The sequence below is a fragment of the Achroia grisella genome, unplaced genomic scaffold (genome assembly GCF_030625045.1).
Source record: "Achroia grisella isolate CSIRO2021 unplaced genomic scaffold, CSIRO_AGI_Agris_v1 utg642, whole genome shotgun sequence".
NCBI classification, from domain to species: Eukaryota; Metazoa; Arthropoda; class Insecta; order Lepidoptera; family Pyralidae; genus Achroia; species Achroia grisella.
The window spans coordinates 3,939,013-4,011,101 of NW_026712979.1; the positions used below are offsets into that span (position 1 = coordinate 3,939,013).

Genomic DNA, 72,089 nt, shown 5'->3' on the forward strand with positions numbered 1-72,089 from the left:
CAATATATTTAAATAGTAGCTTTTGCTCGCGGCTTCGCTTGCTTTAATTTATCCCCTTATTTAAACCCTTTCTTAGGGGATGTCTACTTCATAGTAGCTTTATGCATGCAAAGTCTCAGCCCGATCGGTTTAAAATTGACAAAGTTTCATACAAACTTTCATCCCCTATTTTAGCCCCTTGGGGGTACATTAATCAAAATCCTTTCTTAGGCATTCGCCTACGTCATAACATCTATATGCATGCCAAATTTCAGCCCGATCCGTCCAGTGGTTTGGGCTGTGCCTTGATAGATCACTATGTCAGTCACCTTTGAGTTATATATATTTATATATTTTTTAATGTTTTTAATTTTAGATGATTAGTGTTACTATTAAGTTATGTAAATAAACATTGTTTTGTCTAGTTCTAGATTAGTATTAATATACCTATAATAATAAAACTAGTTTGATATTATTCATAGCGCTAGTTTAAATTAGTTATTGTATTTTGAATTACTGTGAATATTTTATTCGCATTTTTAATTGGTATTTATACCACATGTAAGGTAATATTAGATAAATAAATATGTTTGATTAATCGAAACCATAATTTCTATTCTTCTATTCTATTCTATTCTATTTATAACAGATCCTCAAAATTTTATATACCTATAATAATTCCAGTCTGAGTAAATCGTTTGATTAAATAATCATTCCAATAAAAAAAATATAACATTTAGATTTTTTAAACAAATAACGTAAATTTCAAACTTGCACGTCGTTGTTTAGAAATACATATTAGAGAAATCTAATTAACCAAGACAACAATCTTTTAATCTCATTTACTTCGTTGGCCTTTATCCATTTATCTGTTCTGGCCAAGTGTTGTGTAAATAACTAATTAGATTTCTAAGTACTACGAGGTCTTAGTTTCAGCCGCATCATGATATAAGTTTGTCGATTCTTTTACTTTGTGCTAGTCTTATTCAAGTTGTGTTAGTCTCTTAGGAATTAATTAAATGTTTACTTTAATGCGGTACTTTAAAATACAGCACCACTACTTCAAATATATTTGAACATTAATAATATCAAAATCTACTATACCCACTCGCAATTTTTTTTAGTGTATAGAGAACTTACAATGTTATGCTTTTTGCATTGCTTTTGCTTATTAAGTTAAATTCAGAATTAAGCATACTTACACAATATTGAGTTTCTTATTGCTAAAATAAAAGTACACAACCAAGTTTTATAAATTTTAATAGGTGCAGTATGCAATAAAACTTTTTACTATGGGTTTAGCTTGTTTATACTATTTATAAAAAATTTTACAATACTTACAATACAAGTAATTATATCAGGTGTGCAAATTAATTCCATTTCGTATACTAAAGATTATGTACCTATTCGTTATGTTTTTCATACTCTATCAAAGCTTCCTATATAATTTTTCTCTATTTCTTTCCACTTCTTAATTATATTCAGCTTCCTATTTAAAAATTACGAGACGGTAAATGTTGATAAATGTTTTAATTAATATGGGAAGGAAGAAGGAAAATATTAAAAGCGCCAATTTAATTATAACATTTTATTTTAACTTGTTTTAACGATGTAACTAAGAAAGAATGAAAAACCAGCAACGAGTGTGTTGGATACAAGTAAATGGGGTCACGGGGATTACATGGTACGGTTAGCTCCTTTACCTATTGAAATCTGTATATAACCTAAATTCATACCATATTAATTTGAAATATCCAATGAAATTAAATGTGGAAATCTTCCAATTTATCAGTATAGGCACTTGTACAATACGAAGATTGTACGTCCTGAAAACATTTGCAAGTAGCAATTTTTTCGTTGATCTCGGTTTTAATAAATAATAATCATGCAATGTAAATTATTTATTTTTTTACTTGATTTGATATGCTTTATCTTTTAGTTTAGTGGCCTGATATTACTGCGTATTGTACTGTAGAGGAGGTAAGAAGTAAAATCATAAGAAGAATAAAAAATAAGCACAATCAGTATTCTAGCCATAACGCAACTCAAAAGAGTTTATTTATGATCTACGCGTACTTAAGTAACGAGGTACCAATTTATTTATTTTGTATATTTTGATTCATCTTAGCCATCAAAGCTATAACTGACGATTTTAACTTGGTAAGTTTTAACGAGATTTTTGAGGTAGGTGCGGTGTTGGGGTAAGACGTGAAATTTTGCTCGTAAATTGACTTAGCCGAAGTTACTTCAACCTGTCTTGTTCCAGGTTAATCCGCTTGAAAGCTACAATTTACTCAGGGGATGATATTTTGTGAGAAGTGGCAAACGACTGGAAACATTCCGCTCAGATTTCTTTATTGCCTTGTTTTATTTTTGGACGTCAGCGACTCAATACTGAAATGCCTATTTGTTTTTATCTTTCTAATTTTTGTGCACAGTTAATGAAAGAATTGTTTTTTTTTCTGTTATCTTTCTAAAGTTTGAGTGCTAGAGAATGCTATAATATAATGTTCTTATTTTAATTAATAATAAAGCAATATAATTTTCACATTAATTTGCCAACATGATTACGAAATAAATCCATATATTTATATCATAACTAATAATACAGAATAAAATAAATATCGTGACTACATAATGATATGAAATGAAATATATGAAAACATAGCCAATTTTGAACATATTTTTATAGTCATATACTGTTTTTCAACACTCAATCTATAGTATTTAACATTCAAAACACTGCATAAATTTACATAATTCTATTGTATATCTTCAACCTATCGGAATTAAGTCCATTGGGGCTTAAATTCCGTGAATTAATTTCTGCTAACCAAGAAAAAACTTGTTACAGATCTGGTGCCAACGTGACCGGAGGCTCAAATGAACTGCCTCTTTGAGATGGGAAAAAATAATTATTTTATTCTCTTTCGTTTCTCTACTATTACAAATAATCTTATGTAAAGTACCTACATAATATTTTATTCAGGAAGTTAATTTTAGCCCAATTTGTAGTCTCGGATTTCATTTGCCTCTTTTCGTTAGCTTTGTCTTCGGTTGGTAAAATTAATAGATAAATTGTTTTCACGCCATTTCTGCGAAGAAAGATTGCTGATTCTTTACTAAGCTGTTTTGTGTACTTATTTCTCTTTTGATCGTATTTGTTGAGAGTCTCAAGATTGTTGTACTTTTCTTCGTTAATTACCGAAACTTTTTCACTTGGCGTTGTCAATCGATTGCTATTATTCAGTTTTTGAAAAGAATTTAGAAGAAGTTTAAGAAAATATTTTCCGCTACGTAGGCGTCTTTTATGTTTGGACCTTCCTGTTCGCTTTCCATCAAGTGGAATATGGTCATATTGACAGGCCTCAATAAAAAAATAACGCTTCCTATTAGATCGATAGTCAATGTTTTAACTTTTACCTACATAAATTAGCTTAATTTAATACATACTTAATTTTACTTACTTACTTTATACGTATTTTTTATATGTATTTGGTTTTTTATACCATAGCCGTCCACCATGAATTTCATGATATTCTCGATATAACAGTTTCTTGCGAATAAAGCTAGAGACATTAACTAATTTAGAGTATATGTATTTTAAATCTTAATTCGTTGTTTAATATTATCCGCAATTTTAAATGTTACGTAGATATACATATTTATAATATGTATAAAATAATAAAATATTTTGAATATTTGATAATATTAAATACTAGTATTACATGTAATTAATCTACATATTTAGCTCACTGCACTAAAATACACTCTACAAAATTAATACACGAAGGTGTAGGAATGCTGTGATATAATAGCGGTAACCGCAAAAACTTCTCTTATTACTCTGTCTGAGATTAATAACGGCTTTAACGAAGAAGAACGCAAATTATCTATATATATATATATAAACAACGATAAACACGTGTTGAAACTACTGTCACAGAAACTTTTTTACTGATATTATTACAGATATTACGAAAAATTTAAGCTTAATTGTTGTCAATGTTACTTAAATAAAAGTGCATATTTGAGCGCTATAATATGTATGTAATTTTTTTATAACACCAAAAAAAAGTAAAACTATAAAAAGTGTAAGTTATAACTCTATAATACATCTACTGTTTTGTTATCAATTTATTAGTTAAAATTCTAAGGATAGTGCAAAAAATATAATATTCATTACATCATATTATCTACTGGTCAATTTGCAGAATATAGAAAAGTATTATATTATTTTCTATAAAATGGACTTTGAATGGACTTAGCTACAATTGAGAAATTTGCTTGAAATTAATGAAAAATAGAAATAGCTATTATGAGTGTCATAGTGTATCCCAACCGGTTGGTGAGGTTGATTAGGCATGCTGCCTCAGTAGTCTAGAAACAAAGAGTACATTAAAATCTTTTCCTAGATAAAAATGGTGCCAAACATGCAAAATTTCTCAATTTTAGGAATATAATTAATTTGTAAAGCTTCTATTCAAATAAATGGCTGCAGTGGGGGCAGATATAGCTGATGGTATTAATTTTATCAAGGCTTTGCACAATTAATGTGAGGTTCGGCTAGACCCTCAAAAGGGTTTATTGCTGGTTTCAATGAATTGCCTATTGGCAATACCATTACTTTTCATTACGTTTGTTTCCTTTAATTCATTTGGAGCTGTGTGATTTGTTTTAATTAACAGATCATTCTCAATTGTACCTGATTGGCAACAATGTTTATTAGTTCCAAGTTTAAAAGGTATTAATTTTTGTAATTATTATACTTACCAAGCTAAATTTTGTGAGAAGCCGTCTGCGTTCCTCATTCTCAACAATTGTAGCTGCCAAGCATCTTACTTAGTAAGCTGCATTTCGGTCGTAAAACACGCCCTATGAAATATCTTAGGTCTCTGTAACTATGCATATGCAGTAATCAGACAGATTACTGTTAGGTCTCTCAATAGCAATGCATGAGCGTATATATGATAACGGGATGTCTGTAGTATTGTTCATGTATATGTATTGGGTATATTGTAGGGGTAGAATGCACAGCGGCAGTAAATATAGTGAAATAAGAAAGTAAAATATATATATTTGGTAAAAGTAACAAGGCTCACATACGATATGTCAATAAATAATCTTACGAACAATAGAAGACATTTTCTTTATACAAAATTCAAATTATCTTCTACCAATAACGGCCAGATATAAATTTAAGTTCCAACACGCCCCTTTAAATTTAAGTCGGTTAAACAGTACAAACATACAACACTTGTCCATCTACGGATACATCAGCTACCATCATTTCAATGGGTACATGTCTCACTTCTATCTTATCGTTGTCCCTTAATACGGCTCTGATCAAGTGATTTTAATATCAACATGTTTACTGCAAGCATGATACACACTAGGTCTTACGCGAAGTAAAGCGCTCCTTAGTTATCGGCATGTAAAGTAAAACGTACGTACCTAGATTGTCCGATTTCACCTAATAAAATATTAAGCTTAACAGCTTCTTTCAATCGCCTCAGACAAACTCACACATACTCAGCCTCACACGTCGATTACGCGACAATTCTTTGCTTTTATGACCTTCACCTTATATTTGCACCATCTAAAATAAAATGTAACTGAAAATGAACGGTTATCCAAATCTACGTCCGAAAAACCCATACACCGACTTACCGGGATTCCTAAAAACTAGGACTTAATTTCTTTTCATTTATACGGCCACTTCGTTTTAAACTCTACCTCCTATTGTTTATATTTTACCAATTCATTACTTTGTTTTTCAGCATTTATTTCCATCTATCTCTATACTGAATTTCTCCAAAATACATAATACCTATATATTTTTGTTATGACAAAACAATGACATTGTCATTTCGTTGCATGTCAATCCCTAGCTCATATTTAGCTACACTAATTCGAACTCCTTTTGACAGTTCACTTTTAATCGTCCCATGCAACAATAATTTCTTCAATATATATTAAAACGAAATAAATAAACAAACATTTTGCCACCTTTCTAAAAATAAAACATGGTTCATTTAAACTTTGTTTTTATTCCATACTTCTTAACTATCGCTATCTTTCTCTCATCTTTCTCTTTATTTCGAAAAACAACTCGAGATAACTGAACCTCCCCTACACAATTTTTGCCAGATTCATCAACATTCATCATCGTTGACTGCTGCTGCTGTTCCAGTGCTACCATTCCATTAATCTTTCGCGGTCGCCCTGTTTTACCAGTTCGCAGTAGCTTCGGTTGACTAGGGGCTCGTTTTAGTACAGAAACACTACTGACGGTTCCTTCCATCTCAGGTCTCGATTCATCAATAAATTGCGATGAACCTCGTTTTCGTACTTTATTTTCAATACCATTCTGTAAGTCATTCACGTTTACATTCGCACATTTCTTATACACATCCTTTCCATTCGGATGACCTGAACGTCTATGCCGCAATTGTACATTAACATTTCGTTCATTCAATATACATGCACTCTCGGATTCTCGAAAATAATATAGGTTTCCCTTGCGATGACAAGTAAATATTATTTCCCCATTTCTGTTCACGACATATGCAACATTCCGTTTAAACGTAATGTTATGCCCATTTTCAGTAATTTTCGAAACAGAAATTAAATTACTTCTCAAATCTGGTACGTACAAAGTATCATGAAACTTTAATTTGTTGACAATGTTACCATTACATGCCGATAAACAAACAGTGCCCTTACCTTTGATATTAGTACTCAGGTTTGTAGCTAAGTTTAGTTTATCCGAATTGTTGTTCAGAGATTCGAACTTACGCGGGTCGTTACATAAATGAGACGTGCACCCACTATCCAATATCCAGTCGTTTTTACACATTATATTGGAAGCATTGCATTGTTCTGGATCTGAAACATTATATAACATTAGACTATAGTTATCAACGAAGTCTTGCACTAAGTTCCCTCCTTGAGTCTCTCTCTTCTTTTTACAGTCCTTGGCTTTATGACCCAATTCGTGGCATTTATAACATTTAAACTTAAAATCTGTCTTTTCCTTTCTATTCTTAATGAACGATCTTCCATACTTTTTACTATGACAATACAGCACCCCTTCTGGTGGATTCGCCATTTGTCTCTTCGACTCGTACTCTTCCAAGATCTTAACTTTCAAAAAATCTGGATGGGGTACCTCATCTCTGGATTCTATGGCACACCTGAAGTTCTCAAAGTTCGCCGGTAAACTGTATAATAACATTATGGAGAGCAGATCCTCGTGTATGTTTACACCCATATCACCCAACTTATCTACTGCATCAAAAAATCCATTTAGATGCTCTCGTAAGTCATCGGTTTCTACCATTTTATGTAGAGTCAGTCGTTTTAACAACGTTGCCTTTTTCGCTGGACCTTTCGAAGCATACAAAGATTCCAACTTAAGCCATACCTCGCGTGAAGTAGTGCACCCTCGTACGTGCCGCAACTCACCGCCACTCATACATAAAATAATATCTGCTCGCGCCTTTTCATCTTCCGTTTCCCATTTCTCCAGCTCTGTTACATCCACTGGTCTTGGCTTACGCCCACTTACATATCGCCAGGCATCATTCTTTATAAGTAATGCCTGTACTTGAATCCTCCAACAGTCGTAATTTTCTCGATTCAGAGATTCAATCCTCATAGTTGGGTTCGCCATATCTGCTTTACAACGGAATTTCAAATTCACCAAAAATCACCTATTTCACTGATATTCCACATCTATTTATGCTATTCTGGCCTGTTCTGGGCCCATAACCATTGTAGGGGTAGAATGCACAGCGGCAGTAAATATAGTGAAATAAGAAAGTAAAACATATATATTTGGTAAAAGTAACAAGGCTCACATACGATATGTCAATAGAAAATCTTACGAACAATAGAAGACATTTTCTTTATACAAAATTCAAATTATCTTCTACCAATAACGGCCAGATATAAATTTAAGTTCCAACATATATAACCTATATTACTTACTATTATTATATTATCTGTGCTATCAGGTTGGCGTCAGCCGGATAGTCATTAAAATTATAGTTATGTTTCCAGCTTCATTCTTAGCGATTTGTGTTTACATATTGTAGTAGTATTCCCAAGCACCAGCCTCGCACGGTAGTTTATAGTTTTTTTTTTTTTTTTATAAAAATAAAAATTAGTTGTTGTATTGACTATTCCCTTACTACCTCCCACTACTTACCCGATAAGGTGGGATATTCTTGTTACTGCGCTCATTCTGTGTTTCCGTGCCGAAGCCTCCGCACGTCTACAATATACGAAGCTACTATCAACATGGGGAGAAGACGAAGGAACGAAGACAGCGAAGAAAACATTCAAACAAGAAAATTACAAGAGACTCTGAAAAAAGAAAAATCTTCGTGTAATTTATTCATCGGAGAGTGAATCTGAAGGTAGAAAATTATAAATTTGATGCGAGCTTACCATACTGGGTATTCTCTGTCAACCAAAAAGGTGATGCGAGCTTACCATACTGGGTATTCTCTGTCAACCAAAAATGTGATGCGAGCTTACCATACTGGGTATTCTCTGTCAACCAAAAATGTGATGCGAGCTCACCATACTGGGTATTCTCTGTCAACCAAAAATGTGATGCGAGTTTACCACACTGGGTATTCTCTGTCAACCAAAAATATCATGCGAGCTTACCACACTGGCTATTCTCCGTCAAGTAAAAATGTGATGCGAGCTTACCACACTGGCTATTCTCCGTCAAGTAAAAATGTGATGCGAGCTTACCACACTGGGTATTCTCCGTCAATTAAAAATGTGTTGCGAGTTTACCATACTGGTTTTTCTCCGTCAAGTAAAAATGTGATGCGAGCTTACCATACTGGGTATTCTCCGTCAAGTAAAAATGTGATGAGAGCTTACTATACTGGGTATTCTCCGTCTAGTAAAAATGTGATGCGAGGTTACCATACTGGGTATCCTGTGTCAAGTAAAAGTGTGATGTAAGCTTACCACATTGGTTATTCTCTGTCATTATCTAAATTCAATGTTTTATATTCTCTAGGTCTTCAGGATGTGCAAAACGACGAGATCGACTTTAATCCACAAAGCGTTAGTTCAGAACGGCTATATAAACCAGAGCATCGGTCATTCGAGCCTGTTATTACCGTTGCACTCCAATCCTGTCATGACAACGATGTCTTCATCACCACAGTCAGGACCATCTGCACCACCACAAGAAAATATAGGTACAGAAGATGAGGTTATCCATGCCGCAGACATACTCGCCATTCTCGAGAACGCGCCAAATCAAAGACTAATTTTGGTTAAAACATCGGATAAAGAATGTTGCATCGAGATGAAAGGAAATATTAAAATGGCCTCCAAAGGAAAGGGCCTCCCAAAGGAAGCTCGTGACGATATTCTAAAAAATACTTGATACCTGCTAATTGCAGTCTAACATCTAAAGAAACCTCTCTCAAAAAAAAAAAAAAAATATATATATATATTAAAACCTATAAACAATGAGAATCGTTTGTTGTGCGACAGCTACAATTTAGAAACAAAAATCCGTTGTAATTGCATCTGTTAATAGTGGGCTACATATTAATAAAGATACATTGATGATACTTCTGCTAATAGTTACGTGTCTGGAGAGAACATCGCAAAAAAAAAAAAAAAATTTTTTTTTGAAGGTACCTCAAAAAATCAAGCGGCCATGAGAGAAAAAATCTAAATAAACGTTTTAGTATGAAAAACTTCATTAATAAAGATCATAGATCCAAAAACAAGTTAAACTTCAGAGCCCTGCATCTGAAGACATCCAACAGGGCTTATGCAATGCAACCGAAGCCACCACCGCGATCCGTAGCCAGCAGGCGCAGGCGCAGGCGCAGGATCCTTACGAGGTACACTATGCATCCCGTTTGAAATATTTCGTGCCACGGTGGAGTGAGAACAGTTAAAACGAGACATTGCTTGTCTGGTGTGCCGGCTATACAATAACGTTATACTCCGTACCGACACAAAACCTCACCCAAAAACACTAGAGGAATCGATAGATTTTAGTGATGCTATATACAGGACCTTTTATAAAATAATGTAATCTCAGAGTGCTGGCATGAACCAAACCAATTTATATCCAGCGTAGTTATATCATAAAAACAGATTTATTCTAAATTTAAAAACATTAAAGATACTTATAACAACCACACACTTTTAGTTGGAAGACTATAGAATTTCCTTAAAATTAGTGATGGCATCCGTATGATATCATAGCATCCGTTGATATAAGTATCTGCTTTCAATTAATATTGTACAATCACGAAGAAAGTATTTACGCTTCAAATATGCCGATAAATTATATGCCACCGTGTAGAACTAACTTGCATAAAATTAACTCACTCACTCAGTTCAGCTCCGTACAAATATATAATAAAATACCACAGGTAGTTCGAGAGATGCCGTTAAATAGATTTAAAAAAGAATTACACCAATGGCTCGTTAAAAATGCTGTTACTCTTTGCGGGAATTGACCTGACATCTGATATTATTATTTATAATGTAATTTAATTGTAAAAGTAATTGTTATGAATTGTAATTTGCATGCCCCCTGAATATGAGGCGAACATTTATACTGTTGTTGTAAATGTTGAAGCAAATAAATTATCTATCTATCTATCAATTCAATTGATTACTATTTGGCCTGTGTACAGCCCCATACATATTTACCGAGATTTTGTTATGTAATATAATACGAGTTATGTAATATTTAAGTTCCAGAACGTTGGTGTCTGTAATTTACTTGGACAATATTCTCTGTTTTGGCCGTTCATATGCTGAATGTTATTCTAATGTCAATGATACCACTTGTATTTTGCAATCACTACTTATTTAATAATAATAATAATAATAGATTAAATAATGATAATAATAATAAAATAAACAAATAATAATAATAAAATTAAGAAATAATAATAATAATACAATGAGCTTGCACCCATCTCTGGCGCTCTTCAAAAACGCAAACGATGGACACTTGAAATGAATTTGTTCATATTGCGAACTTACCTTCAACTCACTGCATTAGACACTGACACAAAAAACTACTTGGAACCTTTACATCTAAAGTTTATTGAAAAATACCCTAATATGCATGTCAGTCGAACACATGCCGCATGGTTAGAAAGTTTCTACAGACAGATTAGGCCTACATTTGTATTATGGTATATCCACCTGAAATAGAACATTGTTATGTACTTGGCTTAGGCCCGTACATACCAAGATTACCGGCGAAAGTCGAGAAAAAATAATAAAAAAAAAAAAAAAAATCTTATACCTACCCATCACTCCGTGTGAATTCCTTGGATATATTTTTGACTTAAGACGAAAAATACAATTAATGAAAACAAGATATCAATATCTCATAAATGCAAACAGAGTTAAAATTGGTGGATGAATGTTTCATCCACCATAAACTTCCACTTCGATTCAATAATTTTCTGATCTCTAATTGCAAAATAATTTAGTGTAGACATACTTTCTGACACGTCAGGTACCGGTTGGGGAGTGTTCTGTGGCAATAAAAAATCGAATGGGTATTCGAAAGATAACAAACGTTTACTACACATTATAAAATAAGATATTTATTATTTGGTTTAAAATTATATGCATCGGATTTATCCAATTGTGAGGTATTACTTAGAATAGATAATGTAAAATGTGCAACACCTGAGGGTGTTTGGTGTGTCTTAAATTACAAATACATAACAAATCTTCCAAATGCATGAGAAGCGTAAAATAATTAATATTAACATTATTATATATATTAACACTACAATTTTTGAACTGAGTAGAAGTTAGCCGATTCTTGCTTTTAGAAATACAGGATAAATTAGTGATTTTATTGATTTGCAAGTTGTCACAAAGTGAAGCATGGATGTAAAGTCATATGAAAAAAAAAAAAAAAAAAGAAAATCCAGAAGCATTTGCAGTTGATGCATTTTCAATTTCTTAGTAAAAATACTCATTTTTGTACTATTTTTATTTTCCACCATTTGTATTAATTCGGAAACTGATTCTAGAAATAATAAATGCCAGAGTAGAAGATTTAGTAGTCGTACTATAATACTAGATAATAATATACTGGAGCAATGGTTTCCATTTTTTCAGAAATGATATATTTATTATTTTTTAAAATCTCCTTTCCAACGATCCCATAATCTACGCTGCAGTCTGTGAATGGTAGCCGCGAGAATGTCAGGAAGGTTTAATTAAAGGTCTTATCATCAAGATATGTAAAGATAACGCTTGCAAGTAAACACATAAAGACCTCAAAACCTAACAGTTTCAACCTATGTTAAAATCGTGTTTCTACAATGAAAAGGTCGAAATTTATCCTGCAAGATGTGTTTGAGTGCATATCTAAACTAAACACAGTTAATGAAAATCTAATTGTAATAATTTATTCATTAGTCATAAAAAACCTCATAACAATGTTTCTTGTTAACGGATGAGTCAATTGGTTAAGGATTGTCTGCTACATAGTAGCATGGTTACCGCTGTATTCATCGCGCATAGTACACCATGACGTGTACGTTCCACGTCGGCGGCCAATAGACTTAGATAGATACTTAGATAGCCAATAGTCAACGTAGATGTAATTAGAAAAACTGCAGGCGAGATACATTCTACCTTAATTACTACTGTAATTAACAGAACAATGTGTTATGCATGCATATTATAACATAATAAAATTATTGTGTTATAATATGCATGTTACCTTACCTATTTACATTTCACTACATTTTCCGCACACTTTATTGACAATTCTCTGAACATCCTACAATATGTAAACACAAATCGCTAAGAATGAAGCTGGAAACATAATTAAAGATCAAACGAACTTACCAAGTGAAGTTCGATCATAATTATGTGACAGCTTCATTCTTAGCGATTTATTCACACCCACCCACTTGATGCATTCATATATGTATATAATTATGTGCTTATTGTAAAAATGGAATAATTTAGCTGAGGTTCTTTCTAATATCCCAAACCCGGACAATAAAGTGAGAAGTGTGAAGCGAAAAATAAAATAAAAACTACATAAAATTTGAAATGAAAACTTTACTTTAAACAAAATGAGCGCAGTAACAAGAATATCCCACCTTATCGGGTAAGTAGTGGGAGGTAGTAAGGGAATAGTCAATACAACAACTAATTTTTATTTTTAAAAAAAAAAAAAAAAAAAAAAACTATAAACTACCGTGCGAGGCTGGTGCTTGGGAATACTACTACAATATGTAAACACAAATCGCTAAGAATGAAGCTGTCACATAATTATGATCGAACTTCACTTGGTAAGTTCGTTTGATCTTTAATTATATTGGGAAAAAAATCGGTGTTGATTTCAATTTATATGTTTAAGAAAACTTGTGTCTAGTTAGCTCCGCTATTTTATTTGTTCTATTAATCAAACAACAAACAATAAAAAAGTATATGTAATGTAATAATAACAATAGATCTTAACTACTCTCAGATAACAAATACGAAATGGCTTCTCGAAAGACAAATGTACACAACGTATATTTAAACTGACATAAGGTACTGTAACGTAAGGACTCATTTCAGATTGTAGCTGACAGTTTGGTGCTTCAACTATTTTTAAATATAATTATTACAATTTTTAAATATTATTATAATATAAAACTATTTCATTTTTTATTATATTATATATTGTGATAATTTATTAACCATGTTTTTTTCGTATATTATTAAACATATATGTAAGTAGTAAATTGCAGATATTTAAATTATAATTGAAAAGTTTATGTATGTATATATATATATATATATATTAAGTTATCGACACTATGCGAAAAGTATTTAAACTACTAAGTATTAGGGATGCAAAAGAACCTTAGCAGTATGTATATTTTGTTATTTTATCCTCAAAAAGTGGGACTCATTTATCTTCCTTTTTTCATTTCCTTTATTTTTGTTTCTCACAAAATCCACGAAAAAGGTTTTACGCTTATAAATCATACCATCTAATTTAATTTATTTTCCCTAGATATGATAATTGAAGATGTGGGTTAGAACTTTCGTACTCATACAAGATGTAAATATCTATATTCGGGAAAAAATGTTTCACGACAATGTTTGATAATCCTGAATTCGTAAATACAAGACACTTTGCGTACTATGTAACTTCGTTGATTGAAAGGTAGAGTTAATACCTTTCAATCAACGAAGTTACATAGTATACAAATTAAGGTAAGTATATATATTACACAACCTTTTTAGTTTAAGATCACATAGAGGTAAGGTGCTGTATTCATAGATACAAAGAAAATGAAAGGAAATCTTTACCAAACGTCAGTTGATGTCAAGCTGATACATATAAATAGGCTAAATAGCTTATCTACATGCAGCTATAGCTATATTATATAGAATATTTGACGTCCTCGGCGATATAGCGGTTTAGCACACCGCTTTACTTCCGATGGTCGCGGGTTCGATTCCACGCACGGTGCAATATTAGTATTCATGACATTTCAAAAAAATATCAAAGTATTTATATCAGTTATCTAGTAACCATAACAGAAGCTCTGTTTACCGTACGACTAGATGACTGGATGGATGGATGTGTTAATTGGGTTATTTATTTATCATAATCAGCTCTCTGCATTTGAAAAGCAAAGTTGTTTCATGCAATTATAATCTAACTCCGAGTCAATTATTAACATTCGTAACCTCAGAGATTTTAGTTTCTGCGTATTAGCTACAATTATCCAAGTAAGCAACAATCAAGCATTAAACATGCTCAATAATTTATTAGTTGCTATTAACGCCTTTAGTTAGACGTTTTATAGCAGAAGATATACCATAAAGGAAGGCAGAAGAATAGCCGTCATTCCTGTCTAAACAACGGGGCAATACACACAAATTGCGCTGTAAAATAAATTAAAGCAGTCTCATTAACGGGCCCGTTCGGTGCTTACATTATGTAATTAATTACATTTGAAAATGTAAGTAAAGCTCGTCCCATATTTTAGTTGAGGATTTTCAGATTACTTTTTGTCAGGGCGGAACAAATGACCGTTTTCGGACAATGCCTTATTTTATCCAAATTAGCTAAAATAATTCTAATGTTTCTCTGTTCTTTGTTATATGCAAAATAATAAAATACAACGTAAGAGCCAAACCTAAAAATGAAAGTAATTATTTACATTTAATATCCGTACTCCACGAATGTATTAAATTGGAGAAAGAAGATAATCACAACTATTTTAATATATTAAACATTTTATCTATATTCAATAATGTAAAAGTGTATAAATAAATAAATAAAGGTGAGTTAACTTACTTAAAATTAAAATTATTTTATTTCTAGCAACTGGACTCCTCTAACTAATTCAATAAAAATAATAATAAATACAAATGTTTTTTATTTTTTTTTTAATTTTCTTATACTACTACTGCATCTGTCGGTTGGTATTTTTGACAATCCTGTAATGTTAATATCTACAATAGTTTCGATAATTCTATTTTACTTTAATGTAATTAAAAATATATTTTACTTACTTTATATGTCAAGTGGTCATTCCTTTTTGTATAAATTTAATAACGATTGTTAAAGTGTGTCTAGTCGAGTAACTTAAATTATTTGAAAACTTTTCGAAGTACTCACTTGTCTGAGTTCTCCAAAATTTTGACATTAAATGGAAACTTGAAATTTGAAGTTTGCGTAATAAAATATTAAGGAAGACATAATGTCCTATGTAAAATGAGAACAATGAAAAACAGTAAAGTTTATTCAAGATATTGCAGTCATTTAAAATTCCATGTTTCTAGTCCAGTGGTTTGATGTGGTTTGATGTACTTTGATAGATCAGTTAGTCAGAACTCATTTTATTTCATTGTTTACAGTTTATATGGTTTTTCTATACTTCTAAAAAAACTAGGCGTTCCTATATAGTATATTTCGGCGCTATTGCTCAGACATTATAATACTATTTACACGTATAGGATTAAGTTATAATTTTAGAAAATATTGAAAATAATATCAATGCTTGATAATATATTTATAAATACAAGTACCTACATCAATGTGGCTAAGATGCTGGCAGTGATTTTCCCTCTCCTTAAAAAAACATTAATTTGAGTCCAAGAATATGTATGTATTATTCTAGTTTTTAATCGTGGGTAATAAGGAAATGGAAAAATAAATACTTTCTAATTAATTATAACAAATTTTAATTTCGTTGACGGCCTTACTATTTACATAAATTTTCTTAAGAAATATAATTTTAATTAGTAATTTGGCTATCCTCATTATTAAAACCTTATTTGTCTTCATCCAGTGAGATAACATTATATAGAATTCGGTAAAATATTACACATTTTATGTAAACTTATTACATGGTTTGATAAAGATAACATAAATAATAATAGGTCTGTTAAATAAATTAAACTTAGTCTAATTTGTTACTTTCATTATAAATTCCACTTACTATTTTATTAGACCATCTCTATGAGTATAATTTAATTTAGTGACAATTAAAATCATGTTCAAGTTTTCATTGTATACTTTATGTTTCAATTACAGATATAAACAAATTTAATTTATGATATGGTAATTTTTATAGATTATTTGTACAAAAAATATCTGGTTAACACTTCCATAAAAAATACTTGACTGGTTTGTAAGAAATTCCTCCAATAGAATACGTCCGCCATTGTGCTTTAATTACCTTTAATTAGCTTTTGTATCCTTTAATATACGTCTTAAATACTGTTCAATATAGAATTCAAACAAACGAAATAACTAACAAAGAAAAATAATAATTATTTTTCGTAACATATACTGATGTTACAAATTTATAATTATTTCTAGGACTTTTAATACTTAAGAAATTTTGGATTATACTATTACGTTTAAAAAAAGAAATTATCTACGTAAATAATATCAATAGTACTTGTATGAGTGTACGATTTGGTAATAAAATCTCATTACAAATGATTTGTAGCATATTTGAACATAAATAAACACGAATTTTCAATATAGCATTTAAAATTGAAAAAGTAAATATAGGGCCGTCAGATATGAAAGTAAAAACAAGAGATGAAATTATTCATTCATTCAACAGCCGTATAATTTTCATTAATGAAACCCTGAATATTTATGTCACCCCGTTTCTAGCGCGATCCTCGTATTCTATATCACTCTGTGTTATACATGCTATCTACATAGTAATACACAACATGACATCATCTATTATTTATTATTTCAATTGTAAATAAAATTTGTATGGTACCAACATGATTAATATATTATTATAGTGTGACGTGACGTATTTGTTTACTAATCAGATGATATATATACATATAACTTAATTATACAACAACGAACCTAAAATTAAAATATAATATATTAACTAAAATATATTATTAAAAGGAGGCCTATTAGGCAAGGTTCCGAAGATACTGGCAGCGTTCCCCCTTTGAATTACTAGACTAATTCTTTGTCCGAGGTAACTTCGGTCTTCTGTGATGTCGACTAACCTTTTTTTATTATTTATATTTACTCGTTATGCTCGTGAACGGGTGCTGCTTGTTTTGTTACTCGAGTAACTATTACATTAATTTATTTTTGTCAATCTAACTATTTGGCAGTTCATGTTTACATAAATTCTTAAATATGTAATGCTGAATAATATTTATTTAAAAGAGGAACACACAAGTTACTTGCTCATTCTACTTGAGATGATTCAAAAGTTATTAAGTTTATTATAATAAATAATGTATAGTATATACTTCTGTTATGTTTTATAATAAATAAATGTATAAATAATCTGAATATTTACAGTAATGCTACTAAGAATATTGTTACTATTATTACAGGTATAAAATTGTGTGATATGTATGAAATTAGATTGGGTGCGGTATCAGATTTTATTTCGGCTCTTTCTTGCAGGTTTTCAATTTCTAAATTAAAAAAGATACTACTTCTAACCAAAGTGGAAAATAAATATTACATACTTTATTGTAGTGACGTTTTTAATATTACCATTTACAATTATCATTTAATATAGAATTAAGTTAAATGTATATTTTCATAGAAATGTCGATTATGTACCAAAGTTAAATTACAATAATGGCGGCAGTTGACAATGCTTCTGACTAACTCATCTGGGGTTGTAGTAGTGTGGATATTTAATTTTATAGTTTTAATTGGGATTATTCAGTATTTCCTTATTAATTTTGGTATTTTCTATCAACACTATTTCTGACACTATAAAACTATCTATGGAACACAATTCTTAAAATTGTAAAATCATTTATGTTATATCATTAAGATATACAGTCTCTTATATATTAAATATATTTACGATATAATCTGTTAATTCAGATATTATTTCCCGTTGGTTTATCTGTAACAAACTATATATATATATATAATATAATTAATGAGTAAAATAGTAGCAATTACAATACAGAGCATAAAGGAAAAAAAAAGGGAGAATTATTTCGTAATCGCCAAAACGTAATAGTAATTTATTAAAAAAGTTCCAAAGGCAGAATAAATAAGATACATTTTAATTTTATCTGACATAATACTGATAGTTACAACAAAAACAACTAAAATAAAATCGATGTAGCTAATTATATTAAAATGTTATATTTTAGTTTACTTAAACAAATGAAATTTGTTCTTAATTATTTATATTATATCTAATATTTACAGGACTGTTAATAATATAATTAATGAATTCGTAATCCTTTAAATTATTACATTTTTATCTAAAGAATATTTACATTTTATATTGACATCGTTGCTAATTATTTTATTTTCAATAAAACTATAATGTCTGTGTGTTCAGGTACCGAATTCTAAGTCATTGTATGTAGATTTACTGAAAATGTAAACAAACACAATTGAAAAAAATATTGAGGCTTTGTCTAATGAGGATGTTGCACATCCTTGCTGCATAGCTGCTGGATGTTCACCTAAAAACAAGAAAAACTTATTAAACTGTATCGTAAGTAATAAGTATATAAAACGCGAATTTCCGTTTCTTCATTCATTGCACTTATCATAATATTTTAATCAATCGTCATGACTTTTCCTTGTAAAGGATAGTCACATATGAGCACCAGAATAAAGTCATATATCATTTTGAGCTTTCGCTTCTGGTTCTTTTGCATTAAAAATAAAAAAAACAAATATTTCATTTCCATTACTATTCGTGCGAGTAACGACAAGTATTTTAAATTTCGAACTGACCGCATTTTCTGAATTGCACAGTGTCGGACGAACAACCGACTATCCGGTTGTTCGTCCGACACTGTGCAATTCACGGACGGTTGGATGGACGGATGAATGTATCATAAGGGTTCTGTAATACCTTTTTGGTTTGAACCGTAACACAGTTATAGCCTTACCCGATAAAACATGCACTCTAGTGGATGCGGACGGCGCGTTATTAGGGCCACAAGTGTACACTCCCGCATCTAAACCCGTTGCCCGCTGCACAAGTAGTCTGCTTGTACTTCTGAGACCTTTTTCTGTCACAAGCGATATCCCGCCGCGTGCCGAATCGAAGTTTATTACCTGGTGGTGCGAAACAAGAATTTTACTTGTGTAGGTTTGTTATTAAGAGTTTTATGTAAATCATTGTTTTTGTACTGGCAATACAATGAAGAAGAAAACACTGGGACAGAGATTAATAGATTTAGCCTACACTGACGTAAAATATTGAAAACAAAGGGTAAAGCGATTATTATAGACGTTAGACAAAAGTAAAATAAATGAAAGGAAATGTAAACATTATAATATAATAATAGTGCAAAACATACAAAAGCATAAATATAAGGACCAAGACAAATTATCGGAGATATTTTTCACTTCGAAATCAATATTATATTTGTTACGTTATATTGGTAACAGGATATTTATCACGGTTATATTATTTTGTTCCCAATACTTCGACATCGTTACAAATATTAGGCACTATTTATATAGATTTCTTAGTCTTTTTTATAATAACATATACTGTATTACGATAAAACAAAATTACTGTAATAACTTGTTGTTTGTAATAAATATTTATATATATATATATATTCTAAGATGATTGTAATAGAGCCAAAACATAGTGTTTAAACAAGTCGTAAACGGTAAATATTCCATAGCACGATACATAAACCACTACTAGAATTTACATGGATTCATATTTATCTGCTAAGAAAGTTAGGTTCTAAAGCAATATCTACATAAAATAACAGTTACATAATTTAAAATTCATATTTGCAGGAAACTTATATAATTTCGTTACTTTGACAACTCGGTTAGCTGAACGCTTATTATACTGTAAAACGCAGTCAGCTGTTCGCATATGCATTTTACAGAACATAGTCGACTACAGAATTCAGAGAAATACTATGAAACCTATGTGAATATCTCTCTCCGTTTCTCTCTGTAGATGCTCGTCTCTTTCACACCCTTATAAGAATTCTAGGTTTTTAAAATCTGTTATTTTTTTTATAAAAGCACGGTATTTCAGATTTTAATGGATAACCTTTGCTCGCATATATACGTAAATATCACGGATATAATATCGCGTCATATGATACGTGGTACATGGCAACTCCAGACAACCATGGCGATATATGTACTTTCAAATCCTGTATTACACTTGACCATATCAATGCTCACAAAACGGACTGCTCGGCGGCTGTAACAAATACCTATGAGTACGTAGTTACGCAGATGATATCTATACAAACCTATAATCATATATGAGACAATGCAATAACATCTAATTTCGTAGAGAACAAATTCAAAGATACAGTATACGATACAAAAAAGATTTGTCACTTTTAAAAATATCGTACAAAGTATCTAAACATCTGGATAACCTCAAAACTCAAACTTATTTATTCATATAGACTTTTCGATCTCTTATACACGTCTTATTTTCTATCACTATTCCTACCATCCAGTACAGACGTAATATATAATACGTAACGGATCAGATAAGAAAAACCCCGTGCTTACAATCGGGCGTTGCAAATCTAACTGGTCTTGGATAATTAAAATGAAATTGTCTGTCCAAGTCATTTGTTACGTAAATCACACTCAGACCGCTTAATCGATTGAATCCAACGAATTGCCGCTCTCGTACACCTTTAAGGATTTAATCCACCTTAATCCGGGTATTTCCGGATTTGTAACCATTCACGATTAGGTGATTTCTGTAAGTTATGTTTGGCTTTCAGAAATTATAATTTTCATAATTCATATGAGTATTAATAAATAATAATATTTCGTTCATTTACTTTTGTGTAATTGCATAATTTATTTAACATATGTCTACATATGTAGTCTATAATTGTTATATTAACGTAGTAATGATGTTGTATTTTTTTATATCCCATGCTTTTATATAAATGAACCCAATAGAATAATATCAGAATCAAAAGCATTTTTGTTGTGAATGTAAGTACTAGTAGTATTGAATTGAGAAATATGGAAAATTGAGAAAAATGCTGCCACTCTTTAAAATAGAGTTACATGTATACATAATAAATATGTGAAAATAAATTAAATTACCAAACAGCACAAAATGATAAATATTATACATACAATTACGGCTATAAAAGTCGTACACCTGCAGTTTTTACTTAAGTATATTATATTATTAATTAAATCACATACGGAATAAAATGTATTTTAATATTTGTATGATTGTGTACGTATTATTAAGTTATTACGTTATTATATTTTACCTATGTAAATACGTACATAACAACATAATTTAAATGATTTTTTTTAATGTTATTATAATAACATAAGATTATTCTTATAGGGTCATCTAGTCGCAAACTAAGCAGAGCTTGTACTTGGGGTACTAAACAATTGTAAGAAATATTTATTATACATATATATATAGAAAATACCCAGACCAATACAAACTACAATTGTTTGTGTCGTATGACTAGTAGTACAGATAACATAATATTACATACTAGTAGTAAGGAACCAAGGGCTAAACCGCTATACTACTGAGGGCGTATAAGGTAAAGGAAGTCTTTATCACTAATACCTGATCTCCATGAGTCCAAGTAATAGATGTAGGTGGTTCTGGCGTATGTCGAACTGTGCACGTCAGATTTATAGTTGATCCAGCTTGTATGAATAGTTCCGAACCACTGGATATCACCGTCTCTGGCTCTAAAAATAGAAATATAATTAATATAACCGTAGTAATAAATTGTTTAGTAGATATTTCTGTCAATTAAGGAATGCACATATAAATTAAGTATTTTACTTTAATTTTTTTATTAATTATTTTTTCATAATTATCTTGAAGATAATGTTAGATTTACATTTAGAGAAGACATTAACATTATTTAAGGACGTTGAAGGTATAGTAGATTTACATATCGTTTTACTTAGGTTTTTATTCCACTTCTACACTAAATCATCATTACATTTGTTTGTACATTCTTGAGTGATTTTCTTTAATTATATTTAAAAATAATTTAAGTATATCTTTTAATGGTAGGTATAGCACAATGTCTGGATTATTTATAATTTACACAAATAGTAGATTTAATCTCAAAATTCTTGCAACAGTAATTTCGATGACTCTATTACACTTGACTGCTTTTCTTAGTCATATTAGTACTGTTTTATTCGCTCATGTGGTTTTCCAATATTATATCATTTGTAATATATAATTCAATCTGATATAAATGCTAGAACATTGGTAATTGTTTGTAAAAATAAATATTCTTATTATTACATCATACGCTTAAAGCAATACTGTAATAATTGAAATATAAAATAAAAATTGAAACTACACTTGAAAATTAAAGTATTTAATGTATCTTCTAGTATTTGTAAAATTTGAGTTAATAAAGTAATGTATTAAGGTTGCGATATATCCAGAACTATCTTGATATCGACGGCATAGTGTACTTAGTGGACAGTCCTATTGAATGGACTGCCATTTATCTCCATCCTGACAAATTTCCTTCGTTCCTGTACAGTCATCAATCTTTTCTACACATATGAAAAGCAAACAAATAGTGAGATGAAAAAATCAATGACGTTGTTTTAGGAAGATAAAACGGACGCCATAGCTTTTCCCGAACTGTAAATCAATTATATTTCATCCACATAAGCCATATTTATCTATCAGCTTCCTTATGGTATTTACCGTTAAAGATAAAAATGGAATTAGTTATGTACCTACGTGTACTCTATATTAGAAAAAAATATATACGTAATTAATTTATATATATACCGTTATATCTATGATCCGAGATTGGTTAGTCAGAGGATTATTTTTTTAATAATAATAACTAGGCTATTTAAATTCCAGGCTGTTACATACACTACTTATTTACTATAGAATATAGGAGTACTTTGAAACTAGAAATTACACTAGGTTTTATATAGGATTACTAGCTGTCCCGGCAAACGTTGTTGTGCCTTAAAATAAAAATAAATAATTTAGGGGTGGACTACCCCTAATATTTAGAGGGATGAAAAATAAATGTTGACCGATTCTCATTCCTACTCAATACGCTCACAAAATTTCATGAGAATCGATCAAGCCGTTTCGGAGAAGTATGGCAACGAAAACTGAGTAAGTAAATAAGATATGAGATTTTTATTTTTATGTTTTTAATACATTTTTTACTTATTATAATATTTCTTGTTACTAATGATTATTCTATTCCTATTTGCTATTTGCTTAGTTACATGTTATCTGTCGTATAACCACTATACAGTAGTATCGTCAACTGTTGAAGTCGTCTTGAACGCATCAGTTATCATACCCACATTTCAGTATGTTCATCAGTATCCAAGATGGCAGGGGGCGAGCCTACCGCCGTCACGGATCATTTTTAATGGGATATGGATAACATTCGACGTACAGCCTTCATTGCATCTTCAACTATCGTCCAATCTATATACTTATCATTTTGTACCAATAGCCTATACATTTTTTCAGAAATGGTAGAAGCTAGAAATATTGTTCTTTATTCTGGTATGAATGAAGTAAACAATATAAAATATTAATATTGCTCATCCTTCCCGATAGCAAACGCTTTATTTATAGAAATAAGGTTCAATAACGGTTATAAGCTAGGAATATTAGACTATCTTCATTCTTTGATAAAAGGTAAATGAACCAATCTAATATCGACCCTAATACTCTCGGGAATAATGCCACAACTACATTAATAAAATAAATTTCGTAAACTCACCTACGATATTGAGATATACAGCGTGGCCAATGGGCGGAGTGGTGGAGATCTGGCACTCGTATTGCCCGGAGTCACGCCGCTGTGGACTGCGTATCCTCAGCGCCCATTCCTCCGAGCGAGGCTTGTGCTGCGCCTCGAAACGCTGATCAGAAGTGTACGTATACCGACCGACGGTCAGTAAGTGGATGTCACGATGTCTCACCCATGATACCTGGGAAAACAGATGATTTATAGAAGCAATATATATTAATGAACATGAACACTTTAATAAATTGTGAGATTTTATTTCAAATATAAGCGTATTAATATACTTTAAGTTTCATTATTATTAAACGAATAATCATACTAATATTTATAAAAAGTGTTTCTATTTATCTGTAAGGTCACCTTTTTACCTTATATGTCTGTGCTAATTTAAGTTTAAAGTAAAAAAAACAGACGAAATTGTAGGAACCGGTTAGTTAATATTATAAACAGAAATTAGTCATACTAATGTTTGTTACATTTTCTTGCAAAAACTACTAGTCAATTCCAATACAATTCATAACATATATAAATCATATCTCAGATTAATAAGTAGGATACATTTTACCACAAATTACGGGGGCACCGCTGTGGGATACAGTTAGTGAAGAAAATGAAAAAGTAAAGCAGTACCTATTTGTCTCATTCGTTCATAATTTAAGAGCTGCGCTCTCGTCGGCGAAGCTGTTGCCACATGTGTGTTAGGGAAATGGGGATTAGAGAACCCACCATATAAAATTCTTTAACAAATGGAGTATTTAACACAAATTTGTTTTGTAACTTAATTATATTGACCCAATAATCTATACATATAAATAAAATTAAAGTGTCTTTTTGTAATATTGAAATAACCGTTTTTTACTACATGCATATGAGTATGAATACTGTACATACATCAAATTATTTTTTTTACTATTTTTGTCTGTATTCTGTCTGTTTGTTCCGGCTAATCTTTGAAATGGCTAGACCGATTTTGACGGGACTGTAATTGGCAGGTAGCTGATGTAATAAGGAGTAACTTAGGCGGAACTTAGCACATTTATAATATAATACTTATAAATAAAACATTTTACAATAACAGTTTTTAGATTCCTAAATAAATCTAATCGGCTTATAATTTATAGAATTTTAAGTCCTGTCACAGCCTATACGTAACTGGAATGGTAAATAAAGTAAAGGTTCTATAGATATCTAATAGAATTTTGCACCTGTCACCTGTGTGACATGAGTGAGTCATGAGCAGCCACAAACACCAGCAAAAGTTTTTTTTACGCCGGTGGTGCTCCTTATGTGTAAGGAGTCCTGAGGCTTAAGTGTTACACTTAACCTGTAAATTCGCTGCCAAATCTTACATTCAAGCATGAGCAAAAGTTTACATTGTTTGGTAATATTTTGCTTAGTTAGTATAAACACATATTGTATTATATTTCCTACAAGATGTATAAGCTAATCGATGTAGAGTTTGTATAAAGTTATCTACGTGTACTAGATACCTGAATCTCTCCCACAAATTTCTACCACTAAGCAGCTGGCTTACAAAACAATACAAAGATATAACTACAATAAAATGTGAATTTGAATAGCTTTGTATTTATGCAAGCATCTAGAGCATCTTTAATTTAGCCCACCCCAAACCTCACCGCGTTCCTGTTTATGCGTACCCATATTTTTTCGCGAAATAGCTGTCTTGCCTTTGGAACAATTATCATATTATATTTCTCGGGAAGCTCTCGTATTTTGCATATAATATTTATTAGGTATTTCAAATATGATATATATTTTAAATACCTAATAGGTATGATATATGATATTTATCATTTGATGACCTCGGTCGACTAACTTTATAAAACATCATCTTCTTTACCATAGCAGTAAATTTGATGCCCGTACTATAATTCCGTATATAAAAAAATGTATTCATGAGTTTGTGTAAGTTATATATGTTTTTTATGTACGTATTTACAAAAAATAACATTTAAATTCTATCACTTCTATAGTGTCTAACAACTTCTGCTCAATTTTGTACTAAATGACACACTGGAAATATCTAGGTTATTGAAACATTTTCATTTCAATATGAACATAAATTTAGTTGTGGGCTATTTTCATTAATTAGGTATCTATTTACTACATACGTCTTGGTTAATAATTGAAATATCCCTAAATCTACTATTAAACAAAAAATGTATAGCAATTATTGAAAATATTATTATAAAATATTGGCTTTGTTATCTGCTATTTGATATTTCATACACATTCACATTGTCAACCATTTTGATTATTCACATTTGGTATGCATCGATTGTAGTATCGAGTTTTCAATGTTTCCATATATTTCATATCGTTATCTGCATGATAGATTACCCTTTTATGTTTAACAGTATCGGTTGCCCATTACCGTTTCCGCTTACGATTCTGGAAGATCTTTACAATTTATCAACCAATACATCAACTACAGTTAGGTACAAGGATGATAAACAACTGTATGGACTAATTTTTTAATGTAATCACTATCATGTACTTAAAATTTAAAAAAATCTAGATTAAAAAAAATCACGGATATCAGGATTTAAAAAATTATCTCCTGGTTTGCTTGTATAACACAATGGGAGGTCCATTGTTAATACGTAGGCTGGTGCTGGCAGGAGCCAGCCTAATTCCTTGCCATCAGATATGAAGCATAAAGCAATCATATATGGTAAAATAAAGAAATAATAAAAATAATTATCTTTAATTTGTCTCAAACAGTGTAAAAAATCTGGTTATAATAATATCAAAAGGTATTATTTGAGACAAAACAGTCTATCATAAACCATCAGTTTCTTCTTCTATATTAATTGTATTCGAATCGTTCCAGTATTTTCTTTAATAAACCGTTTGCAGTAGTTAGGTAAAAGGGGTCTGATACTAATCCTACCCAGGTTTTTAATGTAAATCTAGAGAATTTAGCATTAAGTTGTATATCCCAGTTCTTAGCGGTTTAAAACATTTTACAGACAGACTCGTCAGTGCTCTATCTGAGAGGTCTTTATTTTGCATTTTATTCTGAAAACTCCCGATGGAATTTCTCCGACTGACTGTTTTATTAAAAAGTTGTTCATTAACTATGGAAATTCTGCTTTATGGTTTTATCCTTGTCGTTTCCTCTTATTGCAAATAGGAAAGAACGGAACAGTCTCTTGTTAATAGACAATCAAATTATGTATCTTTAATTCGTTCTCTTTCGCTGAGATTTTTATAGGGAATAAGAAAAAGCTATAGACTTTTTCTTCATTACGCTAATTTCAAGTTTGTATTCTGCTTATTACACGTTATATTCTTTTAATAGAAATTTACATTGAAATATTCCTGAAATATTCTTAAGTCTAACTAAAGCTAACTGTTAATACTTATAATAATAAGTAATTTTTAATACCATTTATGATATTTATGTAATTTTTAACCATTACTTTTTAATCATGAAAATATATATTCAGATATTTTCCCTATTTAAATTGAATTATTTTTATAAACACTTTTAAAATACAAATTATTTTAGTGTTTAAAACAAATTATTTTAGTCTCTGTAACATTCCGATTATATTAATAAGTGACAAAAAAAGATTATATAAAATCTAAAAATATTTATAGCAAGTGTTAAATATTAAAGAAAATGTAAGATTAATTGATATATTATTTTAATATAACAGTCCTCTTATAGTATTTATTTCTTTAGAGATTTTGTTTGACTTAATATAAATCTTTAAACTAACAAATATTTAGCACATATGATTAAAAGCATAAAGTTAGAATTAATTTACTTTATTGAATACAGAAAAACTATTTATAGTCTTAGATCACAAGAAATATTTAATTAATTGTAATAAAGTTACTGTGAGTAACGAAAGTACGAATACGTACAGTTCACTTTTCAATTTACAAAACATATAAAAGGAAGCAATTTATTACATTTTAATATGAACAATAAATATATAATGGTAATTACTGTTTATCATTATAAAATTATTATCTTGTGCATAAAAAACTTTATTTTATTATGTTCTGATTACGTGATTGGAGATGATATAAGCTCGTCCATGCCCAATTTTAGATATATATGGTAAAAAATGAAGCAGTATTTACATTAAAATCGATTGGGAGCAAGTTAGACAGTTCTCGACCTAGCATAATAATAATTTACTGGTTCAAAGTTAAATTTACTATACCGTTGTCAGTATTTTCATTAAGTGCCCAAAACTTATAATTACGGACCTAAATTATGCCTAAAACTAAAAGATGTTATTACTGAAGTTTCATTGTTTTCAATAACCACTTTAATTGAAAAGTAATAACTAGTCTTTTATTATCAATTTTTTTTTAAGTAGTTAATATTTTGGTGTATATTAAAGTTGCAAAAACTTATTTGATAGATTTGTTTATGGTGCCAACATTCTAAGAAAAATAATGCCTAACTTTAATTTATTTATGGTAATAACGTATTTACCATAAAATAATTGAAAATCTAATACTAAGGCGTCAAATGACTGATTAGGTCATGTTTTTATGTAAACCATATAAAAAATAATATCTTTACTAATATTATAAAGAGAGGGAGGAAATTTTATTTCGAGGAAATTCAACTTCACAGCACATGACTTGAAAAATTTCTTGCACTGTTTGAATAATTAAAATTACTTAAGAATAATATTTCTTATAATATTCTCGAGTAACAAAAGCCATTTATAGCAGACTAATCTATCTACCATAGTTTAGAAGTATGTAAATGAACAGTATGTTGGTGGAGACTTGGAAAACGAACGCCTTGAAGTTCGATTTTTGAGTTGGCCACATCGCAATATATATATTTATTCTTGAACCGGATATAGTTGAGAATATCCTGTTTCTTGGTGGCGTAGTGTAGACGGAACTGGTTCTAAGCAAAATATCTATATATATCTATATGTATTTGGTATTGTCGCATACAACAATGAGTTAGAGATTGGCTAGATGTTATTGGATTGGCTATTTTATGTTAACATAAGTATATAAAAAAATCACAAAGTCTTGAGCATCCGGGTGAAGTTGAGGCGGAACAATACTTTTACCGACGTGTTTACAGTATATTGATAGATCAATCAACCTATCATTATTTTGTTTTTGATGAAACCGATGTATAATGAAAATTGTACCATTGAATAAAATCAAGTGAGTATACTTACCGTTAAGTAAATAGACGTAGCACCCACCCCAATTCGGATTCTCAATAACGAATCGCGCCCTATTTTAGCGGGCTTGTGTTATCAATAGAAACCCTTAAGTGGCCACTTTGGTGGTGTAACGATCGCTATCAGGGAAGCTAATCATAAATATAGACTCTCCGGTGCCCATAACATCGTATTTTATGTTCATCTTGAATAAACATGGGTACTATTTATTAGACAATACGGGATTGTTTGAGGAGTAAATTTTAGGAAGATCATTTTTAGGATCCTGGGATTTTTGTAGATTTTGATTTACCTAGTATAAAACTCTGGTATAAAGTACTTTCATGGCATATCATCATAGGCATCACGTCATATTCTAAGGACCTATAAATATTTTAGTGCAGCTATAGAATATACGTCTATATGTTTACTAATAGGTAGTGCTTTATTACCTTATGTTACTTACCATATCTATGACATAAATGGGAATAGTTAAAGATGGTAAACTTCATAACCACACAGATATAGGACCGTACAATTACAACAACATTTGTACAGATTATCTAGAGAAAAATTATATTTAATTAAGATAACTTTATATGTATTACCTAATTTTGTTCTTAAATTGATCTCATAAAGACAGACTAAGAACGATTCTTAAATGTTTTAGATAGAGTTAACGCATAATGAATTAATATACTATTCTGGCTATTAGTCACAACAGAAAAATGATAATTAAAACTTACTCTCCTACCTAAAATCTTCGAACTATATTTAATGTAAGTATATATAGAATCAGGACACTATATAACACTAAGCAAATAAAATTTACAATACCGCCCCTAACCCGTTATAAAGGCTGCAAGATTTACGTCAAGCCCATAGACTTTTATTCCAAGGATTGTAGCCTTAGAACTGTTTTCTGAGCTCCACGATATAGGACATTAAACGAAAATCTCTCTGAAATGTCTATTTAAATGTAAAACGTGAAATGTGACCGTTTTCCTTTTGAAAATACGTTTTGGTTTTAAATATGTAATAGTTTTATTTAAATGAAATGTTAAGAATGAAATATTACTAGTTAAATATTTATATTTCTCGTTATTCATATTATAAAAGTATACATTTATACTCGTTCATTTTATAGAATAATATGCCATTTCTATTCTTTACTTTTTGTATATATTTTTTAAGTCTGGGGGCGGTATCAGTTAAGAATCACTGATAAGAAACCTATTTCTAATTGGTAATTTATTTCTGAGCAAAATTTCAATGAATATCTTATTAATATTATAATTGCGAAGGTTTGTTGTTGAGTATGGACGGATGTTTGTTACGATTTTACGCAAAAACTATTGAATGGATTTTGATGAAACTTTACAATAATATAGCTTATAGATACATCAAAATGAGATAAGCGGGTGAAACCGCGAGTACAGATAGTGTCTAATACATTGAAAAGTAACGTATTAATCAGCATATTGTAAATTAACCTACTAATATATTATAACTACGATGGTGTCAACATTTTTATCTATAATCAATATTTTAAGACATCTTCAGACAAAATTAATAATACAAACAATCATATATATATATATAAAGTATAAAGATTAGATTATTTGTTAACGGAAGAACTTAAAGAATAAAATTTTTTGGTAAATGATATTTTTCTTCTGTAGCAAGCTTATTATTAGCAAATAACATAGACTGTATCTTCCGTTAGCAGTGTGGCAATATAGTCGTTATTATTTCTAGTAATGCAGAATAGCTATAAATATATGATCCTTACCGTTCTGTTCTGAAGGTTCTTGACTCTACACAATAATCTAACTGGATGTCCCACTAAGCCCGTTATGTTTTTCGGTGTTGTTGAATCGAAGTACGGCGCGTCAGCTGATCCCTGCCATTCTTGAAGAAATTCCGCTTTAAATCGACGAGATGATATATCCATAGTTGTAGTGTCGAATGGTGCCTCTGTGCCGGAGCCAGCTAAAAAAAGTATAATATTGTTATTTCATATAGTTCCAATGTTGTTATTATTATATTGACTAAACTTAAAGGAGTTAAGTTTTAGATGTTCTTACTAATTCACAAATGAAAAACTGACTTTGTTAATTACTACATTATTTGCGCTCTGATGGCTCAAATTATTACTATCGTCATAATATTTGGTATGTATATAATATTAAAGATTCGTTGACGGCCTCAGTGGTCTAGAGGTTTAACCCACCGCCTTGTTAGCGATGATTGCTAGTTAAATTCTCGTTGATTTTTCCATAATACAAATATTTATATTCTGTGTTGCATCAGTTGTGTTATTTGTATTAATATGAATATTATCTATATTTAGTACATGTTTACAAAAAATGTAATTATTCTAGTCTTAAGTTGTTTACCGGTTACCGTATTAATTTTACCGGGTTCTTATTATTCCACTCAATAAACAAAGTCGCGAGTAAAAACTATATCTAATGTAAATGTTAGTAAGTACACATTAATACGCTAATCAAATTATGTACAGTCTATGCCCGATTAGGATTTAATTTTCTTGTAAAAAAACGCATACTAAGTAATAAGTGAAGGGACTATTGAAAATACAACGATCAAGGAAATAAAAACATTCCTTTCATAACTGAATGAATGGAGAATATTTGCATCTTAAGTGTGGAAAAACACATTTCGAATTGAAGCCTGATTTCAAATCGGAATATTCATTTCTACTTATTCTTTGCAAAATGAAGGTTCGCGAATTACGGTATTCATACTTCAGTACGATCTTTTAGAATTAATATCCACGAGGGACCCCACTTTTTAAGAGACAAAGCGTAAAAGATTTCTCTCGGTTATTCCTCATTCATACATCTTATAACATCCTGGGCCTATTCATTCAGAGTCAGCGGACCGAAAGAGAATAAATATTTTCACAACAAGCAAGCAATGAATGTACTGATTCTATGATTTATGGGGAGATGTCATTTTACTGTAGATAATTGCGCTTGGCAAAGTATCCTGTTGATATAATTTTTCTAGATGTTTTCATTCACAAATGAATTTTTAAGAAATAAATATATAATAAAGTAGTAAATCTATACATATAAATAAAATTGGAGTGTCTGTTTGTAATATTGAAATAACCACTTTTTAATACATCCATATGAATATAAATACGGTACATTTACCAAAATAACATTTTTACAATTTTTGCCTGCCTGTCTGTCTGTTTGTTAGGACTAATCTCTGAAATGGCTGGACCGATTTTGACGGGACTTTTTTTGGCAGGTAGTTGATCTAATAAGAAGTAACTAAGGCTTCTTTTTTTTAACTTCCACGCGGACGAAGTCGCGAGTACAGATAGTTATAAATATAAAAGTAGGAAATGTAATTAAAAAACTAATAGCTTGACGACCCACTTGATTGAAAATGCAATTCATATCACCGCCAAAATGTTGCGAATACCATATATTTATTAAATAACTATAAAACAAGATTTTAAATTCATATTCATAAATGAATATTTTTTTTTTGAGATTTTTTGACAATAAATATTAATAATAAAGTTTAAATGGATTTCGCCTGTACTTTATAAATTACATATAGTATTTAATTAAGTAACCTAAGTCACATAAGTGCAAATATGAACAACTACCGTGTGACGAATCAAATTCGCGATCATTGGTATGTGTATTGAAAATCTAAAATTATGATAATAATAAACCTTATGATGAATAGAATAAAGAAAAGAATGAGAATGGTGATTTACACAAATATATATTGACTATCAGTGGAGAGTCTCCCATTCCGATATTGTACATCAAGTAGTCGTTAAATCAAGTCGAATGTATATGAACATAATAGTACATTTGAGATTACAGTCGTGAGCAGTTTTTTCGATTGCCATGAAAGGGATGAGTAATATTCCTTGGGTATAATTACGTACCTAGGTTTATGTCTTTCACTGCGTAACATAGATAGATTGTCAAGTTATAATAAAGGACTCAAAATGCTTAATTTTCAATGTTCGTGATGTGCTTTTTTTTTTTACTTCTGCACAATTTCTCAAATGCGAGGCTAAATACAGAAAAGTCTATTTTACATTTACATTTTATTCTCCAACTCAAGGAGAGACATACTTCATTGTGATTGCCTGAGTTACTAGATAATCTTTTTTAATCTTTTTGGTTTTTTAGCCTTTTATTTATATAAATCTAATAATTATAAAATTTGAAATTTAAAGTAATCCATGAATAAATTATCTCCAATATATTCTAGCTCATCTTTATCCATATATTTTAGGACGTACAATGTTACGAACAGATATACTAAAACACACGTCTTTTTATTTCTTTTTGCACTTGGTGTTAAAAACATGGTAATCATTAATGTTTACAAAGCAAATTTAATCGAAAAATAAGTATTTATTAAAAAATAAACTAGTAAGTGAAAGAGCAGTCTCATATAAAGAAATATTTATCTCGACATCCCTCAGTTACCCTTTTATATATTTCGCATCTGTGACATTTTTATTCAGAACTCTCGCTTAAAGACCGTTTATGTCGCAAAGCGTAAAACAGGGTAGATCTACCGGAAATCGGGCTGTCTTTTGGATTGATTTCGCATCTTTCCCTCTGCGAATGTTCAAAGCTTTTTAGCTAAGTTAGATTATTGTTGCTGTATTTTCTGGATATATACAACATTTTATTTTCTAAAAACATTCAATGTTTATCAATATTAATATTGTAAAGCAGAAATATTTTATTTATTATAGATTTCTAATGTTAAAACTAAAAAATATTGGAGACTAAAAAAATATTTCACCCACAATTAGCTAGTTCATCAGAAAGCAACTAAGGATGCATTCCACGGGAGCACGGGATACAGCTAGTTTATAATAAAGTAAATTAAGCTAGCTAGGTTAGCTAGTTTATATTAAAGTTTTGAATTAAAACCTTATATTATATATTTCAAAGTAATCTATCTAGTGTGATAGGTGGTCACAGATGACGTCATAATGATGAAGTACTTAACAGTATAGAAGAAGAAGGTATGTATTGTAGTATCTTTTCATTAGATTTATAGAATCTTACGACGTAAAGACTACAAACTGTGACTGAAACCTGAAACAATGACTTATTACGCCTCACCATGAACCTATTTCTTTTATTCCCACATAAAGTATAAATTCAAATTCAAATTCAAAAATCATTTATTCATGTAGGACATTTTAGCCGCTTATGAACGTCAAATTTTTACATTATAATTTTATTTTTTTCCCTACCGTCCAGTTCGGTATATAGATCCAATTGAGAAGAACTGGCAAGAAACTCAATTGAATTACTTTTTTTTAAGTTTATTTACAATGTATATTTATATAGGTGTCTATGTCTAACATTAAATGAACAACTATTGCCATGCACACTCGTCATTCAAGTAATCGTTTAGTGAGTAATAGGCTTTGCTCAGTAAATATGATTTAACAGATGTTTTGAATTTATTTAAGGGTAATTCCAACATATCCTTTGGTATCTTATTGTAAATTTTTATACCTATTCCCATAAAAGACCTATTAACTTTTTCTAAACGATGCTTGGGGACAGCAAGTTTGTCTTTAAATCTTGTATTAATATTATGAATATTGCTGTTTTTTGGAAATAAGTCAAGATTTTTATGAACATATAGGATATTTGAATATATAAATTGAGAAGCAACGGTGAGAATATTTGCCTCTTTGAATTTCTCTCTTAATGAGTCACGACTCTTCATACAGTAGATCGCTCGAACGGCACGTTTTTGTAATATGAATATATTTTTAATATCTGCCGCTTTTCCCCATAGTAATATTCCATAAGAGAGTAAACTATGAAAATAACTAAAATAGACTAATCTAGCAGTATCAGTATCAGTGTACTGTCTAACCTTACGCACGGCAAAAGCTGCTGAACTTAGTTTCGCTGCAAGGCTTTGAATTTGTGCACCCCATTGTGTTTTATTATCTAGTGTGATTCCTAGAAAGACAGTAGTTTCTATGAATTCCAGAGATTCGTCATTTAATTTAATATTGCAATTAGTATTAAAACTTTTAGACAGAGAGAAATTAACACATTTTGTTTTTTTAGCGTTTAACATAAGATTGTTAGTTGTAAACCAGTGCAGGAGACGCCGCAAAGCACTATTTACATCGTCATAATTATTAGTCATTCTATTAACTTTAAAAATCAATGAAGTATCGTCTGCAAATAATACTATGCCGCATCTATCCTGCATGGCATATGGGAGATCATTAATAAATATAAAAATGGACCGAGAATAGATCCTTGTACACCCATTTGCACAAGTGACCCGTCAGACGTAGCGTTGCTAACCTTCACTTTCTGTATTCTATCAGATAGATAAGATTTTATTAAATTTAAAGCATTGTCTTTGACGCCATAAAAAGCAAGTTTTTTTAGCAATGTATTATGATCAACGCAATCAAAAGCCTTAGAAAGGTCACAAAAAACACCTATCGCATCCATTTTAGTTTCCCATGCAGCAAATACGTGTCTAAGCAACTCTGCACCTGCGTCTGTAGTTGAACGACCTTTGGAAAAACCGAATTGACTATTGTGGATTAAATTATTTAAATTGAAATAACTGACAAGCTGCATAAGGATTATTTTTTCAAAAATTTTACTGAGTGCTGGGAGTATAGATATAGGTCTATAATTTATTGGGTCACTCTTATCTCCAGATTTAAAAAGCGGTATGATTTTACTAATTTTCATTATGTTAGGAAATTTACCTTCATCTATACATTTATTGAAAATAAAAGCAAGAGAGGGCGCAATAATTTCCATTATACTATCTAGTATTTTAACAGATATACCCCATAGATCCTCTGTTTTTTTATTATAGCTGTTTGAATATTTTCATTATTTCTACTGATGATGTATGTCTAAAGTTAAATACAGCTGATGACTTGCTAACATTGTCTGTTAGTAAAGTTTCAGCAGCAGACGGGGAAGATTTTAGAGCCTGTGTCGTAATTAATGGAATATTAGTGAAATAAGATTCGAATGTATCCGCGACCTCTGTGTCGGAATTTACCAATTTGTTATTAATATATATACTATTTTGAAAATTAACTTTTCCAGTTTCTGTATAGTCTGTACTATCATAGCCACATATTTATCAGACATCAACTTAATTTCAATCTTACTTTCATCTCGTTCCTGTAATAAGGCCTTATTTAATTCATTGGATTTTTTTAACTCTAAGAGCGTCACCTTGAGCTTAGCATCAAGATCACATGCTCTGCGGGACATCATTTTTAATTATTATGTTAAATATCTACGAAACAAGACAACAATGAATATTATTCAATAGAAGAAATACAGTGTTGAAAGTGCGCTATTTCCCTTCAATAAAATAATTTAATAATAAATAAATAAATAAATATTGTTAGTAAAAACTTTAAATACCAATACTGTTACAAAAAAATAATTAATCTTATATATTACCACTACAGTAAATATGTCTTAATTTGTCATATGATATCTAGCAATGGCTATGGATTACTAATATTGTATTGTTATTTAATCAAATACATAAGTTTAGTTTCGCACAGCTATTTGGAATATATTATCAATATGATAATAAATAAATTTTATGAGCTGTATTGCAATAACAATAATATTTTATGTTAGTGGGTAGTTTTTTTTTTTTCCTCTCAACAACAACAACCGATCTTCACTATCGAATATTTAACTTTAATATTATTGTTTATTTGTAAACGGATATAGTAATAGTGAAGTGTAATAACTGTATTTAATTATTAAAAGTCAATAGAAATCCAAGACTTCTATAAATTATACTTTGACAGTTGGCGGTCCCACAAATTTTGCAACGTAGATTTTTGTCACAAAGAAATCACAGATTTGCACACCAACAATAATCGACGTTACTTATGCCCAAAACTCACTGATTATATACACTAGTATCGTTATTTCACAAGTAATAAATTAAAAACAATAAATAAATAAGAGCCAACTGACAAAGACTGTTATCGGCAGTGTTGCCAGAGAGAAAAAAAGATGTATGTAAAAAGATGTATGTATGATATATGCTCAGTATCAACAAGCTCAGAGTCACTCAGAGGGCAATGGAGAGATAGTTTCTCTGCGTGATCGAATCAGAAATGAGGAGAATGACCGACATAGCCCGAAGAATTGCGACTTTGAAGTGGCAATGGGCACATAGCTCGTAGGACAGATGGCCGTTGGGGCAGTAAAGTCTTCGAGTGGCGACCACGGACCGGAAGACGCAGCGTGGGAAGGCCTCCAGCAATGGACCGACGATCTGGTCAAGATCGCTGGAAGGCATTGGATGCGAGCAGCGCAGGACCGATCGTCGTGGAGATCTTTGGGGAGGCCTATGTCCAGCAGTGGACGTCTTCCGGGCTGCGATGATGATGATGATGATGAAAGTATATGCAAAAATGGTCACCATACTCAATCAAGTAACATAACTTATCTATTCAAACTATATAAAAAAGTCCATTACACGAATAAAACTGAGATTCATTTTGTATTATCAGCCCAGTTTAATAGACCACTCGCCCTGGCCTTGTGACCGTGATATTAATGGACATTTTCATCGGTAGGCTATACAATAAGAGACCTTTAAAGTACCCAGGTCTAAGGTTGATCCTGAAACCCTCGTATACATATCGCATATCAAAATATCTAAGTAAGGCTAAAATACATTTAGTGAATACTAGAAGTCCATATCTGTAATATGAAGAATTTTCCTCGTCTCGAACATATGTATATTGCGTATATATTAAAAATGTAACTGATTGTTGTCTGTACATGAAATATATATGAGAAAAACTAATATTGGAAGGCTTAACAACGTAATAGAACCCAAAACAATTATGTAATAAGTTTTGTTTTATGTATATTCATATGTTTATTCCACAAAGCCTTAACTATTTTAGATGTGGTTTTTTCTTATATACTGTGATAAACTGCACTTAAAATGTTGTTTTATTCTAGTCAATTTAAAAATAAAACAGTTATTATATATACTATACGTATATTATATACATATATTATAAAATAGTTACGAAGTCGCGGGTTTAGCTAGTATTGCATATCTTGATAGGAACTTTTATAAATAGATTCCGCTTCCGTTTCGACCTTGCAATAACAGAATATTACAGTCTCGTGTTGTTTTTGCTTTCTGGAAATATAAGGTTTTCTCAAAATATCGCTCTTATTTGACAAGATTTCTTAAAAACATGTGTATATAATAAATGAAAATATGTATAAAAGAAATACACATAAAGATATTCCAACACTACTCTAAATTTATTATGGAGTAAACAGACTATATACATTCAATACGTATTCACTTTGATGAAATACTACAATTAGAACTTTAAAACCTATGACATGTTGTATTTTAATTTATATGAGAGTAAAATATTTTATTTAATACCTTACCTATTTTATTTAATAAGCTAATACGGTGATTGATCGATAGATCAAGCTGGACTGACGTGACAGGAGTTTAGAGGTTAGAGCGATCTTTATGGAACATAAATATTATGGATATAAAAGTAATAATAAAGTTGATACAAATACATCCTTTAAAAATCTCATCAGCTCTGCAGCTTTGAGGCTATATCTAATTGAGCCTAACTTCGCTTAAACTGATTCTATTTCATAATTAAAGCCTCCTCTACATATGCCATAATCTTATCACCTAAACTAGAAAAAAAAACCAATATAATAAAAAACCAATGTAATATTATGTTATCTGTGGTATTACTTAAAAAATCTTAAGTGGGCACCCAAGTCTCACTTATTTCAGCCGTTAGCACCATAATACATCTTACAAAACAAGCTGCTGTTTTGTAAGCTATAGTGCTTCGGTTATAGAGTGTGATTAAGGATTAAAATTATAGGATAAGAGGCATAAGATCTTAATCTGTTATGGAATAGCAACGTATACTAGATATTACGGCTATAAGTTTAATTAATATTCCAATTCCATAAAAATGCATCAAGCTATTAGCAAAAGCTTTCTTGAGAATCAACATTGAATTTATTCTTACATTGTATAGCTAACTAAAGTAATAAAAAGTAAAAGTATATATATGTATAATTTTTAATACAGAAAATATTATTTTACGCAATAATTGCGTGAAGTTCATAACCTCTAAATATGCAAAAACAACATTTTAAAGGAAAATATTGAAAAACTCTCTTGAAATAATCTATAAACGTACTCACCTATAAGAAAAAAGAACCCATGTAGAAGAGATAGCAATAACGCAGCATTCACACCGTAAACCGCTCGCCCCATCCTCTTCTCTGAACCGCTGAAAAATAGGATAATGGTTAAGGAAATAAAGAGTCAGATCGGCAAGTAGAATATGAAACAATATTGCAGAATTCTGCAAATTCAATAGAATTTGCAATATCATTTGAGTCACGTCGAACTTTAAGAAATAAGTATAAAACAATAAATTCTTTATAATATGTTTCTTTTTATTATTTATAATAATTTTTTATTTATTTATTTATAAACTTTCGTGCTACATTTTGACATAAAATAAGCTTAGTATGCCAGTGTATCAAGTCTACCAGTGGTCGTGGTAAATTGGTCGTGATATCTATGTAGAAAAGGACTAAGAAAGTAGGTCAACAAATTTGTCTTTATTTCACCAGTAATAAATAATTCTTTACATCCACCACCATCCCCAGTCAGCCGATCGTTTGTAACAGCGTCGAAATTTCAGAGCTTATAAATAATCATGGTAACTTAACTGACGTGAAAAAATATAAACATAATACAAATTATACAACTAATCTAGAAATATATATTTAGTGTAAACGAAATATTATCGATATTAGTATCAAAGTATGTCGATATATTTCTGTTAAGTAATCTATCACTCTGCATGTTAATATAGACAGGAGTTTTTATGATAAAAATTTCCCTGGACATTTCACTCAGCGCCATTTAGTCCCAAGCTAAACAGAGCTTGTGCCATAGATATTAAACAACATATATAAATACATTAGTATATATAATAAAAAAATATAAAAACGTTTACATTTTTTGTAAATACACACATAATTTATATAGAAAACATCACATGATACAAACGATCATAGTCATGAATACAAAATATTAGTACCGTGCAAGGAATCGAACCGCGACCGTCAACTATTGTTAGATAATTTATTATTAATAATATTTAAAAGTATTTATTCCGGAATAATAATGAATAATGGAAGAATATTATCGAAAAATGTATTATATAAAGTTAGAGCTAATTTATAATAAGTTTATATCTTAAAACTATTAATATTATATTGCTTGTACATATTATTTAGAGACAGATATATTTATAAAAGAAGGCAAGGCTTCTTTGAAAACGGACCTTACAAAAATCAATTATTCACTTTTTAGGCCTAATTGAGATAAAGTTAAAGGCTCACCAGCGATATAATACAAAAATTAAGAAAATAAAGAAAAATATATTGTATTATACCTTTATTGTAGACATTATCAGGTTGTAACATTAAAATAAACTGGAATGTTTTATTACTAAAGTAATCTAAAAAAGGACTCCTATTTAGATTTTATCCTATTCTTAGGTATATTACTGAGACATGCATTAGGGTATAGAATTATTCACAGAGGCTTTTGTATCTGTAATCAAATAAATCATATAAAGGTCTATCAATCACATTAAAACGGATACAAACAAGATGAGAAGGGATGTCATCCTGACAAGGGCATCCTGAGGAATTCCAATTTAGGGAATTAAAAGTTAATTTGATTTGTCTCGTCTGATGCTGGAGAAGAGGGGTATGTGCACAATATTCACTTATGTGACACGCCTTCGTGTCAAAATCTCTTTACTTCATAAAAGACGTTCAGTAATTTGTTGAATTTATTTTGCGTTATATTCTTTCTTATAGTAGTTATAAGAGAATATAAGATTAAAAGTATACGAAATATAATGGCTTTGTTCTGTTTTCCTTTGAGTAAAATAAGTTTTAAAAATAAACTTACCTACATAGTAGCGTTAAAAACTCAGAAGTTTGAATAAGAAAAAAAATTGGTAAAATAAATCAATTGTTACCTATGTTGTCTTGTCCCTCACGGGTCTAGGTAGAGAACTTTGAAAAAGGGCGAGCACAATAGATCTATGTAGACTACGGCCTACAACATACTACGACGTTGCACCTGACGATGGCCCAAGACTCCAATAAAATAAAATAATATGTTGTTATTATTAGACAGATAATCTTATTTTCCATCGTAAAATCTGTATTATTATAATACAGATAAATACTAGTAAAGTATTTATACAAATAAACATCAGTTTAAAAAACATTTATTTTATTTACTTTGCTTATTGTACAATATTTTAATTCGTACCTACTAGTTGCTGGTCACTTAGCATATTATGCGTACTATTTTATCATGTATAAATTTATATATTAAGAAAATAAGTCATAAAATGTCCATAAAATAGAAATGTATTCCATTTCAAATATAGGTTAATACGATCACAGCTCCAGCAGATGTCTTTAGGAGCGATTCAATATTTACATATGTTGATATTCTCTCGGGGCTTGAATAATCTAAAGCGAGTCATGTAAAGATATGTCGAGTAGTTGAACGTAAAATACATTAAAAGTTCAAACGTTTAGTATTGACAAAAGAAAGCTCCAGAGGTCGTCGTCAATCTACTGTTATCTCAAAACCTTCCAGTTTATGTTGTCTATTCCTCTTCGGTACCCTTAGCTATGACAGAAATATTGGTATAAAGTACGAGTAAATAGTATTAAAATCGAATAAGTTCATTTATAATGTATGTATATATCTACGATATGTTGCCTATTACGTCCGTTAAGTAGCATACTTTGTAAGATATGTTTCGGTTTAAGGGCGATATAAAACACTGAAATTTCTGGATATAGAATTGAGCCATCATAACATCATTTGTATGTAAGATATGTTATAGTATTGTATTGCTAATAAATTAAAAAAAAGAATAATATCAATATTCAAGTACGTCAAGTTATATTATTCGAACAGTTGGTATATATCAATCTGTAATAGATATCTGTATATGATGCAAATTTTGTTACAAGTATTTTTTTTAATAATAACTAAATTTTTTATAAATTTTATCAATGTACATAGAGTATATTATAGAAAAATACATTCCTGTACACAGTTATAAAATGTAAGGAACCATGTTAAAAAATAAGGTATTCCTTTAAAACGGCACGTAAAACTTACTAGATAATGCGTACAAAGTGTCACGAATTTCCGATAATAATGTATAGGGTAACCAACAAAGAGCAACTACGTATAACCCAAAGACATTCTTTTACGTCGGCCATAAACAAAATTGCCCTGTAAGGGGTAACGAAAGGAGATCGTAAATTTAGTGTTAAATAAACATCACGAAACTAAAATAAAGTACTGGAACTATAAGCCGTAAAATCTTAATATAGTTTCATAGTTTTGTTTGTACTATGTATGTAATTAAAAGCTCGCCTTAAAGTTTCATAATTATTATAGAAAATTTTATGTAACGATTAAAATATATTATAAATAAAATAAACATAATTCTCAATTATTTTGTATTTATGTATGTATGTCTGTCAATAAAATATAATAGAATATCCTTCATTCAAATAAACTTAATTTAAGCACTTTTGATGTTTTTTAGTGTATTCCGGAAAGATTTCTCATCACAAAAACAACGAGAAAGAAACTTATGTATTACTCTTTTAAGTAATCGTTGTAATTTTACATTTTTAAGTTGAAATGTATGAATGCAAACTACCAACTAGCAGTAATTTATTAGGGTCAAAATACACAATAAGATTAAATCAGTCATAGTGATTAGAGCAGACCAGTCCCTAACGCACTCGTTTACGAGTATGACGGAGGAGCCAGCCATCACTGCATTCGACCATATTTTAGGGAGCCAAAATATGAACTAAGTCAATGATAATAGTAACAGTCCATATCACAGTAAACAGTTACCGTAGGTACCTGAAACACAATATGATGGGAATAGCGCTTGCTCTTATGGACCGCTGGGTACGGGCCTTGAGCAAAACGTCTTTACCCGTGCGTATTGCTGGGCTGAACCAGCCGGTCGTTCATTGTCGCCTTACGGCGAAGCCGACTACAGTTATACAACTGAGGGAATCAAAATAACGAAAAAGGGTAATTAATGTCGTTCGCTGGGTTGCTTTTGACCGTCCCCTGTTGATAATAACGTGACTCCACGCTGGAGAGTATATTGCGCGGGATGGTGTGGACACAAGAGGAGTCACGTGTGCATTTACGACTCCTAAGAAGCTTTAATATATCCTTCTTGAAATCCCTATGCTCTAGAGAAAATCTCGGCAAGTTCTCGTTGATTCTACAAATTAAATGTGTGGAAGGAAACTCGTCACTAACTACGACTCTGATGAATTGGGTTGTAAGGTGTACAGATGAATACTTTATCGATGACAGGTAGCGCAATGGTAGAAAGTAATTGCAGATATCATGTCAAATAAGTTCTTAAGCTATAATCCGTTGAATATTTGGTAGAATACACAGAACGAGGCAAAGTCTCGCCTCAAACTAAGTAGCTCCATATCGCTTTAAAGATCGAGATCATCGACAATTCTGTCAATAATCCATACTGGCTGTTAACCGTAACTTTGTCTTCTTTTTTTTAGATGTCTGTTAGCTTATGTTCTTCCTCATGATGATAATCGGAATCTATCTTGAGGCCAATTTTTATAAAATGTACATTAAGTCGTTTAGTTTTTAATCCACTTTTCAGTTCACAATTATCAGATTACAAAATAATTAATATATATATTGTTATAATAAAAAGATTACTTGTAATAAATTATCTACTTAATGATGATTTAATTATTCAGTGCTATATTATTACATTACACTTTATTTACTTCTATATATTGAAAACTCCTTGTTTATAAATTCGTTTAAAAGTACCCTAAAGATAAAGTTAACAAAGCATGCCAGACACGTTAATCTTCCTAATAGTACTATAAGGATTTGTGATCCAGGTAATTGTGTGAACATGACGGACACACAAACTTTTCTGTTAGTACGATTTTCTCGCCGGACTTTCCTAATAAAGACCGAAACTTCGATAATATAGCTGGGGAATCTTTTAAGACTTTTCCTTAGGGCTGTCAACATTCCAGTTTGTCCGAATTTATTAGATGGCCTTTATTTGTTTTCTTATTAAGTTCGTTCTCGTTAAGTCACCTTCGTAAATCTCGCGGTGTGCCGGATGTGTAGGAAAACGTATGTATACATTCATACTAGCGGTTTTCTCCAGCTTCGCACGGGTGTGATCGCACGGATGTGATGAAACATGTCATGGATATCACTGATTTTATCTATACAGGTCATAATTAAATTATCACCGACTAATAACTAAAATATCTAATTATAATTGTTGTATTTATATATATATATATAAGTGCAATAAACAATATTTATATAGATATTGAAATAATACGAAGGATTCTTACAGCAATAGGAGCAAAACAATAGTTATTAGAATTTTTGCTCATCTGTATCTCTATCATCTGTATTTGTGTACAATGATTCCTCTATGGAAACAAATGTAAACTAATATCATAAGGTCTGACTTAAAATTCAAAATTGGATCAGTTCACATAATACACAAATCAGTTATCTTAAATTAAAAGGAATTATGTAAATTTCGCAATATTTACAAACGAGAAATTTTTTAGATTTGCAACGAACAAATAAATGATCCAAGTAAGAAATGCAGACCTTTAATGAATTATTTCGAGGTAATTTATAAGTATCAATATTCTGATGAGGAAGAATTTGATATCTTGTATGTTTGTTTGTAATGAATGAACTCAAGCAAATATTTCAAATATTTAAATCATTGATTGTTGCTGAGTATATTACTAGCTTAGTATAGATTGTATTCTACAGGCTCTAATAACTTTTGCGTGTTAAAAATGTAATAGAATAGAATTATACCTTTTTTGTTTTGATCGATTGTTGTTCATGTATTTTTTTATCGGCAGCCGATGGCGTGGGTTGTGCAAAATAAATCATTCTACTAAAAAGGGTTTTGTTTACAATATAAAAATATTTATCGAAAACAAATTTCTGCAGAAGAAAAAGAGTATTAATAAATCACTTAGACAACTTTATACACAAATGTGTGTACATTTTAATATTATCAAGAACATACTAAAGAAATTTTATATTTATTGCTACTCAGCTATATTGAAAATCAAACGACTGTACTGTATTTATATATAGATATATGTTGTTGTCCTTTTACACAAACATACATACATATTGTCTAAGCAGGCTTGCTGACAAAGGGCGCTTGGTAATACTGGCCACAAATAAATACATGTGGCCACTTAAATTAAGAAAAAAGAATAAATAAACAATTTAAAATAAGAACTGGAATAAAAAGGATGCTCCCTATTTTTAATTATATAAAAGAAGATAATTAATGATTTATGTGATTTATATAATTAATTATTTTTATGAAAATATACACTCCAGAGTGCTTGGCCACTAAATAGTACTACACATCGGGACGTTCCTGAGCAAAGGTGAGTAAGTTTGGTGTTACATTGCTTACTTTGGGGTCTTCGGAGTGTGGAAGACATTCTTCCAGATCAAAATCGTATTTCTACTTCCTTTTCCATTAATTATTTTCTTTTCAATAAATACAGTCCACCCTCAATTTTATATATTGTTTTATAAGGATTCGTAATTCAACACATATATATAATATTATTATGTTTGTTTAATATTCTGTAGAAGAAACAGAGTATTAATAAATCACTCTGACAACTTTTTAATAATGTACATTTAATAAAAATTATAGCCATCTTGATACTAGCTACTGTATATATACACTTGAGATCTGTATACTGTAACCATGTATACTGTTATACCTTGTCTATCTATTTGTTTAACAATGCATCGAAATATACGACGACAGCAGCAATAATTAATGGGACAATACAATTTGTAATATACAGGGTTAGTCATAAAGCCGTAAGCCAATGAGGTATTGAACGTGAAAGTAAAATATCATAAGTTAAATCAATGGGTCTACTTTTGTGGAACTTGCCTCGGCTTCGCTTGTTTGTACCTACATGTATTATATATATGTATATAAACGTTCTTCTAGAATCACACTATCTATTAAAAAACACCGCATTAAAATCCGTTGCGTAGTTTTAAATATTTAAGCATACATAGGGACAGATATCGGCAGCGACTTTATTTTATACTATGTAATGAAGTTTCGTTTGTAAGGAGCAGATTAAGCGAAATTATAAGATAAGAGAAATTATAGGATAAGAGGCATAACTTCTTAGTCGTACTGATGACATCAATACAAACAATCATACTTATGAATACAAATGTTTGCACCGAGTGAGTAATCGAATCCGCGACCATCGGAAATTGTGGCTGTGTGCTAAACCGCTAGATCATCGAGGCCGATATACACTATAATAAAGCTTTTCTAAATATTAACTTCTAACGTATGTCAAATATTGTGATGATTGGCAAACTCACTTATAAGTATTCATTTATTTATTATTGCAAATTAAGATACTATTATGTACCTATACATAATGTTACCAACTAAAAATTCAGTAATTGTAACAAACTAAATCGTTAAATTACAAATCACTGATTAGTAACAAATTACTGGGTTACCTCGAAAATATATCGCTGTACGAAATCGCTGACGAGGGGATAACTTTTTAAATCATAATAATATGCTATAAGAAATATTTCAGAAGTTTTGGATAATGTTTTTCAAGTAGGGTCGAAAGGAATTGACGGCATAAAAAATTTAAGTTATTAGGAATGAACCAATTTAAACATTTTTATATCTATTATAAATTAGGGCATTAAAATAGATATCAAAAAACTAACAGTCCGTTATTACATAAATAAATTACAGACATAACAATAAAAATTAAAGAAAATTATTATTAAAAGTGTATTCGTATGTTACAAAATTTGTTTTCTTTGTATTTACAACATGCGTTTTAAGTATTTCGAATATTTATAAAATATTATTTTCAATGAAAAATGTTTCGTGCATTTTGAATAAATATGGGCATCAAATTTTGTATGAATACTGTAAATATTTTAAAAGTGTATATAATACGTATCGTGCTGAAAACTTATTTTACTTGCAAGTTACAATGTTAACGTTTCTAATAAATGAACAATAATTTCTTCCTCTTTTGTGGTAAATGTTGTTTACTGAATGCAACATTATTATATCCACGCTTTCAGTAGGATATAAAAAAGTTTGAAATTTGGCAACTTTCTATTTTCCGCCGTTCAACTTTATTGGTTAATAAACGCCTATCTACTATGAGTGAAAAACTTTAATAAAGAATTTTTCTCCATAGTATTACTAAGTATAGTATTATTAGTTACTTAATTTTAGTCTTCCTGTCAACAAACTATAGAATACTGATTTCTTTGTTATATTAAATTCAGATATTGATTTCAATAAATCTCTTCTAAATTTAAATTAATTGAGAATGTTTGAATATGTAACAGAAATATTTCAACTGATCCTTAACTATGCACCGTTTAGAGTAACAATGGCTCATTGAATATTATTCAACTCTAGGTATTAGTCTGGGTAAACAATTATGAATACGTAATAATAGGGCTTACGCAACCAGACAACTATACTGTTTAGATTGTAACTAACCCTAAAATATTATCATTTCTACCTCCTATAAATATCACAATAATTGCTTATGATGCCCTGTTGTTATTTATCCTCATAAAATGAGACCTTCATATTTGTTACGCACACAGTGTTACGCGATATCAACATAATTTGTGATATTTATTATTCTGATATATGAGTTAATAAGGGTTGTGGGATCGTTTGGAAATCATCGTAATATTTATGTATGTGATATTATACCATTAACGTGAATAAAAATGAGAGAATGAGTCATTGAGTATAATATATTAGGTTTTAAATAAAGAGCTACAAACAAATCTTGTTTTGCTAGAAACAATGTCTAAGAAAGGAGGTATGGCTTTATAGATTAATTTCCAGATCCTTTATTTTCAAAGAAAGTAAATAACCTGGCTGACTAAAATAAACATATAGACGTGATACTATTATTTCTAATCATAGACAAGTCATTACATATTAGTGAGCTTATATATCTAACCATATTACCCTACTAATGAGTAATGACTTGATGTACATTGGTGTAAATATTTGTAAGCAACGATTATGACAGAGTTTGTCAAATTACCATATGTGAAATCATTATAACATGTCAAAGAACTTAAGTACAGTGTCTACAGAAATTTAATAGAAACTCCAACAAATCAATTGTGTTCCATTTTCTCGGCCATTAATTAAATGGAAGTGCTATGATATAGATGCCTACTACACCGACTATCATAAAAAAGTACTTAAGATCATTTGTGGTCGACACAAAGAAATAGAAAATAAATTCATCACACAGAATTTATTTCTGACTGAAACTCACCTGTGAAGTAAATACCGATACCGAAACTGAGAATAAATCCGAGAGCCCGGTTATAGGTACGCTTCGTGTCATATGGGATTTAAATATACCCAGCCAAGTGTTAAGTGCTCTGTTCACCACGATATCATTAATTGCATCAAGTTATCAGGGATAACAGTCGTGACTATATGTCACTACAATGATACAACATATATACCTAATTTGATTACGTACAGTCAGGCAAGAGAAATCGCGAACTTCGTAAATTGTACAGTTGATCTGAGTTAGGTAGACGTGGGGTTTTGTTTTAGTGAGTGTTGAAAATTATTAAAGTAATTTGGTAGTTAACTCTCTTAGGCCCTGTTTGTTGTTTTACTGCAACTTTTGTTATTACTATAGCCTTTTCCTGACTGGATTGGCGTTAAAAATATGAATTACTACCTGCTAAGTTAAAATTTTCACTTCAGTTTTTTAATTATTCATTTAGAAGACGTTAATTTAAAACTTAATTTCATAAGTTTTTTTGTTATTACGACTTGAAATAACAATCTATGTAAATGGTGAAGAAAGAGTTTGTACAAAGTATTAAAGCTAACGAAAGTCTGCTTTATCTATTTCTGACTTCAGACAACTTGCTTAGCGATCAGTATTCCAGTTACAAAGTTAAGAAATAGCTATTTATATATAAATCATATGTCATAGTGTTTAGTATCGGATTGATCCAAAATATTTGAACAGAATAATATAAATTTTTTGGTGTATTTGGTAGGACTAAGAATAAGTAATTGGCCATTTTTTTATACTTCTAGAAGACCCTACATAGAAATCACTTAAAAGGCAAAACAACGTTTTCTATTTCTGCTAGTGATTTATAATATATTGGTCCTTAGGAATAACAACTTACGAGATAGCACTGGAATTATGTACATATTGTGATGTACAATATACTTTTCACTTCTATATAAGATACTATTTTAAGCAGGATGGTCAACTAATAAAGTTATACAATTGTTTATGTAATGAAAGCTATTACAATTAGAAAAAAAATATGTCATTAAAATATTTTAGATATAAATTTAAATAATTTAGTACTAATCATACTAATTACTAAAAGGACGTAAATATTTTCCAAAGAAAATTTACATAATATTTTGCTATTACTGGATAGATTGAAGCCGGTAGACAATAAAAGCTTTCTGTTTTCTAAATGTAAATACAAAAGGATATAATAACACGTTTTCTATTTGAAACATGAATGTAAAAATTAAACACGTGTAAAAACTGTATACTCTACAAATAAGTGCTCTTTACATTCCCACTCAATAAAGCACGTACGCACGTATGGAAATGTATTGAGTTGAAAATATTTCTAACATTTCGACATGAAATTTAATGTATGAGAAACATATTCCTTCTTAGTCCACTGATATTGACATCATCTAAGTTAACTAATTATCTGGACTGTAATCAAGTTTTAAATTTATTTGACAGAGCTCTTTATATAAATGCCTTTCTCTTACTTGTTTAGATCATCTAGCATCTTGCTTTGTAACCAATTTCGGTATGAAAGGCGATGAATCAACCGCCCGATGTAGCAGCGATTGCGGGTATTCGGTAATATTAGATGAGTTCTTCCGAATGGCAATTTATGAGGAGCACCGCAGGCTTTACAACAGTTTGTTTATATATTATATAAGCGACAGTTACCATCTGTCACCAAGATTTATCAACAATTGAGATGTTAGCCCATTTATTTTGAATTTCAGTTATATAATAGAAGTAATACGAGTAACACTCATCTCGAAGAAAGTAAATACTCCAGAGGAAACTCTAGTGGAATGGCAAACATGTCCCCTTAAGAAAGAGTAAACAGTCCCTTAATCTTTTAGATTAAAGAAAAATAGCACGGCAGTCAGTGCTAAATATAGTGCGATTATGATACCATCCCTATCCTAAAACATGAGACGGTTATGACTCTTCATTAACTTGTTTATCATTTTCAGATATATCATGGTAAGATAATACCGTATTAAATAAACCTCTATACCTAGTTGAATAACCTTCTATTCATTGATATAAAAATAAACAACATTACTCTAAGCTTTGTTTATCAATACCGTACTGAGTATCGTTAGAATTGCTATCGTTTATAAAATCCAAAGTTACATAAATTCGATGCAAATAATCCTCTATTTTATTTTATAGTTTGGCTCGATGCTAGATAGTTGCAATCTGATTCCCTTCTACTTGAACGGTAATATACAGACTTTAGCCATCTTACTAGATGCGTCACCTCGCGACGGCAGCCATATTTGCATATATTGTTTTAGAAGAAATACAATTTAAAGTAAAGTATCGCGATTTATGATGAGTTCTACATCCTAATTTTATTTATTTATCTTTATTTATTTATTCAGCTTTTATTTATCACGGATAGCATTTTCATGAGGATCACAAATTATCTGCCATAACATCATGCAATATTCTCTAGTATTTTATTTAACACAATCCTAAGTAAGACTTACCATTACACTGTTTATCATTTGAAGGTTACATAGCGGTGTTATAAACTGCTTCTTCTTCTTCTTCTCCTGATCATATAGAGTTGTATTCACCAGTATATCTTTTAAACTGTGTGTGTGTGCTTTGTATATTGTTCTAGTAGGTAAGCTGTGCTTGGTTTCAAGCGTTTATTATATTATTCTTTTTAATTTAATTAGTAACATATATGTGTATATTATTGTCTTTATTTTGAATAATATAAAAAAAAGAAGAAGTAATAAATATCTAATCAGTTGAAAAGCGTTATTATTTCCATTTCAAACTCTGGTATATTTCTTAGTTCGTTTTACGTCACAAGATCTTACTTAACAAAGCCTTTCTTAATCTTCTTCTAATTACTTATTGGTGAGAAGCCACAGTTCCGCTTCGTTGTATTTTAATTTTCTATTAAATCCACAAATATTATCTTATGACAAAGAAAGTCAGTACTCATTTTGTTATAAAATTTATGTTGATTTATGCACTAAATCCTAGTAAGTACCTTAGCAATACAAATTTATTGGAATAATATAACATAATAAATGCATGACGGCCTCGATGGTCTATCGGTTTAGCACATCGCCTTACTTCCGATGATCGCGGGTTCGATTCCTTGCACGGTACAAACATTCGTATCCATGAGTATGATTGTTTGTATCGGTCTGAGTGTTTTCTATGTATATTATGTCACCAGAAGTCTAATCGTATGCGTTTGCATGACTATTTAGTATCTTTTATTTAGTTATATATATTGTTAGTAGTAGGGCAACAAAGGAATGTAGTGATACATAATTAATGAATATGGTATAGAATATTGACTAATTAACCACTACTTTTGTATAAGACTATAATATATTTCATTAATATTATTATTCCTAATAAATGAATGTCAACAGGTAGCTATAGCTGTATTATCTACGTCATTTTTAAGAAAAGTAAAATTAATGTATAACCGTAAAATAAATTGGCCAATAAAATCGGATCGCTCAGCAGCAATCCAAGCTATTGTCAGTCATTTGCAGGATGAGTTCGGGTTAACAACCAATGTCCGACAGTTGCTCCTTTATTCAATTTGGTACACGGCAAATAATGATACAATGGGGCCTGTCATTTTGTTGATCGCCTCGTTTTGTTGCCTTTTGTGACGTTGAATGCAAGGTCGTAAAAAGACGTTTCAGGAATGACGTGTTCGCTAGATGACGTATGTAAAGTTACGTTCTTTGGCTATGTACAGGTTTACGATATAGCTGCGATCAAGAGGTTAACAACTTTGTTGTGGAAGTTTTAAGTGGAGCACAATATTGTAAAGTGGTATCGTCTTGTACTAGAATTCGTAGGGAAATTATGGAATTATGTAATCATTGTTGATGGACAAAAATAACTTTTTTTTTAATATAACCAAAATATCGACATGTATCTATTCGAGCAATTAATAATAAGAAAACAATTCATACAAAAGTGATAGCCAGACTAAAAATTCTCTCCCCAATATTATTCTATCTGGCTTCACTAGTAATGAATTGGTCTTTTATCGGTAGCTCCTTGCATGAGTGGATCTAGATAATATTATTATGAGAAAGATAGCCAACTTAGAAATAGGGCGACTTATTACGGAGGTTTCTACATGTAGATATAATAAAAGCTATACCAAAACCTAAATAGATAGAACGCGGTCAAATAAATCTGTATCTAATATATAAGTATTTTATTTGATTCCAGTTTAAATGAAAATGAAATCCAGAAAGTTACCCTTGGGTTATTTTTGAGTAATAGCATAACTTTATTAAATTATATTGTTTATTGATATTTGTATATGTTAACATATAAAATCACGGAGGAAATATTATAATAGCGGTAATGATTGAGACAAATGCTACAATATACATAGTTAATAGTTAATAGGTCGAAATGTTATTATGATTGGGCAAGCACTATGCCCAATCATAATAATATTTCGACCAAAGCTTACCAAATGTAAATAACAATGATCGAACTAGAGAAATGAAGCTTCAAAAGTGTCGACGTTGAGTAGGGGCAGTAATAGGGATGGTTCGAATGATACTATTGTAAAAAACTATCTCATATCTACCACGACCGTAATAACTACCAATTCCACTTATGGAAAATTTGCTTTACACGAGGTCATGAATATAAAAATGACTATTACAGCTACAACAGCAGGGTCCAGTTGATGTATAAGGAACAATTTAAATTACTTGGATTGTGAGATTTAAGAAGTTCATCACTATAATAGTTCTAAGTATCTTGGATTAACATTTGCATAATTATTTAATATCTGCATACCATTTTAATATTAATTTAAGGGGTTGATTTAAGATTTTGCGTTTATTAATCTATGGATCATAATTTTGATCACTTTGTTTTCCTGTAGTACTGTTAATACCTAATAGTAGCTGCTTACTTGCCAATTATATTGTTTATTTTATGTATAGAATAATATAAAAGTTAATTTATTAGAGTAATTCAAATTATTGTACTATTCGTCCGTTAAAGCAAACACCAAATTTTATAAAAATCTATTATACCATTAAATGATGGTATCAAAGTTAACAATGTAGTAATAAAATGGAATGTATCTATTATATTGTCAGCGAATATTATCGGTATATAGCCTAGAATATTATAACAATAAAAAAATAAATGTACAAAGCCCCCGAGATGTTTACCTCGAAATTGTTAGGAGGAACATTGTTTTTCATGAGGCTGTTTGATTAGTACAGTTTGTTAGTTTCGTCGTTACTTAAATAAAGTGGAAACCATTATGTTGTCACGCGATACCGAGGGTCTAGAATTGCCACTTATAATCATACCCCTTGAAAGCGGTGTAATTTCTTTTTACGTTGAAAGGTGCCATCATATACAATATTAATCAATCAACAACGTTCATGTTATAAGAATACAAAATAGAATCCTTTGTCAAGTCAAGTACGTTTTCCTTTAATGTATCGTACATTACATATACATATATCTACATTATCCTACACTTCAAAAATAATATTTATCTGTTTCTAATTACTCATAAGATATATTTTTACTGAATATGCTATGCAAATAAAAACATACACATAATTACTGCCACTATATTTTTATTACTATAATAAAGAAGGTAGTTGTTATCTTTAATTTGATCTTTGTCGACCAAATAATAATTTATAAAAATAGTGAGGTATCTTATTATTATAATATAACAGAAAAGAAAAATAGTTGACAACGAATCAACGGAAGACATATTATTAAGGCTTTTGCTTTCACACGATATTTCAAGTCGAGTAAAAAATATACCATTATACCAGTGGCATGGAAATCTATAATTCGTATTCCTCTCATGTTCAATAAAATCTACCAACAATTTTATTATTGGTTTAGACAGAATTTTGTTTGAATTATGAGATGCCTTTCAGAAATCAAAATTTATCTGAATCCAACACGGATTCAGATAAATTTTCCTATGGAGATTATTTAAATTTCAGATGAAATAAAAACAGCTTAAGGTTAATTTGATATAATTTCTTCAAAAACTTCTGAATGAATTCGAACAAACGAATTAAGAAAAGATTTCTAGTCACTTATTAATCAACACATACATAGAATATAACAAAGATAAGACAACCAATTTAAAAGCAATATAACATTAATAAATAATGAATTATTGTTGCTATAAAAACGAGTAAATACAGTACGATGATATTGGCATGAACTATATTATTAATATAAATAAAATACAAAAATGAACTCACGCTAATAATATTCCAATAGTATTCATTATTGGGCATGAGTCTCATTCATAGAACAAAAATGTTACCATATACAACATACAACCATAAAAAAAATTAACACCTCACAAAGACATAAATTTAGCCTCATTTTGTTACCACGATATTATACGTAATGTATTATATCAATAAAGGCAGTTTTCCGCTTACTCGTTTAGTGGTTCCACCAAACATTGGATCTACAACGACATCGATCATCTTATTTATACTCCAGTGCTTTAATAGGGGTGCCATAATGGGTATGTTACATACGCTGTCCTACGATAAGCCTTAAAATTGTTTGCCTTTTGATTGGGTCTTCAAGCTGTTATAGTGATTTATAGCAACCGGTTTTATGAAACCAAACTGATACCAAACATTATAACATTATTTATTAATAACATTTTTACGTGATACGAAAAAGTTGATAAGTTTCTTATCAGTTCTTCAAACTTTAACTGGTGTGTAGCAGTCAGACCCAATAAGAAAATAGTGTTTTCGTCTATGACTTTGGTTTTGTCTATTTTATCTCCTTTATTTTAGATATAAAAACATTCTAGTATAGATTTTTTTTATTATTTCGAGCCTAGTTAGTAGTAGTAGTAATAGTAGTTCTTCTGTTTAATCCTACAGTCTCTTATTCTCTACAAAATATTTTTCTGTAATGTGATTTTAAAGTGTTTTTACACAAAGAACCTTATAATTTTTTTTAAATTCCCAGTTTATTGTATAAATAAATATCGTGATTAGATATTAAGATAAGAAATATTCTCAACGCTTACTATGCTGTTCATATTTTTTTATCTCAGAATTTCAGTAAAATATCACGTTTTTGAATTTAGATAAGCCGCGTACGTTAGGGACTTACGCCCCTATCACTTTATATTGCCAAGAATTATTTGATTGATGTGATGGTTTACCAAAATTCGCTCTTTGTGAACATTACATTCTTTTAGAGAATAGCCCCAGGGTGAATACAAAGAAAAATATGCCTAGTAATGTACAATGAAATAATACCGTACTTTTATGTTTTCTTTCACTTGTTTCCTATAAATCAGAGCAAATATCAATAATAACTTTTGAAGTTATCGAAATAAAAATGGTTAATAGGCAAGAATATTGTAATGTTCTACGATTTTAGAATGCAGAATATTAAAAGAATTAAAATTAAAACAACACATGGGGAACATTCGTCTAAACCAGCAGTTTAATTAAATTGTAATTAATTTAACATAGCACTGGCGTAAAGTTTATAATGAAGACAGAATGACAAATTAAGACCTAACCCAAATGAGTTTAATATTTAGCAAGTGTAAATTAATTTGTGTAATGGAAGAAAGTGGTGACGGTTTGGTTAAGGTAGTGTAATTAGATTCCATCGCGCCTCCAAAAGGTACGGTGTGAAATAAATTTAATTTTATTTTAAGGGTTCTCTGTAAACGTGGGTTATGTTAGCATTATCATTCTTAAATTTTGCTGGTATTGCATGAACATATACTAGCAGTAACGAGACGGTCTCTTCCGAGTATTGCAAAATCGCGCTCTTCAGGGAAATTATGTTAGTTTGTACCATTACCAAGTTGCTTATGATATTATTTCAATGTTTATGTCGTAGTCTTATTAGAATGTGGTGAAATCTAATTTGCATTGACCAAATTATTTATTACTCATAACTGAATGTTATTTTTAATAATACCAAAGATAACGTAATATTACATAATAATACATTAAATATAAATGTTTTCTCTTCGTTAGTGATACTGCCACCAATATAAATCAAGCTAGAAAAGGTTTTTCTTTGAAGAATATGTCTCAAAAGACAACACGGTATTAATTAGTAAAAGTTTCAAAAAAAATCCGCAGTAATCCTGATGTTATCCTGATGTCTTGTTACCTAAAGAAATTTAACATCGCAATAACAATTTATAATCTAAAATGATTAGTAATCATAGAACTTAAGCTGTTTTTAACAGCTTAATTTACAATAATAAAGTAAACAATAGCCCAAACTAACTACGTAGTAACTTACAACCTAAAAGGTTGTAAGTTACTATATATCAATCTATCAATTATATTATATATCATATACTGTTAACTTAATTCCCAATCAAAAGACATGGAGACGAAGTTGCAGGTAATCTATAGCATTAATAATATTAGATTTACTTTCTAATAATGACATAAATTACTACGTTCAGTTTGTGACTCGCATAGTATATTGATCAACAGTCTTTGTGCAGTAACACAGCAATACGTTCTTAACTACCGGTCTGATAGGAATTATATTAATTATTATTAGGAATATTATAATATTTTTCGTATAAAATATTAGTCCAATATAGATTTTAGAGGTCTAAAGATATCTATTAATCCAGTAATTAAATATATAATCTTTAGTTACTGGTTTGATACGTTTTCTTTTTTAAATTAGTTGCTAAAATTGCTGGTGATTACAGTGTTTTGTAGATTTTGTGTTCTTATGACTCTACATATTATGCACATTTTTACGACATGTATTTTTTTTTTCAATATCTGTTTCAATATTCAAATTCATATTTTATTTACGCTGATCTAAGGGGAAATCCATTAACTCACTTTTGTCACGGTGATTCAGCAAATTACACCGAACTAGCACAAAGGCCTGAAAATATTTGCGATCATTCATCCCTGTGTCACTTTACCATGACAGATTACAGGCTTGTTGGAAACATTGGAACCACTAAGTATCTAAATAGACCAGACATATAGCCTACATTGGAAGCATGATCTTCGATGATTAATTTAGTATAGGATGTATATAATTCAGTAGTTTCCTCTGATGATTTATTGGGAAGACTTTCAGTTATGAAGTCTCCATGTAGCTGTTTGCATGATAATATCAGATATTGTAATTGTCTATTCTAGTATTATGCAAACTTCCTTTCATTTTCAAATCTACTTAAAATTAAGAAATTATGGAAGTAGTAATTTTAAGACCTACCTAGGTATTCACATCACTGAAAAGTTGTAAACAACGAACTTATGCATAAACCGTTGTAACTCCAACTCATTAATCTTGATACTCGAACAACGGGAAGTTCGTTGGAGCACTGAACATCATGTAAGTTTTCGGTTAAGTTCGTTTGTGTTTGGGTATAAATCAATTTGTTATTTTGACGTGTGGGTCGCGGGGAGGGGCGCCGGGACGCGGTGGCGCGGCTAATCGTGGAGACAAGCGCGGTCGACTGCGGGGAACGGGTGCCCGGCGCCTCCCGCCGCTGCCTCGTCACGCTGCGCGCAAGCGCTTCAAGCGCTTACTTCTGTCTGCACGCGCATGAACAGACAAATAGTCGACCGATCTTGTCTAGTACTTGCGGATATTTTCATTCACTACTTTCGCTTGTTGGTTACGAAATGTAGGCGAACATTTTTGGGTTTCAATATTTTACACCACAACAACAGGTGTAAGAGAAGATTTTCACTATGGTAAAATACCGTACCGTTCATCACATTGCATCAATTGCATGCTATTATTTAATTAATGAACATTTCATATAGTATGTTTATGTTTAACTGAACTATAGAGATACTTGTAAAGACTATACGAACTGAAAGAAATCGCCAAGAAAAGTGGAAAATATACAATAATTATAAAAACCTTGATACAAACTGTGCGATCACGTGATCAACTTTATATGAAAGTTTAAAATACGTCCATCCTGTTTCTTAAACTATATTATCTATATTGAGATAAATAAAACATTCCTTCTGTAACATGTAGTTAACTTCATTGAATATACAGCATAAATGCTACTAATATATTTATTCCTACAATTGGCAGCTAATTTGTGGATTTTAATCTACATAATAGTCATGTAGAGCGTGGGATGTGTGCTTCGAACCTAAATTGCGTATTGCCAACCAACCGTTGAAGGCACGAAAAACGCGCCAAGGGATCTTCCAATGTAATCACCGAAACAACAAGCTCGGATAACGAGACAGCCTTTTTCTCACCCTAATAACGAACGCCAGAAATTCACGCTAAACCTAATCTTATTATCGACCAGGCAATTAACATAAACTTGTGAATATTAGTTGTTTGTAAATATTTTTAAATAATATGGGGATAGTGAGAATTTTAATTTTTCTCAGAGAAACAACGTATAAATGATTGTAAAATAATTGAAAATATGGTAATAGTAAAACTTTTTAGAGCACACTAAAAAGGTTATAATAACACTATAAATGTGCTTAACATAAATCCTTATTACTTTATTGCTAAATGCTATCTCGTACAAACAACCTAGATGTTAACAATATTCATTTCTTTTATTGCTACGTGAGTATAATAATGTGTATAAAATAATATTTGAGAATAGAGGTAATAATGAATAGGACTCGTTAATAAAACAATTGTAATCGTGGCGAATAATAAGCGATAAGACCGCCTTTTGTTCATAATTTTCTATTTATTGTTTTTTTTTTCTTATTGTATTTTTTCTATGTGCACAATAAAGAGTTTATTATTATTATTATTATTAATAATAATTTGACTCTCCTCTTGCGATGACTCAATAGTATATCAAAATTAAACAGAATAACATCCTAATAATAGAAATATTTATTACACTCTGTTATTAGGATGACACAAGATTTCTTACACACACGCAATATCATTACAGACTCTATCAAGCACTATGATTTGTATAGAGGTTTATACATTAAATCATATTTATTCTTACCTTACCTCGACTTCGTTCGAGCCCACAGTGTAAGTGACAGAAGTTGTATAACTATGTATATGCCTACATATTACAAGTTTTCTTTAGTTTATGACTAGACGGCGATATCATAGTTATAATTATAATTGATTAAAACAAAACAAAACAAACGTATCAAAAGTTGGTAGATGGAGATAAAATGCACAAATTCAACCGATACTCCGAGTTCCTGGTTAGGCAAGACGACAACGTTAAAATCGCACGCCTGAATGTATTCCGTGACAACGGTATCTGGTATATAAACCTATAGCTTTAGAGATACAGCTGCAAGAAGAGACTGCGTAATCCAAACTCCTTGTTATTATTAAAAATAACACTATAAGAATAATTTTGCAAGTGTACCCAGTGTCCCTTGCACAGGAAACGGAAGACAAACGCCTTGATGCGAAGTTCCTAGCCGCCGTCAGGTCTTCAATGCGATAATGGGAACAAAAGCGCGCTCGTATAAGGTTGGATATGTTATAATGTACAAACTTTATTTTTCATTATATCATAATAATATCATAGAAAACAATTTAAATTAAATGTTTTCAGACATTATATGGACATATTATATACAAGTCAACGATCTACCTGATAGTAAGTGGTAGTAATCACGGAAACCCCATCATTCGGCACCCATGCGTCGTTATTCTGGAGGACTAAAGTGTCATGTCTGTACCAAGTAAGTTCCAGCGTATACCCATATTGCAACCTTCATATCTAAAACAGCTTGCAAAACAAACTGTTTGCTGGCGAAATACGAGTCGATACTGCAGAAGTATTTACAGTATATTTTATACCTCAGTAATCGGTTATATCTTTATTATGTATAGTTGTGGCTTTCGTTTCATTTACTGTTCACATAACAAATCTCTAAACTTTATACATATATAAGTATAGATGTAATAAAATATGTGTATTTAATTATATATTGAAAGTTTCCAGTAAGAATGATATCTGTGCGCTGAGCATTTCATATCGGGGCGAAGCACGCGTTGGCATTTCCCGAACCTCCAGGGAGGTGGGCCCTCTACGTGACGAGCTTTCACTTCTGAAATATTTGTACTATTCATCGCCGCCAGCCGTATTAAAATGGGAGTAATGTGACCTCTTTTTATCACACTTTATATTTTTATGAAGGCAAGTTGGTACCAGGTCGTAACGTCTTGGGCAATCATGGTTTGAGATAAGAAATTGTTTTGTTTATGTTGGTAAACACTCCTAAAATTTTATTGCCAGCTTTATGTTTCATAAATCAAAAAGGTGCGGTTGCTGAAGTGTTCGGTTAGTTAAAATACATTTTTTTGTGCTCCTTTTTCTGGTAGTTTATGGAAAGTAAGAAATATATACTATAAAGCATTCTACTATGTCTTCCTTATGATAATGATATTAGGCATTATTATAATTTATCTGAGAGAATAGACATAAACAGGATCATATAATATTTTAAGAATATTTCAGAAAAATTACTATTATTTTGAGTATAGGTAAAGAAAACATATTTTCATCTTAATATTAAAAAAAATAAAAAAGAGAAAGCTTTGTTTGTAATGGACAAACTCAAAAAATAATGAACAGATATAAAAAAGTCCTTGAAAACTATATCATTAGCGAATAACATAAAGTGAATTATATTTTCAATTAAAGATCCCTACGATATTGCACCTGTACAATGTTGGGGCGGTCGGCTGTATCTAATAAATTATTGAAGACTTATAAACTAGATTAAACAGGAATAAAGAAGCGGTTCATTATTAATATTAGTCAGCAGTAACAAAATAAGTGAGATGAAAACAAATTGTGTTAATAACTAGATAATACCAAACCCTCCCCAAAGGAACGAATAAACTACTAAATTATACAGTAATCTGGAGCGAGTGAACCTAAAATTTAATTTCGCTGTACAGACTTTATGCTAATTTTCTGGTCGATTATAAGATTAAGTTAAGTGTAAATTACTAGCGTCCGTTATTAGGGGAAAAAACCCGTCCCAGATAGCGGGGTTGTTGTTTAAGATATTAGATTGCCGTTTTACTTATGCAAATAAGCAAACAATGATACTGTATATAATTAGCCTTTTTTGAGTAAAAAATTCTTTAAGCCACCATGGCCAAGATTAAGTATAATCCAAGTCGATATTAATAATATTTTTTTAATGAATAATAATGATGAACCTGGACAATTCACACAACGCTAGTCCCAAGCTAAGCAGAGCTTGCGGTATGGGTACTAGACAACTGATATAAATACATGGATGCATTTTTTTTTTGTAAATAAATATATATTATACATATAAAACACCCAGACCGATACTAACAATTATACTTATGAATACAAATGTTCCGTGTGAGGAATCGAACCCACGACCATCGGTTAGTAAAGCTGTTTGCTAAACCACTAGACCACCGAGGCGAATAAAAAATAGTTTATGATATTATTATATGTAATCGTAAAGGCATTGAAGCCAATGGACTGCTTGATGGTAAGATCGTCTCTCATCATCTCCCATCAAGTTATCATACGAAGTCATTATCAAGAACTAAGATGTTATGTAATTTCACTGCCTTGTCATCTTTAAACTGAAAGATAGCATACAAAGCAAGCTGCATGGCAGCTAAAATAGGTAAAAAAGACACGGACGACTTTTAGAGAATCGACGTCGGTAAAATGCCATGAATATAGCAAAATACAAATACATATATATTAGGAGACCTCTGTAGTATTCTGTTGCAATGCAATTCTTGATACTGCCTCCATTTCCTGCAATTTCTTTACATTTGTGCATTTTAATGTAATAAAGAGTTTTGTATATGAAATATATTAATTTATAATATTATAAGGTATGAATTATCTCTATACTGTTATTGGTATTGAAAATATACTGTGGAGTCGTCGAATTTTTAATAGTGAATAATAATAAACAGCACAAAACTTAACATACCAGCAAAAGCTGAGAATATGAAAAATAATAATATTAATTAAATAAATTGACCTCGGTGGTCTAGTGGTTTAGCACACAGCTCTTACTTCCGTTGGTCGCGAGTTCGATTCCTCGCACGGCATAAACATTTGTATTCATAAGTATGATTGTTTGTATCGGTCTGGTTGTTTTCTATGTACCTAATATGTATGTATTTACGAAAAAATATATATCTATGTATTTGTATCAGTTATTGCTTGTGTTATGGATACTAGACCCATAACACAAGCTTGAGCTAGCTTAAATTGGGTCTAGACGGCGTTGTGTGAATTGTCCTGAGATTATTATTATTATTATTATAATAGTAATATCTCAGGATAAGTCACACTGCGCCATCTAGTCCCAAATTAAGCAGAGCTCACTATTAATTAAATTACTTATTACCAACATACATATTACAAAAATTAATAAATAATTACTGCGAGCCACTTAAGTAATATTCTTACTAGTCTAGCCAATTTCTATGGACTAGAACAATAATCGAACTGTTAATACACATTCCAGAAATAAATACAATTCCAAAAACAAATGGAGTCCTGTGTACAGGACTCAATTTATATTTGGAATTCCGTATTTCGAATGGTAATAATTGATACTCTAAGAAGATTGCTTTCTCTTTCATCCGTCTGCCTGTCCGTCAATGGCGTTAATCTAATCAGCTGAATTGATTGGACACCAAGATCTATGTACTATTGTACATAAAGTTGTATAAAACTTTATCTGAATTCCGCTTAGCATATAAGCTTATATATAATAATAACTAGATGTGCGCACGACTTCGTCCGCGTCATCATCGCAGCCCGGAAGACGTCCACTGCTTGTCAAAGATCTCCACGACGATTCCTGCGCTGCTCGTATAACGTTTCATCTTGACCAGATCGTCAGTTCTGGAGCTGGAGGCTTCGTCCGCGTAAATTGTCGATACTTCCGTATAACGTTTCATCTCCTCGTTCAGTAGTTTGAAAGCGAGACAGACAGACAGACAGAGTTACCTTCGCATTTATAATATTAGTAATAATAAGCTAAAATATATATATTTTTAGTAGAGAACATTCAAAATAGGAACACCTATATAAAACTTTTATTGCCCAGTTCAGCATGTAATCATATGTAAATGTTAAAATATCATACTTTTATTGATAGTAACAGTTACCCGACTCATCTTATATATATCCTATACTTATGGTATACTAATTTAAAATAATAAATAATTTTTTTATTGGATAATATTACATAGTATAAAACAAAATCGCTGTCGCTGTCTGTCCCTATATATGCTTAAATCTTTAAAATTACGCAATCGATTTTGGAGCGATTTTTTTTAATAGATAGATAGATTCAAGAGAAAGGTTCATGTATAATACATGTACACCTAGACGAAGCCGGGGTGAGTAGCTAGTTATGTATATTTAATCAATATATTGCTACGTATGTAAATTGTTTTAGCTGTTACTAACATGTAAAAACAACAGAACATCGCAATTTATTTTTCAGTAAAGGCATTCCACTTAGGAATAAATGTTATAAATGTTATCTAAGATAGATTATCAAGTATATGAGGCACTTATTTTTTTGTTTTATATATAGGAAAAACTGTTAAGTATATTAATAAGTATTTTATATTTATTTTCCGCAACTTTTGTTGCTATTTTGAGATAAAAGGTAGCGCTTTTCCGTTCTAGTGATAACATTTATCTTCACATCAAATTTTATTAAGATTCACTGTACAGTCGTGAAAAGGTAAGAAACAAACAAACATACATATACTTTCACATTTGTAACTGTATAACTATGTCAGTATGTGCAAAGCTTTCATGGAACTATTTAAATGGCACCAAAACTTGGATCAAATTGTTGTATTGTTTAGAATTCATAAAATTGAACATCACTTTTTATTCTGTTCTATCATTCGGTGAAGCTATAAAGGCCAGCCGCTGTCAACAACATTAGAATATTTTTTTAGTGTTCAGTACTGTTCAACGATTACAGAAGTCTCATGCTTCTATTCTCTATCTACCCAATGGTTCTCTGGAATAGATGAATTATGTGGTAAGACCTTTTACTACCTTATTACTCTAATATATATTCTTTATAATATACTGATATAAAGAGTCGATAAATAAATAAATAAAAATAAGTAGAATATTATTCCATTCACGTGGTACTGTGAAATTTGAGTTAATTTTGGCTAGACGTGGGCAATCGCATTAGTATTCTACTCTCATCTAAGTAGGATCTCTATATTGGTTTCCTCTATACAATAATTCGCCCTAGATTTTAGCACACTCTTATATTCATTGAAATAAGTATTTCATTGGTATTCAATAGTCCAGATTTCTATTCGAACGATACAAGTTTTTTTTTTATTTTCTATAGATATTATGTGTGTATGTTATAATAATAAAAATGTTTCAAATATAATTATTAATAGAACGAGAATATTTTAAAACAAAGTTGAATTTTATATAACAGTTTAAAAATGAAATATGTATGTAGAATATAGACCTATATTATAACAATTTTATTTTTCAATTGTTATATAAAATTCAAGTTCGTAGAACTAACTAGAATAGAGAGTTGAGGTTTTTGTATAAACAAATAGGTCTAAATATATTTAGTGAGGCCCTCTGGACACTAAAATTTTTTTCTTATAATTTTAAAGCTTTTACCTTGATTATCGATATTAATATTAAATATTACATTCTTATTTTAATTTTATTGTATATTACTAGCTGTACTTGCGGTTTAATCCGCATGTAATTTATAACCTATGAGTTATTCTGATGTATAAGCAAAGTTACTGTCAAGTTTCATCATAATCCGTTCAGTAGTTTTTGCGTGAGACAGTAACAAACTTCCATCTATCTATCTATCTATCCATACTCACAAACTTTCGCGTTTATAATATTAGAAAAATTTAAAACATTATTGAATGTAACATATTGTGACAAATTCACCAGGAATGGACCACAATGGTTTCCAGGAGAGACCAAATGTTGTCGGCCTGACATGCTAAATATAGCTAATAATAAATCCACGAATCGCCGTTACAATCCTAATAAAAATCCCAAGCCCGTTATTTATAATGTTCCTATTCGTAAGGAAAATACCTGTAAAGGTAAAGCAAAATTGCTAACATGGTTTATATGCAACAGAAAATTTAAAGCTCATGCTAAGAAAAACAAGCCTCAGATGGCTGTCGCCCTGCCTCATTGTCTATTTGACCTTAATCCGCCATTTTTTGCTGCTCCCTTGCTATCTTGGTAATATACGGATAGAAAATTCGCCCAAAGCCGACTCCAATAATTTTTTTATTTAGAGGCATTTATCCTTCACATATTGTGTAGTACAAATATATGCAAGAAATTATGGATTAACAATAGATGGGCCTCATATATACTAATTAATAGTACACATATAGTATATAGACTGACATATATAGTATGTCCTATTAGAAATTATGACTAAAACACATTCCTTTCAAATTTTGTCATAACACTGTGTGCATTTATGCAAATATACTCAAAAATATTGGTAGTAACTTTATTAATCCTAAATAGCAATAATCATTCAGCACAATTTATACTGAACTGGACTATTGAGCTAAACAAATGTACAATTTTTAATTTTTAAACTATTATAATTTGTTTAGCCCAATAGTCAATAGTACTTGTGTACTTAGAAAATCCTCGGAGCAATACAAATAATGTTATTTATGAATTAAATTGTTTGTATCCCGTAAATATTGAAACCGTAATCATCAGAAGTAAAGCGTAGTACTACACCGTTAGATCGCCGAGGCCGATGCGACGTTAAAATATAGTATTTTTCTACAATGTGCTTTATAAAAGTATATCCTCTTTGTATGAATTAAATTACTATCACTAATTTAATTACAGTTGTCAGAATATCCGTGTGTACACAGTCCCGGTAACGTGTATCCGTGTGTACGAAGTCTTATAAGTAAATTATTACGTTTTAAAAATTCTAGGTATCCATTACTAATATATTCTAATACTCAGGTTCATAAAATACTAAAAATATTAAATGCTATTTCTCCGAATTTGATTGATACAAAATGAAAACTTTTTAGTGTTTCCTTCATAGAAATAGACAAAAACATATTATTATGAGTAAGATAGAGGTAACATGGGCCTTATCGCTAAATAGAGATATCCTTCAGACAACCTTACAAGGAAATAAGAAATATGAAAATTTTATTATAAAGTTCATACAAAATTATGTTGTTACTAAATATAGATTGCTCTAAAATTTTATTGATGTAATACTTATCAAGTATTAATTTCTTGGGTATACGAGCGATTCCTTATATGGCTTTCTTATAAAGTTCTACGAAGATATCTAATAAAAGTTGCTTTGGAATTTCGTACGTAAAATAGACGTATTTCAGTAACGATAAATTATACTGAAGTCTGACAACTATATAAGAGTAATATAAAGGATATAATAGATATATAAAAATTCAAGGCACAGTTACAGTATATAGAACTGAAAATAGAATTTATTAATAAAATGAGATTTATCCAGCCATTAATATTTATTATATTCTTACATAATATAATTGTAATATATAAGAAAATACATACGTTTATGTATATTAAAATAACTATTAATTAAATCTAACATTTAATAATTATTTTAATAAATTAATTTTATTTTTATAAATGTATTGTTTCACTTACAATTTCTTAATTTTTAGCAAGTTTTCCATATTTTAGTATATAAGTACAATGTGTACATAATATGTATAAATCGTTTTGGTTTTATTATAAGTTTTCTACTCGCTTCGTTTAACTTCGGCTCTCACGATAACCGGAGATAAAATTAAATCGTTAAATTACGTTGTGCACGATGCACATTCTTATTATATTTTTATATTCCATTTTCTATTATATGTCACTTTTGGTATATATGTTTCTCTTCGATTTAAATATAAAAATATTCCTTAACAAACATTAGCCGTTAAAATACGTATTTACGAAACCTAATAAAATAAAATATAATGAAAAAGTATATGTATATATCCAGCTGCAGTCCGGGTTTTCTACCTGTATGTTTTAGCGTACCCTACGTGACAATGACGCACCCCGCGGCTCCGTCTGACACCTGACGGGTGTCGCGTGACGACGGAGATTATTGGCACTGTAAATCAACCAGATTGGACACGTTCACTAACCAATATATCACTTAGGGGTGATTTTTTTTAAATACGCAGCGAGATTGTAGTACTATGCTAACTTTTTGGGCGATGCCTTTATTTTGTTGCAAGTAAATTCATGAAATTTGTATACGAGGGTAGATTTTGTATAAGATAGACGACGTAGCGCGACCTCGTAACTCCGGCAATGGAACTCGAAGGTACATCGTGTAGTTTTTTAGTGTGTAATACATAATTCTTCATCTCTACTTTCGGAAAGTGACGATCTTTTGAAGATATTTCTAAAAGATAAAAAAGGTGCATCTGTTCCAACCTTTTTTTACCTGGTGAAAATCCTCATGAAGACTAGTATACGTTGTATACGCTTTCTATGTACATGAAGCAACGATTACCATTTACTATCAGGTGGATCAGAATACAAACGAATATACCTAATAGTATATCACAGGAGTACATTCCTTGTCGAAAAGAGAAGTGATCAACAAGTGTCAAGTATGACCATCTCGAATCGAAGATGAAAGCTTGATATCACATATGTTTGCAATCGCGTTTACTTAGAACTACTATTTCATCAAAATGTGATAAGGTTATATAATGTCCAAGTATAAGGATATTATAAAACAAATCGATTACTTATCTACCTTATATTCATATATTTATAATTGATAGGAATTACATTTTGCTTACAATAATAACTTCTTAATACTTGTAACTTTATGTAACTTTATCTAATATGTTTGAATTTTCTTTATACAACTACGATTAAATATTTATACAGACATGAATGAAAATTACACATTGATACACAAATCGATCAATTACTGAATTAATTTAGCACATGATGGATTTATTTGTACAATTTCAATTCCGTTTTCAATGTTCAATTTTCCGTTCAGCTATTTAATGTTGATTGAGTAATCTCAACCTTTCATTATATATATAATATTACACGTATATTATAAATTTTTGAGCTTCAATTAACATGAATAGCTGCAGGTTACAGTTAAGGGTGTACAAAGCTTATTATAACATCATTAACGATCTTCAAAAGTCATTTGACTTTACATTACAATATTTGTATCGTACTTTATCGTATGAACACGGATCTTAGTTTGATACTTAAAGCTAATTACGATAATTAAGAGAATAAAAAATAATCTTAAGAGGCAGTTAAGGTAGAGGTAATTCTATGAGGTACCTTTACCTTAGCTTTCTATTTAGTAAACTATAGAGTTTTGTACATTGATTGTTATTATTTTGCCTATGACTTTACGGCTCTGTCTAATTCTTTAAGCTAAAACACAACTTAGGAAATAAAGGACATTGTATGAAGTCAACCTTATTTAGACTGCTCAATGGTATTAATTTCTACTTTATATAATACTTGACACTTGCCCCGCAATTGCGTATGTCACATTTTCTCAGTTTTTAAACATTTTTTGTTAGTCATATCCGCTCCGTTCCTATTAATCGTTACGTGATGTTATATATATTTCCAATAAATAAATAGGCAATCCAACTAATATAATTTTTGAAATCAAATCAGCAGTATCGGAGATTAGTCCAAACATTTAAACTTACAAAGTTTACCATTACGTAAAATGAATAAATAAATGGACTCAATAAAAAATATTGATTAGAAATTTCACTTTTATGCAAAACCGAGGTCGTTACCGAGTCTTTTATAAAAAATAGAGAGATAAATTTACAATTTATTTTATATTTAGAATACACATAACAGCAATATAAAAATGAATACAGAATCAACATAAAAAAAAGAAAGTTAGTCACTAAATTTTAATCATGTAGCAATACAAAATGGCCAAAGGCTCAACTTGTTATTCCACCGCGAAAAGGGTAAAAGATGAATTTTCTGTCATAACTAATAAGGAGTCATCCACCTAATCCTACATAAAAACTAATATGTAATAGTATACTATATACAGCTTAACAATAAGCTATTTAACAAAAATAATTTCCACAGTTTTTGATTCCGTTCCACATCAAACGTAGTTCTGTTTTTAACCTTCTCAAATATAATATCAAAAGGTGTTTACACCAGATCTCGGTTCCGCCCAACCACTCCTTTATGAAACATTATTTTTTGCCGTCACTTTGTTCCAACGATCCATTATAAGGCTGCCTTAACAATATTGGCATATTTCTGCATAAAATGAAACAGGCATTGTTTGTCGTGGAATAAGCTTGTATACATTTTATTATAGCAGTTGCAGTTTTAATTTTGTGTGGTTTCGTTTTCTTCGTTAATAGTTGCTTGCACGTTCAATATACCTATATAATAAAGCAATTTGATCACAAATCTCTTAGAGCAATATAGAATGTAGCTAATAAACTGAGTGCTTCGAATATTATGGTTATCAGTAGGTACCTACTTACTACATAGGTAGGTACTTACTTACATATTTACAGTATATTTTGATATAAGTTTGTTATGATGGTTATAACGCTCGAGACGGAATTTCAGCCCGACCTGAAGGAGAGGCCGTAATATGGCCGAGTACTTTAAGAACGCACATATGTCGTACGACTTTTTCAATATACTTGATTCGAAATAAACTCAATCATGAAAGTGTGATGTACATAGATGCATTCCCGTTGTTTTACTTTTTATAATCAGCGCGCAGTACACTGACTGGCACCGCGGTGCGGCGGCGTTCAGTTCAAAATTCTGTTCGCGTTAATATCAGTAGTATAAGTAATAATACAAGTAGTTTAAATCTGGTAACTTCACTGCTATATACCTTATTCATCCATAAAAAAGTTTAAGCATAGTATATAATTATTATAATGTATGCTAGAATATATATTCTCTACGTATACAATTCTTGTTTGAAAGGTGCTACTAATAAACTCGTTCCGACACTATGTATTATTTCTGTACATAGGTATAAACTCTTTAGCTCTTTACCTTTGAAGCGTTGCAGAATGAAGTTAAAAACTTTAAAGGATGCTGTTCAAAGCAACTACGAAGGCAGTAGTAACAGGAAATCCTGACTTTTTTCTAATCTGTAGCTGAAGAAATTCTCAATTTCCTTTACGGTTACATGTAGTGGATTGTCTTTACATGTAACAATTAATATACGGAATCAATTATAATTCCCAATAGAAATTGTTAAGTTATTTAAGTTTGCAAGTTATTTAACAAGTAATAAAAGATATAGGTAGATTAATTTTATTAAATAACATTATCTACATAGGGTACAATATTTGATATCATACGAAACTCAAAGTAATAAAAATAAACGTGTACAAATATATTTTTTTTAAACGCCCAATAATGTTTGACCATATTTGGTACTGACTAATAGTATGCTTTCTGCACTATGGCCTATTCTATATATAAACATTTTTGTATCTTGATTTTAATTCTGTAAGGCACTGAAAATAAATATATTCTGTACGGACTGTTGCACGTGATTTTATTTGTTTTTTAAAGCTACATGTAATGTAGACAAACATAGGCTAAATTTCTATATGATTAGATATTTCCGTAATATAATTATACATAAATTTGCTTTTTACAAATAACTATCAGAGTTACTGTAGTTTAGTGTAGCGAACTCTGAAAAAGGGTACTACAAATACCTGACAACCCAATAAAAAAACTGTAGTTTGTATAAACGAAAATACAAAGGTTAATTATTAAAATCAAAGTTACCTTACTTAATTCCGATTATTTTTCATATAGTGATTGATAATCCTTTATATTATCAACATAAGTAATTTTTGTAACAACTTCTAAATTTGTTTCTAACCATACCATCTGGCCAAAGTATGCCTAGTAATCTCTTCCTACTACGGA

The 72,089-nt window shown here is 30.4% G+C and overlaps 1 protein-coding gene across 1 annotated transcript; it reads right to left on the bottom strand.

Annotated features, from left to right (window-relative positions):
• Positions 1-18,718: 18,718 nt before the first annotated feature.
• Positions 18,719-58,578, bottom strand: LOC131849398 (zwei Ig domain protein zig-8-like). Its single transcript, XM_059199467.1, has 7 exons — positions 58,346-58,578; positions 39,734-39,822; positions 31,249-31,448; positions 24,250-24,460; positions 22,074-22,201; positions 19,411-19,579; positions 18,719-18,975 (listed from the first exon to the last, which is right to left on the bottom strand). The coding sequence occupies exons 2-7, from the start codon at positions 39,804-39,806 to the stop codon at positions 18,845-18,847; spliced, it is 912 nt and encodes a 303-aa protein (XP_059055450.1). The 5' UTR covers positions 39,807-39,822; positions 58,346-58,578; the 3' UTR covers positions 18,719-18,844.
• Positions 58,579-72,089: the final 13,511 nt, after the last annotated feature.

What these genes read in the sequence shown, in the direction of transcription:
- LOC131849398 (XM_059199467.1), bottom strand. Translation starts at nt 39,806, where the DNA reads ATGGGGCGAGCGGTTTACGGTGTGAATGCTGCGTTATTGCTATCTCTT. An exon ending in TGTATATCTCAATATCGTAG is followed by an intron (nt 22,202 to 24,249) that starts GTGAGTTTACGA and finishes TTCTATTTTTAG; the next exon opens with AGCCAGAGACGGTGATATCC. An exon ending in CTTGGACTCATGGAGATCAG is followed by an intron (nt 19,580 to 22,073) that starts GTATTAGTGATA and finishes TCGCACCACCAG; the next exon opens with GTAATAAACTTCGATTCGGC.